The following is a 70,423-nucleotide window of genomic DNA, read 5'->3' as shown; positions in this document are numbered from 1 at the left end:
CATTGTATGCATACTTTTGAAAGACAAAGCTCAGCCAAACATTAATGCTGACAGTAATAGGTAGTTTTCCTTTACAGAGACTATTTCTCTGTTAAAAGCTCTTGGAGGAACACTAGATTGTGTCAAATATTAACTCTAATGTAACTCGACTAAATCCAGGTTTCAACTAGCACAGATGTCATGGCCATTTATTCTGTAAATGCTGTCAATCAAATGACAATTAACATGAACAGAATTTGTCATAAAAACACATGCTCAGCAGCTTCCCATTAGTGAAATTGTCAAAAAGTAAAAACCCCCATAGGGTAAAGGAAGCAAAGTAGATACTTATAATCCAGAAAAAGGAGGCTATATAACATACTTCATCCTTTTGTGAAACAGGATAAATCATCATCACTCCTTTCACAGAACAGAAAGATTTGATGGATAAAATACCCAGATTCTCTTGTGAACCCAGTTCATCCTCATTTCCCACTTCAATTCTTCTCACTGCAATGCACAAACCAGACATTGAAAGGAAGAAGAGCACGGCTGCTGATAACATCCAGCCTGCCAGCTCCACAGATGCCACCGGCAACCACTGTTAGTCCAACAACTCCCCAGGCGATGGAATGGGTGCCCAGGGAGGTGGTTGAGTCACTGTCTCTGGAGGTGTTGAAGAAACACTTAGATGTTGCACTAAACAACACGGTATAGTGGGGAAAATACTAGTGGTAGGTAGACAGCCCAACTGCATGATTTTAGAGGTCTTCTCCAACCTTGGCGATTCTTCAATTCTATAATTCCTGTCTTCTCAACAGTGAGCTGTGAATGTTTAGGCCACAGCCCAATCAGTTAAGAGACATGCCATAAGAAAACATCAAACACAGTAAGGCCAGCACTGAAATTAGGCAACTAGAAAACATGCTGCTTAACTTAGTCCTGCTCCACAACCACAACTCCTAGATACTACAGTAAGTGAATGAATATACAGAAAGAATAAGAACAGAAGGGTTAGTAAGTTTAGTGAAAGACCATACCTGATATGCATGGCATTCATATGAAAGAATTTGCACATAGCCTCAAGTATGCATGCACACATTTCCCACTCCCCATCTCTATACCTTCTCCTTATAAGCCTGTTAGAATAGCCTGCAGAAATAAGCATGACATTTTAATGAACAACAGTTAGAAAATTCCATGCAAATAGAGAACAGAACAGGCTCAAGACATCTCCAAAAGCAAAATATTTGCAAATATAGGAGCACCACCTAGTGTTCACAGGTACCATCTCAACAATCAACTTCTGAAAGTGATCAGTAGGAAACCACCTATGTTTGCTATCTCTCCTAAGTATACTGCCTCAAAAGCTGATACAATGAGATTATATAAAACAAGACTAAATTACAAAGCATGGATCACCACAGTCTTGGTGATAAATTTCCTTCAATGCCAACACCACATGTTTTAGAGGAGCTTCAGGACTGCCTACTTCAGGACAACATGCAAAGACAACCTCATACTGGAGACGTATTTATCTATAGATATTACTATGAGAGGAGGGGAAATAAAGAATCTCATTTCCATCTGTGTAAGGACACAGGTGTAGACAAAATAGCTTTGAAGGATTAGGCCAAGCACAGTTCTTAGGCCCATGAAGTAGTACTTGTAGTGATTATTCACAGTGGCCACAGCTGTAGATAAAGGTCAATGTTCATGGAAAAAGCCTCAGGGTTCCAGGCTCACAGCAGCAGGTGTTCCTTACCACCTCTGTTTTTCAGCAGTCAGCTAATGATTAACAGAGTACCCCCACCTGGATGCAATAGATCCCTGCAATTTTCATTTATTTTTAGGAACTTGGTTAAAACATTTAACTGAACAGCTAAAAATCCTTTCCAGAGACCCACTATTCTTAAATGAACAAAGAAAGGCAAATCCTTCTGCTATTCAGAATTTTGCCACTGGCCAGCAAAACAACCACAGACTATAGAACAAGACATGCAAGATGGAGCTGAGAGAGCAGGACCTGCTCAGCCAGGGAGAGAGAAAAGCGAGAGGGACAGCAGCTCACAGCTCCCTGACTGCCAAGATGGGGTCAGCCTTCTCAGAGACTGAGAGCAAAAAAAAGCAAAGGACAAGTCAAAATACAGGAGTTCCCAGTAAGGATTTATCTGATTATTTCTTTCTTGAACCAGGAAGGTGGATGAACAGTGGGACAGGCTGCCCAGGGGAGCAGAATCACCATCTTTTGAGAAGTTAAGGACCCACCCAGATGTGGCCCAAAGCAACCCGAGCTGATTAGAACCGTTTTGAAAGGGGGTCAGACTGGGTTACCTCAACTAGTCCCTCCCAGCCTAAATATGATTCCATATTTTCCTTGTCAAGTTGGCTGCTTCTTGCCTAAGGGTTAGGACCTAACTAAGGGTCCATCAGAACTTTTGACTTCCTCCAGATCCTACAGAGACCCATGGGCTTCTTATGGTAACCCAACGCGCTTTCATAAATAATTCAAAGCTCAGATACAACATTAAGTAAAAATTTTATCCACATGAAATCTTCTTAGAACAACAATTTAAATGAAACCACTGACTCTGTCAATAAGTTGCTTTACTTTTTAATCATAGACTTTCAATTGGCAACTTTTTTAACTCTCCTGGCAATGCTTCACTGAGTAATTCCTGAATTCCTTCATTTTCTGATGCTATTGAAATGAAAAAAGGCAAAAGCATACAACTAGAATAGATGTGCCAAAGTTATTAAAAACTGCACCTATAATCTAAAGGATCCTGAGTGACAATTCTGGGTAATAAAGGGAGATTAAAATGGAATTTATCGTTATGTAATACTAGATAACTTTGCCTCTCATACCATCAGCTACTTCAGACACATCAGTCACAAGAGCTATCATTGCATCTAAAATTGCTTTTAGAGATAGCAGCTCCTGCAAGCCACAGCTCAGAGCTGGCTAGAGTAGGAGGCAATTTATCCCATGGATTTCAAATCTGTCAGCTTTATATATGTAGAATGGTATTTTATATAGCAAGTCATGTTGTAAAGATGGCAGCATCAAACCCAAAAGGAGCTCCTGAAGCACTGTTTTCCACTGCTTAATCAAATACATCTCACAGGGCATTTATTTTTCTATATATAGCAGTTTCCACAGAATGACCTGTGTTGGAAGGGGCCTCAAGGATCATGAAGTTCCAACCCCCCTACCTGGCAGGGCCAAAAACTATTATTTTATCAGGTATACCTTCTGCCACATTCATAGCCTACCTGCCCAAGAGAAAACTAGCACTACTAGGAAACATTATTTCAAACAGAAACCATATCATAATTCTTATGCTCATAAGAACATCCACCATGCAACATTTTTCATCTTCCCCAACGATGAAATGCTGCAAATGAGAGTTAGCCATTGTGTCAGGAAACACATTTGTGTCATACCAGCTTGTAATGGAAAGGCTCAAACCACTTATTCTGCAGATGAAAAATCAGGGTGAGTACCTGCAGTGAAACTCAGCCTTGTTTCTAGGCCACAAAAGCAAAGCAAAAGAAAGCGGTTCTCAAGGGAAGGTTTTGTATCTTTTTCAGGAAGACTTTTAAAGTACAAGCATTTTGCAACAGAAGGTACAGAATTTATGAAATAACTTCTAGTCACTTGCAAATTTGCACTTGTTTGGCTCTATGAAGAGGGAAAGTTTTGCCTGGCTGTATGATCATATCTGAATGAGATTTCTTTACATAATACATCCCATTTTGCCAGCCAAACCACCATGGTTGAAATTACTGGCTCCCAAATGAAACTCCAGCCTATGAGCCTTACCACCTCTACAATGCCTGCAGCTGAAAATCTGATCACAACAAGGCACCCTGGTCGCGAGCAGCCCAGGGTTCTGCAGCTGTGTTGTAGAAATGGCTGATTTACTACCTACTTTGTAACATCCATCTCCAAAACACAAAGTAAATCTTTGCCACTGATGAATCAAAGTTGTTTTTTCTTAAAGCACTGATTTTAAATAATTATTCATTTTACAAGAAAATTATTTTTCTTCCCTGTCTTAACCAAGCACTTCTGCGTTAGCATTTCTACACCAGGTTCCTGATGCTTAATCCTGGCTTGTAGAAAAAGAAACAAACTCATTGAAAGAAGGCATTTCTTTTTTAACTCCATCTTACAGACAAAATGATATTTCAAAATAAATATGAGTTGGATCAGATGTTTTAAGTCACAGTGTCAAAGCCTTAGAAAAATGCACCCATAGCACAACAGAAAGCACAGCAACGACAGCAGAGTTTCAAGGTCCTAGGCTATGGCAAACAAAGATGTGCTCAAATACAACCACAATAGACACAGAAATAAAGGAAAGAAGATGCTTACCCTTATAAGGCATCAAGAACACAATGACCAGCAGCAAAATATTCTTATTTCCACTGCCAACACTTAAATGAGGTCTAGGAAAGGGTGGCTCCTGGCTCCACCCCTTTTGGTCAATCAGGTACACTGCATGCACCTGAGCTCCCATGGGTTGGCCCTGCCTTCCTACCAGGTGCTCAATCACTGCTTCAAGTTGTGACACAGCATTTTGGCTACAGTATCCCACTTCTAGGATGCTGTGTCCCTACCTCACTGTGTAGCACGCTGTCCCACAACACCTGCTCTCTCAACATCTTCCTGCTACCACAGCATTCCTACAATGAATGAGTGAACACCTGTAGAGAACAGCCCCAGGGACTGAAGGAGAACAAGGCTGGGACTGTTCACTCAACTGCAGGCTTTGGAAGATAACAGAATGAGTTATTAGAAAATCAGGGAGCATCTCTGAAGACAAAATGGTAATATAAAGTAGATAATGTTAATGTGATGAGAAAAATAAAACCCTGTCACGAACATTTTCCCTCTCAGACATGGGCTAAGTAAGGGGAGGAGCCACTGATATGACACACTTGGCTTTGATAGGACTTCTGGCAAGTGGAGTAGGGAACTGTGGTGTTCATTAAGGCACAGTTACAAGCACCATATGCAGAAGTAACCAGGAATTCTTCTTTTGCAAGCTGGGAGTCAATTTCAAGTGAGGTTCCAAAACGTTCTGTCACACACCTGGTTTTATGTCATGTTTTAGTTCACTACCAATGAAACAGAGAAGTGCACTTTCAGAATCCAGGCTCACCCTGAGCTGGGAGAGACCGCAGTTCAGTAAACAGAGCTCAATGTGATTTTGACTATCTAAGAAACGGCCTAAAATCCTGTAATCCCATAAGAAAAAAAAAAAAAAAAACAAGCACAACAGCAGCTTATAAAAATCATTAGTAAGTCACCAAGTCAAGAGCCCACACAGCCCCTACCGCTATAAAAACCCCCCTTAGGGGACCAGCTCCCTGCTGCTTTAACCCCAAGCGAGGAGCCCACCCAGCCGCCCCCATCCCCGGCGCTCACCATGGCGGCGCTCGCCTCGCCTCCCGCGGCCTTGGCAACCGACGCCCCGCCCGGTCGGAAGCGGAACTTGGGTAGCGCCGGCGGAGGTGACGGTTGTGGGGCTGTGGTGGCTGTGCTGGTAATGTTGGGGGCCGAGGGTGGAGGGGCTGATGGGGACGGGCCTCGGGAGCGGGGCCGGGTGGAGGGAGTGCGATGTTAGTGCTAAAGGTGGCGTGAGGGCTGTGCGAGGAGGAGGGAGACTGGGAGGGGGGGGTTGAGGAATGGAAACTGGACGAGCAAGAGGTGGAAGTTGAAGCAATAGGATAAGCCAAGATTAAGTTCAATTGAAGATGTTTTTCCCTCTTTTTCTCCTCAGGATCACGTAGTTAAGAGCTGATTGCTAGCAAGAAAATGACATCTGTAGAAAAAGGTAAATAGTTGGTGTGGTGTCTGAGCAGGGTGGATTAAAAGGGCTTTAACCTGAGTTCTTGGGTCTTGTTTCTGTAGCTGCATGAAATGAGCAGTTAATTAAACTACATCTCCTAACGTGGTTTTGTTTGTAAGCACGTTGTAGGACTTAAAGCCTCTTTAACTCCTTATGGTGTTAATAGCTATGTTGCTTAATAGTAGCTTTATATCAATGATCAGTTCCCTAAAGCTGAAGTTTGCTGTCAGTCCATAGGTAACACTGTTGGGAGTTTTTCTCCTTAATAGTTCTTGATCATATTGCATCTACCTAATATTATGTGGTGGAAATTAGTATGGTTTATCGACAGATGTGTCATAATTAGCAACACACACTTGAATAATGGCTTTCCAGATTCTAATTTATGCTTGATAGCTCCTGCTGCAAAGGGCTGTTATGTGCATGCACTGTAAAATTAAAGCTTTCACCTTTGATGTACATAAATGAAGGGAAGAGTCGCAGTGACACTAAGATGGTGAACTTCCTCTGCTGTTTCTGAATTGTAGTTGACTATGCCTCGTCACCCATCCGAGGACCCGGAGATGGCATGGAAACAGAGCAGACGGATGAACCGGTAGAAGTAAGCAGTGGAGCCAGCACTACAAACCATCACGTCCACCACAGCCCACAAAAAAAGACAGCCTCATCTCTGAGTCCCGGAGTGCTCCAGCTAGGGCAGATACATGCTGATAAGTCTGTAGAAGTTGAAGCTGTGCGTATATTAGTCCCCAAAGCGGCTATCACCCACGTTGTTGCAACTAAAAATGCTAAAGTAGCTAAATCGGCGGGACACAAAGGAGATGCTTTCCATCAGTCGGATGGAACTGCAGATCCCAAGAAAGAACAGACTGAGCTAAAAAATGCGATCGAAAAGCTGAAGAATTCAGAAAAGAGGTTGTTACAGGATAAAGAAGGTCTCTCTAATCAGCTGCGTATACAGACAGAGGTAAGAAACAAAAAGGTTGGTTTTTTTCCCCCTCACACAGTTGTGCTGCTTTGGTTTATTTAGTTTGTGAGTAAAACAAAAAATTACTGCTATGACACTGAAGCTTTGAAACACATTGTTTTCTTTTTGGAAAGTTAAGTTGCCTAAGTTGCACTGCATACAAAAGCAGAAAGTGTTTCAATCTATGTTGATAATGATCAGATAGTTTGGTCTAATTCTAGGTGAATCGGGAGCTGAAGAAACTGCTTGTTGCTTCTGTTGGGGATGATCTGCAGTATCACTTTGAACGGATGGCTCGTGAGAAAAATCAGCTTATCCTAGAAAACGAAGTCTTGGGCAGGAATCTGTCTCAGTTGTCTGAACAACTGGAGCGCATGTCTATACAGTGCGATGTTTGGCGAAGCAAATTCCTAGCAAGCAGGTATTCCCACTTAAAGCACCATTTTCCTGTAGGCTTTTATTATACCCACTGAGGCACTTGGGAATGTACGTATATATGCAGAGGGCAGCCACAGCAGCTATTGTAAGACACTTACTGTGAAGTTTCCATCAGTAGAAGAGATAAAAAGAAAGTAAACTCCTTGTAAAGCTCAGTTGTTCTGCCTTTCAAAAGTAATAGAGTGGGTCATAATACTCTTAAAATGTGAACTCCTGTTCTTGTTAAATTCTTACTTCTGATCAACTGCATCCAGTTTAGGGCTTAAAATCATCTTCCAGGACAGATGAAAGTATGATACAATCATCAGTTTGTAAAAACAAACAAAGTTAATTAATTTTTCAGGGTTCTACTAAAAACAGCAACAAAGGAAGGAGGAACAGGAAGACCTCTTCATTAAACGCTGGTTGTGTTAGTGCTGAGAACCCAACAGTTACTTCTGTACTCATAAACTAATACACAGCAAGAGCTGGGAGCAAATCTTAAGCTGGTCTAAATGTCAGCCTCATTTGACAAGGGATTAGACTTTTAACTTGCCAAGTGCAGATGATCTGACAGTGTTAGGATTTTAATCTTCTACTGTACCCATATGCAACTCACTGCATCTTAAATAGTGATGCTTAATGCATATTATGAAAAAGACTTCTTCAAGGAAATGGGAATATTTATTCTCCTCCATTTAAGTTGCTGGTACTCAGCAGTTTTGATGTACTGAGTGAATAAACAGTTGTGATAGTACTATCCAGGCAAGTATCACTATCCCAGTTTAACTTGTTTCTTCAGCATTAATAAGAATCTTAAGATCACTGGAAGGGAACCCCTTTCAATAATATTTTTAACAGTGTGGAGATGTGATCAAGGTAACACCTTTTCTATTGCAAGGTTCTCATTCATTCAAGTCTCAGATTTCTTACTGGTAGTTATTAGAATGCATTCTGTTCTTGGTATTTGCTGTATCTCAGGCATTGAAATACCAACTCCAGTGCTCAGTGCCAAGTCTGTTGGCACAGAACAGCAAAATATCACAAGGGCTTTCTCATTTGCAGCTCTCACATGCTTGTATCCGGAGCATTTAACATCTAGGTACTGCTCCCTGAGAGAAGCAAAGAAGTGAATGCAGCCTGCAGACATAGCTGTCATCTTTAGAAATGACTGAAAACACATGATTATAGTGTACTTGCAAGAACCCTGTCAATAACAAAGTGTATTCAGCTTTATGTGTCAGGGTATTTGTCCACCATACTTACTTACCTATTTGCATAGAGTGGCATTAGATTGTGTAGACTCAGCAAGCCATAATGTAATTTTGTACTTGTGTTGAATGCAGTTGAACCGAAATTACTCTTAATACATGTCCTTTGTAATTAGGCTGACATGTCCTGCACGGAGATGGAAGGGGAATGGCAGCTTAATCCTTAATCTGAGCAGGTTAATTACTGTCTGCAGTAGAGTGAAGGTGACTTTCAAACTGCTCGCTTAAATTACTAATAGGAGATATCTTTTGCAGGGTTATGGCTGATGAACTAACCAACACCAGAGCAATTCTTCAGCGTCAAACCAGAGATGCACAGAGTGCAATCCAGGATCTGCTGAATGAACGTGATCAGTTCCGTCAAGAAATGATTCATACACAAAAGTACGATTTTCCTAATCCAAATTACCTCTCTACAAACTTCTCATTTCAGTTGGTTTATTCTGGGCTGGAAAAGAATCAAATAACTTTCCCCTGTTCCTGTCATATTTAAGAAAAAAATAAATACGCTGATGATTAGTATAGCTGCTTTCCATTCTCAGAGCTGAAAGCCAAAGTAGCATTAATTCAATGTTCCATAGAGGTGTGAGATCTTGGGGGTCATATTCTGTGGAACTAACACCTCTTATATCTGCAGACTTTATATAGTAAATCACTTGCTGTCTCAACTTCAGGCATCTTCTCTTTCCAAACTAACAGATTCCATTACCTGCAGTGACTCTTTAATGCTTAGTCTGATGAGCATCTTTTACCACTATTAAGAATTCTGCATTGGTGGGGCCTTCCCTGTGAGAGAAACCTGTTCTGCCTCCTTGCTTTAAATACTTAAACCTTCTTTGATTAACGTTTGTCTCCTACAGCAATTTTTGGGAAGATTCCACTTAAGCATGTGTGCTGATAATATAGAATATGAAAACCACTAGATTTTTTCCTCTCTCTTCAGGCTTCTGGAGGAGCTGATGGTGTCTCTTCAGTGGGGGAGACAACAGACCTACTACCCCAGTGCCCAGCCTTACACTACAACAGAGCTAGCAGCTGTGAACTGTAAACTAGCCAAAGCTGTAAGCTCACATCTTCTTGGAAACGTTGGATCTAGCAGTCCAAAAAAGACTTCAACAGCTGTGGAGTTTTGCAATACCCCTGCTGAGAAAATGGCTGAAAGGGTAAGAACCATTTGTGTAACTCAGTCTTTCAACACAGCACAGGGTCAGGATCGTGTTTTCAGAAAGAAAAGCCTTATGTTGTGGCAACTGCTTAATATTGTATTGAAAAAGGATTTGCAGGGGAAACATGCTGGATAGTGCTGTCTGGTGTCTAAAAATCAAAAACATGGAAGAATAAGCACAACAACATTTATCTGTATTGTCTGAAATCAAGTTGAAAAACTCTGCTTTAGAGCAGAAAACCATCCTTGCTATTAGAGAAGGATAAATCCTATTAAGCTTTGTAGATAGATTTTCATTCTCAGCTTTTCCTCCCTTAGGTGCTACATGTTCTGGATCCAGCTGCACGTACAGAAACATCAGCAGAAGCTTCTTTTTCTGAGACTTCTTCCTTCCTTTCTACAAAAAAGAATATTGGAAGGTTTCACCCATACACAAGATACGAAGATATCACTTTCAATTGTTGCGATCACTGTCAAGGAGAGCTGATAGCCCTTTAAAAACATATGGCTGATATTTACAACTGCACATGGCACTCTTTCTAAAGAATTCCACTAGTTGGTGTTCAGCAGGCTTCCCTTGTTCCTCTTTCTTTCTGTATGAGTGGGTTTATAATTGGAAATCCTGTATTTTCTGCTTCCTCTGCCTCTTGAAGCCAGGGACTGGCAGGATTTCCTTATTCTGTGGGATACTCTATCACATTTTGATCTGAAAAGTTACTTCCTTCTACAAAGGCAAGACCAAAGACTTTACTGGTCCAACCTGTAGAGCATAGAGATCCCGCTGACTGTTTAAGTTAGACAATCTTATTAGCAAATCTTAATGAATTCATCATCTTTAGAGGGAAGCAAAAACATGAACCATACCAAAGCAAAGGAAGTGCTATATTTTTAAATAAGAAATAACAATCCAAGGTCATTAGAATATAGTCAGCTCCATGGTTCTTTAACTGCAATGAACTCTCCTCATGTCTATGTTCAGCCTTTTAAATTTAGTCATAAGGAGTGTATGCAGTGAGTCCTTGTAGCTGTAAGTTCTGAAAGACTGTGGAGAAGAGGAAAAGAGCTTGAATGAACTCTAGCCGCAACATATAAATAGTAACTGGTTTTAAATGGATTCTTAAAATCTGGAATGATATTCTTGTATTTTCATATAGCTAAAACAATGGCTTTTCCCTCTTTCATTTTGTAGAGTCATGCTGTTAAGTAGTCAGTCCTCAGATAAGCAACACCGACACTCTTCCTTTTGTATACAGTGTTGAAAGCTAAACTAGCATTAGAGTTCATTCCTTGCCCAGTCTTCCTGGGTGTTATGGGAGGCTGAAGATAAGCACTACTTTTGCACAAGTATTAGTAAAAACAAGTATCAGTAAAAAAATATTTTTTTACTTTATGATATTGTTATTGTGATGTAAGTTCAAATAAATGCTCCTGCAGCTTATCTGCTAAATCCAAAGATAGAAGGTGTCAAGGAAACAGAGGAGCAAACATGGAGGAAAATTAGGACGATGCAAATAAGTATTTTAATTTAAGTCCCAGATTTACCATAAGTACTGTCAAGTTTAGGAAAAGGGTTTCTACAATAGCTACTTTCACTCTTTTTAAATCTCATACCATGAACATAATTTGCAAGTTACAAGTTCTTGGGTGTGCTTTGGTTTGCATGAAGAATACAATAAATTTTCTTTGCTTATAAGTTACAATTTTGGATTCAGTACAGCTCATTTCAGACCTTGTGTTCCTCACAGATAACTTTGCTCTCATCAGTCACTTCAGCACATTTCTCTTATCACAAGTTCCCAATATCAAGGTAATGGTATATTTTAATAAATGTAGCAAACGTGGAAACGTACACAAGGAATTCAGCTTCCTTGATATTGGTAAAGGTCATAATTTACATTATCTTTCATTTCACGGAATAATAAGTTTCTAAATGTGAATGCATCAGTTTGACTCACGGAAATAAAGTTCCAAAAACCTTCAAGTTCACATGCACATTAGCCATTAGTCGCCACTTCCCCTGAGTTAGAATAGTCCTTCAGTTGGGCTGGAACAGCTGCTCCACAGGCCAATAGAAAGTGGCAAAGATTCCAGAAAGCATCTTCCAACACCACAAGTTACACACTCATCACAAGCAGTAAATAGCAATATTAATCGAGCAAAATCAAATCAATAATAGCCTGCATCCAGGAATTCATGGTGGAGTTCAGTATAAAGTGCCTTTTAAAAGGAAATACATATTTGCCACCCTCACAAATAGATCTTGCTATTTGATTTGGTCGAACCAAGGAGATCCCTGAGTTGTGCATCAAAGCAGGCTTTTCAACAATATTAATTATAAATAAGTAGTAAAACCATTGTCAGTGAAGGGGACTGTTGGATTTGCTAGAAAGCTTTAAAAACACCACAAAGTCGGTAGCTAGAAAGAGCAGTAGTTCAAGCCATAAAAACTAAGAGGGCTGTCCCCAAAGAACTCAGTGGTTACCTCCAAATTTTCAATAGTAATTGTCTCTGAAGCGAAAAGATCGAGGCTCCGAACTAATGCTGTGGATGTTCTGCATCTGTTTTGCTCTTCTAGCTTCTAATCTAAGCTGCCTTACTGTCTCTTTAGCCGCCAGTTCTTCCGCTCGCTGTTCTTCTCTCTTTCTTTTTAGCCATCTGTAGAGAGAAAAACACGACTGACAGATAAAACTGAAAATTTTATTCCATCCATTCAAAGGAGACTTGGCCTCATTTAAATAGAGCCCTCTAGTCCTTCATGATAAAGGTGCTACAGCCAAGTCAATCTAAAAGCCCATCTGTCCCAAACATGGGAGGCACTGCTTCATCCCAGCACTCCTGGTGCTGCACCCACATTTCCCTATATCTCCTTCTATTGAGCTGATTCAATTAAAAAATGCCTTCACAGATTAACTTTCTACCTGTTCAATGTGCTGAATCAGCACAAGACTGCTCTACAACAGGCAAGAAGGGGTAAGGAAGAAGGATCTCCCTTTTCTAGCAGAAGCAGTTTGTTATTTCAGCTCAGGCTCTGACAAATTACTTCCAAACAGCAAACAACACTATTTTGCAATGTTGATACATAATTTTGTTGCATGTATGTACGTATTATACACATATATATACGTAGTAATTAAAAAAGACCAGCAGTAACAACATTCCACAAAATGAGAGTCTGAGTATACAAACTACGTTATTTTCCAAATGGATTCCATAGGATTTTACTCACTCTTTAAAAGCTCTGTTGCATTCCTCTGTCCTTGGAAAAAATGTAATTCCCTCTTCCTGCCGTCTCAAAATTTCTATTTGTTTTTCTTTCATGTGTTCTTGGTGCTTTTTTTTAAGCCATAACCTGTACGCTTCTTCTGGATTCCTGTTTGTCTCCTATTTAAATAAGACATATGCCCAGGGGTCATCATTAAATAACCTTTATAGTAATTGTACTCCTATAATTTTGTCACTCTGCTGGCATCTCTCATTGAAATTAGAGAAACTTACAGCATATGGATGCTTGCTTACATGTCGTGGAATAAATACATGAGCAAGCATTCAAAGCAGCATGTTATAAAAAATACAGAATTTAGCTTTCTCAGCTAAATTGAAGCCAATTGTTACAACACAGAAGAGCGTCTGAATCATCATTCTCTGCTCAGGCCACATGCATTAGGCGGTTGCCAACAAGTTCTGATGGTAAGGAATAAACTTAAAGGATTTTCTGGCTTGCTCACAGCTGGGCTCAGTCAAGTCATCCACTTGCTAAACAAAAAGGGCATCACTGCATCTCCTGTGATTTTATTGTGGCTAAGTTCACAAATGGAGCCTGTATGATAAGAGCCAACTTGCCAGGCAGAACCATTCAGAACATGAAAGTCAATCTAGTTCTTTCCTGCAAGCAGTATGACAGAAAAACTTCCCATCACTGCCCATTTTCATAGACTTAGCTAAGAGCACAAGCTTACAAATAGAACCAGATCAATATGGCTCCCAATCCCAATACATTAGGGTGACCTTACTTTGCTGTTCAAGTTTTCTAGCTCCTTTGCACGACGAATTCGCTTTTCTTCTTGCGCTTGTTCTTTCTTCTTCTGTAGCCAGGCTCTAAACACCATCTCATTCTCCCTTCTTTTCTGTTCTTCTTGCTCTTTTTTCCATTCTTCTTCCTTGTATGAAAGTAAGAGCAAATAAAGCTTTACTTGTTAAAGCGACTGCCTTAATCTGCAAAGGCCTTATTGTCACAATGGACAATAAGTAATTTGAATTATATTCTGACAAAAATATTGATGAAAAAGGGATAACCAGACTGTAGCTAGTAGGTACAATCTAGCTGCAATAATATCACATTTGTATCACCAAAGCAAAGCAGCCCTGTTATTAAAGACCCTGTAATAAACACTCTCCCATACGAGAGTTGTCTATTACCTGCTTCATCAGCACCCAAACATGCACCTGCATGACTGTGGTTATGTTAGCTTTCTCCACAGATTACACTGCAGTGTAGATGTGATACTGTGTACAATGTTTCAGTAAATAATGGGTTTGCAATAGAATTTAGAAGGAGCCAATGAGCAAAAGTTGTAAGTACAAAAAAGCAAAAGAAAGCCTATTTATGAGGGGTTGATTCAATAAATATTTTGTTTCTCCTGTGATCTAGGTATAATCCTATGCCATTATCTGTAGCTCTGTTGTGCTTTGGTTTTCTTTAAGAAAATGAAAGGAATTTTAAGAGATTCTGCACAAACTCCAGAGAATGAATATTATGACTGCCACTTTTATCATGAAACAACAGAGTAAATGCTGTGAACACGTGGCGTTTATGAGGTAGAGGAATGTGATGGTCATCGTGATCTGCTTGTTGCCTCTGTATCTTTACCTCTTTCCTCAGTCTTTCCTTCCTTTGTTCTAACTGCTTCCGTAGTTCTTTTTGTCTGGGAGAGAGGCAGTAAGTGGAACTTCTCAAGGGCACACTTGCAGACTGTGATCTTGGCGGGGCCTTCCGTTTTCCCAGACCTCTTGCAGCGTTGATAGCAGAATTTGGGCGATGTTTAGGGTTAGACGGAGGCCTAGGCAAGAAGGCACACTCTTCTGCAGCAGGAGAAAAAGAATGTACGCCTGCTTTTACTGGATGTACTTCCTTCATTCGAGAGACGGCGCCAGAGGAACTGAGGTGAGAGGATTTTGGAGATGTACGTTGAGTTTCAATGTCAGTGAAAGAAACACTTATTGGGGGCAAAAAGCCCTGGCTTTCGATATCACGTAAACTTAAGAGTTCAAACTTTCCATCTTTTTCCACTAGGACTTTACCATTCTTCTGTTCCTCGTTCTTGCCAGCAGGTAATGAAATTGATGCGCTTTCTGGTCCTGCATCACTAGAAATATGCAACTGAGACAGCTGCATTGAAACATCACCTCCTCCTGCAAGGTCTGTTTTATAAATTTCAGCATCTTCAAGAGGAGGAACTTCAAGATCCACCAACGTATCCTTAAATTTTAATTTCCGCTCTCTGTTCTCACCTACAGGAGCCTGATTCTCCAGCAGTTTGTTGGCTTCCTCAATCTTTTCCAAGACATAACGCTTTATTTCTTCATCTACTTCCTCATCCAGCTCCTGCTGGTTTTCCAGCTTGGATTCCTGGATAGAGCATTCACTATCAGTATCAGAAACCTGGTCTCCTTCTTTTATGTCAAATCCAGACACCAAACTTTCTTCCTCACAGTGCTTCACTTCCACATCTATGCCTTCTTCTGGAAGCCCATCTGGATTGTTTTCCATTTTCTCATAGTCTTCCTCAAAGGTCGCTGCAGCTTCATCATATTCCTCCTCAATGTCATCTTCTTTCTTTTCAGGAGTCTGAAAAAATAAGCTATCTCAATTTATTCTCTCAACAACAAATAGTATCCAAGAAACAGAAAAGAAAAAGTGAAAGAGAAAAGCAGCACTAACTACACGTGTTTTAAAAGAGGCAATCAAATAGAGAACATCTTAACAAATAGCTTTTTTGGCACTAATAACATTTTTTCCATGAATACGTATATATGTATGTATACCATACCATATTGTACCAAACACATTTTCAATGAGCACTTAATTCTTTATTTTAAGACAACTGTAAGCGAACTAACCAGGTCACTGGATTAATTTCTGCTGTCATTCCAAATAATCTTCCTTGTCAGATCTCAGCAAGCTTATCCATACATCTCAAACCACACTGAATTTAGGGCTTAGTATTCCTAACACATACTCTTTTGGCATTCTAAATAAGAGACTACTAATATTTAATTTAACAAATACCTCTCCTTCACCAAGGTTTTCCTTTTCCTCTTCATTAATTAGCCATTCAAGGCCTTTTTCAAAGTCATCCTCATATTCTTCTCTTTCTGTTAAATCATCCATGTTTTCCTGCCCACCTTGGTCTTCATTGTCACTCATTTTGGTTCTATGGTAGAGTAATGCTATGGAAGAAAGAAAAAAAGTTTTAAAACTCCAGCACAGAACATGGCTATCTCCCTTGGAACCTACATCAAACTTGTGAGCAGTATCAGTACAACCATGTAAGGCATTGCCACAGCACCTCTGAACTAAATTTGATTTTAAAATATGAATGGCTTTGGGCTTTCTGGCTCTAATTAAGAGAAGATTTGAGTCAAAAAACAAGGCAAGGTGACATACTCAGCATCTCTCTTACCGACTTTAGAGAAAAACACACCATCTCCTAACTGGCATTCTCCTTATTTAACAAAAAGATCACTATTTTCTCATTTTCAGAAGTGTTACAAGCTTTCTGTGCTCCCAGATGGGTTCTACATCCTAAGCATTGCTCTTTACCTGCCTTCTCCCCTCTCCTTTAACCTATCTAAAATTACATAACAAAGCTGTGGGATTCTAGAAGATCTATGTCATGCCTTAAAAGAGAAGGAGCCGTCAAAAAGCTTCTATTAAAATGAGAAGACATTCACTGACTGAGCAGGAGCCTTTTGCTACTATTACCAAACATATACAAGCAGCCAGCATTCACACTGTGTTATCTCCACTAATATTTGGGATCAGGAAGTCAGACACTATGTGAGACCACCAGAAAAAAGATTCTGTTCTGGTTTAAATGACTGAAAAGGGTAATGATGGGAAACAGTAGCCAGTTGATTAAGCTGGATATAGTCAAACTCATGACAAAACTGAAGATAAGCCACCACAAAGATGGAATCTTTTAAGCAGTCTTTGGACTGCACAGCACATAGGCGTCTATGGCTCCTGTCTGGATGCCATGGTTCCTGCCTGGAATCATTCACTCCCATGTAAAGACACAAAAGGGCTGAAGGTGTGTGGAGACACAGACCAGACAGCTGATTCTGTTCTTTTTACAGTTTGTGCTACATCTATTTCCATTCACATTTTACCTGCACCTCTTCTCATGAGAGACACAAACCTTTTTGCTTGGAAAAGCCCCTTCCTTCACAAACTCTTTTGCTGTGGGTAGTGACACATACCTAAGTTCGTAACAGAGGCTACCTTACTCTAGGACATACTCAGCACAAAGAACTATTCCTCCTACACTTCTTCATAATTATGGTTAAGCAGTTTTAAAAGGTAGAAAGCTGAATCGTGCCTTTAACAAGACACATTCACAACAGTCTCTGCTGCTTAATAGTGAAAATTATTTTCCTTTTTTCTTTTTTTATGATGCATATAACAAAGGAGGGCAGCGTCAGTTCAACCTCTTCTGTCATAGCATGAAGCACTTGTGGCTGAAGAACACAGTTTAGCTCAACAACCCTGTTCCAGAAGACCCTGAACCAGCTCCTGTTCTGTTCAGGGAATTATGAAGTAAGAATTAAAAGCACTCAGCTTCCAAAGGGTCCATAAGTTAGGTTCCATTAGGGAACCTCAGGTCTTCAGCTTCATAGAAAGGCTGGGTTGGTATTAATGGCCCTTAATGCCCATCCACATCCTACCCTCACCCCCCCCCCCACCAGCTCAGGCTACTCAGGGCCCCACCAAACCCAGCCTTCAAAGCCCACAAGGATGGGGCACCCACAACATTTTTGGGCAGCCTATACCAGGGTCCCACCTCCCTCTACATGACAACGGTCTCTAAAGCGTAATGTAAACGTAGTTTAAAGCCGTTACCCCTTGTCCCACCAGCGGAGGCCCCTGGGGCCTCAGGCCCACCCCTACAGGCCCTGCAGGTGCACACAGCGCGGCTCGGGCCGGCGCGGCGCTGTCAGCGTTGCCATGGCATCTTCCCCCCCCACCACGCAACAACTGTGGCCGTCGATGGTGGCCCCCGAGGACCAAACTCCCTCCACAACCGCCGTCGCCCCGTCGCTATGGGGACGGCATGGCGGCCCGCTGGGCGAAACAGGGCGTTCCGCTGCTGTTTGGCTCCGGTTTGCCTGCCTGCAGCTCGAGCTTTGGCGCTGCATCGTTCATGCCCCGACCCGGCAATAAGTACTTTGATCAGAGCTGAAAACCGTGGTGTCCAAACAGGAACGTTTGTTAGTGCTAAGCCTCTGGGGAGGTGCCCCTCTGTGTTAATCAATCATAACTTTGAAATGTGAACTAATAAATAAACAATCCTAAATAAATTGCCTTCTGGGTGACCTCGTTGCAGCCTTTCAATACCTGAAGGGAACTTACTCTCAGGAGGGGCGTAAACTGTTCGAAAGGGCTGATAATAGCTGGACTAGGGGAAATGGTTTTAAGTTAAAAGAGGGAAGATTTAGGTTGGATGTTAGGGGGAAGTTCTTCACTAGGAGAGCGGTTAGGCCCCGGAACAGGCTGCCCAGGGAGGTTGTGGATGCCCCGCCCTTGGAGGTGTTCAAGGCCAGGTTGGACGGGGCCCTGGGCAACCTGATCTAGTAAAGGTGTATGTTTGGTGGCCCTGCCAGGCAGGGGGGTTGGAACTACATGATCCTTGAGGTCCCTTCCAACCCGGGTCATTCTGTGATTCTGTGATCCCCACCAGCCCCACCAAGCTGCAGGCCCAGCCACCCTCAAGTCACTTCCCCTTGTAGAGCATGATGCTTCCCCACACCTCACTGTGGGTTCCTGCTGGCATGGAGGCTGGGGCCACAGCAGCACAGTGGGCATAGGTGGGAGAAGGAGATGTCCTGGCATGCAGCTGGTTATTCCCAACACAGCAGTAGAGCCCCTGTTTTGATTTAAAAAGGCCTAACAAAGCTGAAAGTGACAGCCTAGAACTACACCAGAAGGCCAAATGCCTCCTCAATGGGAAGGAAGGGCCCCCATTACTTACCTCAGATAATGCTTTGCCTTACTGATGGTGGTCTCTACTGCAGTAACGAAAATGTCAGTCACCAGCCTCATGCAGAGTCAGGCAGATAGCCTGTATGTGAAGATGACACTCCAGAGTTTCATTTTCCCACATTTACAGACAGGTGGCATAGATAAGTTCACAGCATCTAAAATAAAGCTTTGATATTGCCCCAGTTCTCTTTGTGCTTTTCTACTACAAGCACACCCTTCATCTTACAAAGAAGTGCCGCCCTTTTCATTCACCAGAGATGCTTTATTCTTCTAATTACAAGTCAACCTGATTGTAAGACAAAGATTAGACTCAACTGCATGAAGATCAAGCTTTGATGCCTCATAATGAATATGTAATTATATTTCAAGATCAATCTGAAAACATGCATATGTTTTTGAACCCGTATGTCATTAAGTTTACATCTTCAGATGTTCCCTTTATGACAGAACTACAACACAACGCAGTTGTGAAGAAATGCAATGGAAACAATAGCTGAGCAGTGCAGCACTCCAGGGACAGGCTTCAGACACGCCGGTTGCTCTTTTTTGTGTCACTAATGCACCAGATATCGCATTTAGGAAACACCAATTTATTCAGGGCAAGCATGCTTAACAGAGGAAGGCTGTGTGACACCTTTAGAGCACCACTGAACAAGCATGGTCACACCTTTTGTAGGAGGCACCTGACTAAGTCAAGAGTCACTAGATATAGGATCCAGGGCTGCTAGTCCCCTATCCTCTTTTATAACTAAAATCTCTCTTTCCTTCCCGATTATCAGCTACTATTGTGCAAATAAAGTAGAAAACGTAATCACATCTGTGCAGAGCCCTTCCCTTCCCTGAAAGCACAGACAGAACAACCCCTGCTTTACACACACACAGCCTCAGCAAATTTTAATGCAACCCTGCAGCACATTGGCAGGCCCTCAAGTCCAATGACAGCCCAGGGGCACAGCACTGGGTGCTGCCTGCTGCACTGCATCCTCTAGCAGCTCCTGCTATCCCTTATCTTTTGGACACAAGCCTCTCCCATTAATAAGGACCAGAAGCCCAGGAGCTATGCTAAGGACCTCAGCAAACCCAACATAGGATGCACAGACTCAGTTTTAACACTTACCTGAACAGGGTACCAGCCACCACGTCCCAGGGAAGCAGCTCAGCCACGCGTGGTATTTCTCTCACCCCTATCAAACCACACCTGCTGCTAAGGCATTAATCCAGTTCGTGGCAGTAGCTTGACGTTCCTTCTCAGCTATCACTGTGGCAGCGTGAGATGGGAGGAGCAAGGGGGATTTGCCATGGTTCACGTGGACCTGCTTTGCTCACAGGCGAGAAGCAGCATCAGGATTCTTGTCACAGCACCTTTCATCAGCACCAGAGACTTGAAACGCTTGAATCTGCCTTGAAATGTAATGCTTTGCTATCTAAGCTATTAATTAGTCCCCTGCTTTATGCAAGCATAGATTTTAATCCCCTGCGTATTCAAGAAGCTAAGGCTGGCATCCCTGTTCACCCAGAGAATGAAATTCACATCTGACATACTGACAGTTACATCCATCCTGCCTCAGCAATAAGGCTCTCAAAGAAATACTTCCAAGAGCTGCATTTTTTCTTAGCACACACACACACACACTCTCCCCAGTCACCTATTTTTTTTTTCTCCTCTTAACAAGCCCTGCAGAAGGCTTGTTGGCTACTCCCCACACCTAGCTACAGACTGGTAGCTCAGAGAGTACTTCCCCCTTCAGCCCAGCCTGCACTAGCAGGTAGCAGTCATCTCTTCCAGAAGCACAACACAGGGACAGATTCCTAATGTAATCAAGTGTGGGTTTGCCAGGACAGGACATCTGTAGTGTTTCTTCCTCAGAACCTCAATTTTGTTATCCAGATGATGTAAATAGAAAGGTCTTCCTTCATAGTAAACACACCTGCTTTCCTTTACAGCCAACCTTAATGAGGCTTGTGCTTCCTGACCACAGTTACTCTGCACCACCACATTTCTCCCCCAGCTGCACCAGTCCATACTTGAACTACAGAGATTTCTGAACTGCTCAGCAACTAAGGAACCCCAAGGCAAGACACAGGACACTTGCACAGAATACTGCAAACCTACACAAAACAGTCAAATATCATCATCTTTAAGACTTGGTTCTCTTTGCATGGTTTGTCCAGATTTTTGATACTCAAGACAACCTGCAAAAGTTAAATGGCAGAAGCAATACTATGGATTAGCAGGATAACAATACAAAGACACCAACCACACATGATATCCTGAAAAAGTTTTATTTAACAAAAATATCTATTCAAATAGAAACAAGCTGAACAAGTCCTCCCAACAGCATCAACATGCTTATGGAATTTCATAGGCATCAGTAATTCTGTGTACAGCTGCAATCAGCCACTGGCATCTCATCACCACACCAGCAGCACAGCATAAGGACATCCGGATACATACTTTGACAGGCCTGAAGATGTACACAGTGTAGCATGCTGCTCTATTACAGTTACCACACAATTTCATTACTTTGGTAGGAAAAAAGTCATTGTTACTGCTGTAACTCATAGCTATTTGACTTGGTTTTTGTTTTTGTTTTTTGGGTTTGTTTTTTTTTTTAAATAACTGGGTTGCTCCCCATCAAATATTTATTCTCTGTAAGAAAAACAGTAAAATTAAGCTGCTTCTTTCAGTCACTTGATACAAGTGCCATGTATCCATGCCTCATCTCATGTCACAGCTGCCATCAGCCCAAGAAGCCCAAAGGACAGGAAATGCTCTTTCTACTCCTTTCTCAAGGCAGCCTGTTAGCTAGACTTCACAGCTTCAGTTTTTTTTCAATACATTAAAGAACAGGATATATGCATAGATGGCTTCAAGTTTCTATCTCAGGATAAGGCAGTTAAATTTATGTGTGTCAGCGTCCCTACAGCTGAGCCCTGAAGACACTTCAGGAGGTGGGCTGCTGGCACTATGAAGCTCTGGAGAGATCTCCTTGTGCAGCCAGCCTGGAAGAGCTCCACAGACCCCCAAGAACATATCTCAAACGTGTTAGTCATTCACTTTGTGTGGTTAAGACTGAGGCTCACACAAATGAAAAAACGGTGAGTTCTCCACAGCACAAGACAGACCAAGCAATAAAATGAAGTTGCCTCTTTAGGCCGACTGGAATAACTCCAGCTGCACAAGGAGTAGGCATGGAAAAGAAGCAGACTGTACAACATGTTCTCCCTTGCCAGTTCTTCCGTATGCTTAAAACCACAACCTACATAGCAACAGGGACAACATACAGGACATGCCCACAGTGCTGTGCTGGTCATGGTGCCTGAGTACCCAGGTATCCAAGTCTAGGTCAGCTCTGAGTAACTCCTTGGCGGTGCTAAAGCAATAAGGAACAAATAAATTATATTAAAAGCCAGGTATGAGGCAAGACTCAAATTGTCAAGACCAGACAAAAGAAAATAAAAACCCACTTCTCCCACAAATATTCTGTTCTTTCTGCTCAAGTGGAAAGATGAAGAAGAACTAGTGGATGCAGTCCCACCAAAAACAAAGGTGCTTTAAAGAGGGAAGGAGTGACAGCAGTTAATCAGCATTTCCCAAAACCTCAGGTGTTCATTCTGTTAAATAAAGTAACTGAAGTAAACACAGTAACTGCAGTCACAATTCTGAGGTTACAAAGAACAGCTTAAAAATCTTACAAATCACCTTCCCCCTCCAATGGTGCACTCACATCCACTGTTCCACTGAGACAGCCCAGCTGTCAGGGTTATGGATCAGTGACTCCTACAACTGCAAGAATCTGCAACCCTAGAGGACAAAGGCAAGGACATCAAGTGGTTCTGTAGACTAGCATCTAGTCCACTTGTAAATGGATCCCTCTAGGGTTCCCCTATAGCTTTACATTCCCTTGGGCACAGGCCTTCACAGCAGAAGTAGCATTGCTGACAGCAATTCAGTGCTGCCACAAGTTGCCCAAGGACACGGTTAAGCTTTTAGAGAGGTAAGACTATTGGCTGTAGAAAGATCTGACAGCAGAGATGGCAGACAAACAGCAGAAAGTACAAGCGAGCATGTGCATATGCAGAAACTGAAGTGTGAGAGTGCTCAGAACAGAGCATCCAGCATCACAGGGCAGGCACAGTGAGAACTATGCTGCAGAGCACAGGCCTAAGGCCACCACCTCTCCTTGGCCCAGGTCTCTGCAGAAAGAAGTCTATGAACACACCCTTCATGCAGCAGCATCTTAACAATAAGAAAGAATAGTGGCTGACCAGGCAATCCTAAAGCTGCCTTTTCAACGGCACCCTCCAGGTGCAGAGCCTTAGACTAAAACCTCCCAAGGCTTTCATTTTTTTTGAGGTTTGTTCTTCATTGCACATCTCAAACATGCAACTGAAGAACAAAAGGCATTTTAGAAAGAAGATACTCGTTCTTACATAAGTAAGACCTAATACATTTACATTCTAAAGCGTACTACTAATATAGTATAAACGTGGATCAAGTACCATCAAGATGGCTGCCTTGGGAAGAAAAGGCAGGGATTAAAAACAGACCTCTGTCTTCATACATAGCCACAGAGTCTTCGTGTAGTGCACTAACAGCTTTCAGGAGATCTGTTTTGCACCTGCTCTTGTCTTCTGTGTGCTCTCATAATACTGTATAATCCACTGCCCAAGAACACCAGGGAGATAGCCGCAAAATAAGATGCATAAATCAGGAACTGCAGAGAAAAGAAGGAAAAAAGTGACTAAGCAAAACAGTTACTAATCACGTAAGAAGGTTAATTCATGAGCTTCTTTCTTAAATGTTAGGAATTAGTAAGCATTTCTTTATCAGCAAACCCTTGCCCCAGAAACAGGTGGCTGAGAGACTTCACAGCCTGTTTTACTTTCCTCCCTCCCACCAGTAAAGAAAAGTCTTGTCATACCTGGGTGAAGATGTCCAACCCAAGCCCGCTGGCATCCACGACAATCAATGTGAGTAAAGACTGAAGTGCTAAGGCAATGAATGTGTTTACCCCAAACACCAGAGCATACCGCTCCACACTGAGATTTGTAGCAATCTGAAACCTGGAAAGACAGGGATGGTTAAGAAGAAAGATGAAGAAGAAGAAGAGAAATGTAAGACTTGGAGGAACATTTTCATTTAAAACACCTAGGCAACCTGAGGAGCTACATGTTTTCTACTGTTAAATTAGCTTGCACTGGTAGTATACTTGTCTAAATAGGATCAGGTCACACTAGTGGAGACTCCAGAGACATCTAAAAAGCTACAGATACTGTGGGAGGCCTGTGGGTTTCAGTCTTACTGAAGCAGATCCATCTGATGCAGTCTGAACAGGTACAATGCCCTCTCATCTCAAAAACTGTTGGCAACCTCTAAGCATCAGCCTACCTCAGTGTGGGCCATGACCCCCTGCAGAATCCTAAACAGAAATCCCTTTGCAGTTCCCAGTTTTACCATCTCCCCTCCAAAGTATCTGGGCTGTCACACAGCACGGGGTATGGAAGCTCAACAACAGCTCTGTTTACCTCCTCAAAGCAAAGGGTGACACTGAAGAAGTCTTCTCCAGCACATGGTAGGGAAAACTGACCCCATAATATGAATGAAGTATTGTCCTTTCCTCATGGAAAATGCTTCACCCCAGCCATGTTTACAGAATTAGATTCCCCTGGCAAGAAGCACTGATATTCAAACATGTAGAAAAATATATTTCTAAATATTTAAAGATATTTTTAAAATAAAGCCATTTGACCTAGGCACACTTCTAGCAAAATACACACCACAGGGCCTCACTTTCCAACCTGAATCACAGCACAAACCCTTGCAACGGATTTCCTGAATCAGGGTGAGTAAAACGCTGCTTACATAGAATATAGGTTAGCTTTCACAGCAGTTGTAGCCTTGGGAGCAATTTACATTAATATATATATATTATGTATGTATATACTCACGTCGCTATTGTGATTAGCAGCATGTAAATAATTCTGAAGACAACATAAGATGCGTAGCACACCCAGATGTTGTGAACAGTGTCCATAATATATACAGCAGCAGCAATAAGAAAGGAGAACAGGGCAAGTGCCACTTCACCCCACATGGCCCAGGATGTTTTTATGTGACCCACAACAAATACTGCAACAGCTCCTGTGAGGGGAAGGAAAGCAGAACTGTTAGTTACTGCACTTGGGACAACTTGGACACAGTATTAAGAGCTGTTTGGCCTCTACTAGCTAAATACAAGTGAAGTGGAAGACATTAATGTGCACATCTTAGCGGCTCTAAGCACCTATTTATGCTTATGGGGAAAAACAAAATAGGTCAGTACTGACTCCTCCTGCAATCTCCTCCCTGGCTTCATAAGCACAGCAATCTCGTGACTCAGACCATAGTTGCTCTGATCATAGAAGTGCTGTCAACCAGGCAACAGAAACAAACACGGCTTCACAGAAGCACCCCGTTAACAGCACTGTGGTGCTTTAGGGTCTGTATTCACTGGGTATATACCCACTTTGGTAGAACTCTCATTTAGGAGGCAGGAAAACCTACACTTACTGTCATCTTCCCACTGTGCTCATTAAGTAAGAACATGGGATCAAACTCAGATCTAAAAGGACAAAATTTCATTACAAACTATTGAGGCCATAAAAAAGGAAAAGAAATCTTACCACTAACTGCACAAACAGGCCTTTATAACCAGAACAGGTCTGTAGATCCTGCTGGATTTTAGAAAGGCAGAGCTGGGACAAGCCAGATTCCAAGACGAGTGGCATGAAATATGCCCTTCTCAAACAGCAGGCAAGGAATGTTTCACACACTGCTACAGCTGTAACTACTGAGAAACCAATATCTATTACAAGAAAATCCCTATTTGAAGTAGGCTTTGTTTTGCAAACAAGTCAAAGAGCAACCAATATTGTAATGCAGCTCCTGTGTCACTACAGTGAACTAGACAAACAGCATACTGATAAAGGGAGGTTTACTGTAGAGCTCTGGAAAACAGGGTTGTATTCAGTATTTGATCACCATACAGAAGTGCTGCACTGCAGCATTTAGGCTTCGTAGCCCTCGACTGGACTGTTCTCTTAGAAACATCTCAAAACATAGAGGCTCTTTGTCAGGGCATAAGCCTGCAATCCTGTCAGAACTCACAATAATCTTGCAGAAAGAAAAGGTAATTTTCTTTGCCTTGGAAAAAGAACATATTCACCCCAACCCAAACTCTTCTTAGTGCCTGCTGTGACACTACCTGACTGATTTTGCTCTTTGAAAGCCTGGCTCTCCCTAGTAGAGAAACACTAAGATACAAAAAGAAGCTAGATCCTAGAGCCTTCTTTCCATCATCTCATTAACTCTGAGACATTCTGTGTCTCATTCTGGAGATCGAGGGACTACTCAAAGTTGTACTCCATATAATGCTCAATATTATACCAGCCTTATCATAGCAACATATACAACCTGTGTCCAGCAATTAGATGTGTATAGCCAATTCAGTTTTCACATCTCAGCCTGATGAAGGTCTACCACAACCCTAAGAAACTGCATAAATGTGGCTAAACAGTCAATTGACCTGACTAGAAAGAATAATATTTATGTTGCACAGGACAGGAAGCTGAGAGACATATGAGTCACTACTCTCTATTCAAACCCTTCTGCAGAACAGCACATGTACAGGCAAGGATAGCAGCAGCATCTTCTATGAAAGTAAATAGACATTGCTCATAACTGGTCACGGAATGACTAAGAGCCATGACAATGGCAAATAAAATCTGGGATGTACCAGGACAGTGATCAGAGACTTCCAGTAAAGAGAGAGAATTGAAACACATTCATGTTCTTCTACAAGATCAAGTCCTCCTTGAATAAAGCTGAATGCTGTTCTAGGCATCCATCTTCAAGAAGAATGCAACTCAAATCAGACATGAAGCAAAGTTGGGGCAAAGAGGAGCCAGTGAGATGAGCTCAAATGTAATAATGAACATGTAGAAAAGCTTGGAGGCACTGGCCCATGATAAAGAATGTCTACAGATAGGCCAAAATGAGATGCCTTTGGCAAAAGCATAGCCTTTATGTGAAGTCATAGATAAACAAATTGCTCATAAATACATTCAAACAGGAAAACAGAAGCGAGAGCATATGCATTACTGCCTAGAAAGTCAGGTTATTGGATGATCATCTCAGATCCCTCTTAGTCCTATTATACATAAAAATCTCAGAATGGCTTGGGTTGGAAGGGACCTTGTAGATCATCAAGTTCCAACCCTCCTGATGTGGGCAGCTGCAAACCACCAAATCAGATACTAAATCAAGCTGCCCAGAGTCATGCTTAGCCTGGCCTTAAACACCTCTAGGAATAGGACATCCATAGCTCCTCTGTGCTAGAGCCTTACCACCCTCTGAGTAAAAGCCTTCCCCCAGCATCTAATCTAAATCTAAATTAAAGGGGACTCTTTTAGTTGAAAACCATTCCCTCTCGTCCGTCACTATCAAACCATGGAAAAAGCTTGTCTCCCTCCTGATTATAAGTGCTTAAGTACTAGAAGGATACAACGAGGTCTCCCTAGAGCCTTCTCCAGGTGAACAAGCCCAGCTTTCTTAGCTTGTCTTCACAGCCCTGAACAAAGTACTCCAGATGGGGCCTCTTGAGGGCAGAGCAGAATGGAACAATCACATCCCTCATCCTGCTAGCCACCCCTCTTCTGGGGCAGCCCATGGATACAGTTGGCCTTTCAGGCTGCAAACATACACTTGTCCACTTTCCCTTGTTACCATTTCTTTTCCTTCCTGAGGCCAAGCATGTCATGGGAGACTCATGTCAAATGCAGACATTCCCTCTCCTACATGCGTAGTGGAACACTAATACACCTCCAAAGCATGCTTAGGCAACAGTCAGAGACATGAAACATTTCTCACAGCAGAGCAGGAGCTACGTTAGCAACTTACCCAGCAATGTTGAGGCTGCCTCCACACCACCATTGTAGATCTCCGTGCTGTGAGAAGGCAGCACCATCTCCCACAGGCCCTGAGCATAGTTGATGACCTGGAAGTAGCCACAGGTAGACAGTGCCCACCAGACTGACCAGCACAGCATGGTCCGAGATGAATAGCACTGCAGGAAGTCCTGCCAGAGATCCTTGAGCACTTTTAAGGCATCTACTTTCTGCTCCTGCATAAGTTGGAGAGGGAGGGGAAATGTTAGTCTGTTTATAAATACTTCAGGCTACTCTGCAAAATTACAGCTTCCAAGAGGTCTGGTCACTGATGAGTAGCAGAACCACTTTAAGACACAAAGCTCCAGCAAGCAATGAACAAGAAGGATCCCCCACCACACAGAGGTCCCAGTAGCTGGGCTCTGCCCTAACCAGGGCTGACCCCTTACATGGGACAGAAGGCCTCAGTCACAAGGACCCTCCATTCCCCTTTCTGGCTTTCATTACAGAGCAGTACCTGCTGGTTACCAGAAGCATTTCATGAGTGACCAGCAGGTAACAGAGAGAAGAGACATGGGACAATATCTACTTTGAGGGAACAAGATCAGAAATCAGTCATTTCTCACAGGCAAAAGCATCACTGACCACTCATTTATTAAATCCTACCAAGTCTGAGTTTGGATCAGCATGGAAAGAGTTCAAGTAACAGTATTTTTAGAAGTATTTCTCCTCACAGATAAAAGTCAGTTTTCCTTAGCACTAGCATTCAGGGGTTAAGTATTCAAAGATGGCGCATCCTTGCACCACTCTCTATCCCTGTTAATGTCAGTCAGTGCTCTCAGAAGAGAGATATTGTCTGAGGATCTAAAGAGGATGAAAGGTCCTTCCAGACACCACCACAAATAACAATTCTTGCACATAGAAGTTCTTTGACAAAGGGGATGAGGCAGGGTGAATCTTTCTCTACCAGATCTTTCTAGAAAGAACACAGAAGGGAGAAGTGGGAGGAACAGACCCACAAAGTGGTTTGAAAACAACTTTTAAGTAATCAGTCTTAGTGACAAGGGATAACGTTCCTCACCACTTTGTGCCAAATCAGCAGAGGAAGCAAGCACGCGTTCACTTTGTAGCCAGAGCTGCTTGCAGTTACTTCACATGGGACATAATTCAGTCATGACCCTGATCCCAGCTGCATCTCCAGCCCCATGTGAGCTGAAACTCCCTGCAGGGAAACCTGTAGGTGTGAGCTCCTGCACACAGAGCCACGGCACATCACTCCCCTTGAACCACAAGTCTCATTTTGATATGTCTCTACTGAAATCAAACAGTGATTGTGACTGTCACACACTGCAGACTCTGATACACAAGCTTGATGCAGGCTTGTGCCTGATAAGCAGGACAGGCCCCATCAGTCCCCCCCCTTCACCCTTGCCTGGCAGTGCTTCTGTACATTAGTGGCTGTGCAAATAATAGTACATTCATCAAATGTGGTTGCCATTACCTTAATTAAGGCTGTAGCCAGGCAGCAGCACCCCTCAGATTTTGGCACCTGGTGCGACCCAACCCCAGGCTGGTATTGAATTCTTCCCCCCTACCTTCCCCAATATGAGTTCTGGAGCAGTCCTGGCAACAGGGGGTGGGAGCCAGGTAAATAAAAGGGGCAGGGAGGTAATATTAATCTTGTAATTGTTATTAGCACTGAACTTCAATCCTGTTTAACAAATACTCAGGCAAGTAGAACATGGATAAACACACTTTTGCTTTTAATCTCCTCAGCAAAGCCACTCCTGCCCTAAAAGCAGGAAATTTGCAGAAGCACGTGCAAACACCACTGAGGTGCCACACTGCTGCCCTTCCTTTCCAGCAGAAGGCAGAGCAAGATAAAGATACATACATCCCTCCTTTAAGAAAAGAAAACAAAAAAGCACCAGACGTGCCTACCTTGTGCCTTGCTCTCAGAGAAGCATGATTTCTCACGGCTGAGAGCAATGCCGGCCCTCCCCAGGGCCCCAGGCCCACCCTGTTTCACCACAGGTTCTCTCACATCTCACCCAGCTACAAACACACGTTTAACAGCCTGCAGGAGCCCCCCCACTGACTGTGCTCAAACTCACAGCCTGCAGCACTGCTGGCATCAGCTGTGGTGCACAACTAGGATACACTAAACTGAACACCAAAGGTATTCCCCGCAATCCATCCCCTGTAAGTACCCAGCTTCAGTCTGTAAATGCTCTCCAGAGCACTACCACAGCTTCCTTCCTGGATCATAAGACAGAATCCAATTGCTACACAGCTTATTACTGCAGTTTGCATAACATTCAGAGGAGCAAGTGTGTGTTCAAGACACGGGTGCAGGAAGATCTGTTTCTTTCTTCTGAGATTCACAGGCATATCTAGAAGCAAATACTGCATCTGGACAAGCACAGAACTTGCAGCATCCCATGATACACACCTTGTTAATGTTGGACAGGGATTTGACATCTAGAGAGCTCTAACCAAAACCCTGCGATAGGTGCAGAGTGACTTTAGAAAAACAAGGAGCAGCCTACTGAGCTCTACCAGAGAGAGGAAACCAGGAAGATTTTCCTGTGCCATAAGTAAAGCAGTGGGATAGGCGAAGGGATGCTTTTGGTACCTATGGACATGTATATACACAAACACATGAGGTATATGGGGATGCAGCTCACCTTTTTCTCTGCTGAACGTTCCTCCCTGTTTAAGGGCATTTTGACTTCATCCTCCCATCCAGGCACCCTTGGCACGCCAGGCTGGTCCTGCACAACAGCCCCGTTCTTACAGTCCATGACCTTCATCTCCAAACTGAAGGGCTGGGCGGCAGCGTGGTGGAAGAAAAGGCTTTTCTGTGGCATTGGCAGGAACCACGCGGTGCCAAAGGCAACGGAGATGGAGGTTAAGGAGATGACATTGAGGCTGAAGAGGGACCACCCTGCCAGGGACACGAGAAGCTGCCCGCACACAGAGCCCACCGTGTACCCCACCAGCGTGGCACTGCGGCAGTAGCTGGTGACCTTGCGGTACAGATCCACATCCACAACGCTGTAGATGTAGGCGTAGTAGGCGACCTCGGTGGCTGTCACCATCCCATAGAAGAACTCGAGGAGCTGGAAGGCACGCAGCCCTTGGGCATAGAGCAGCAAGAACCAAGTGATGATGAGGCTGATGCCCTGGAGGAGGATGATGGGCTTGTAGCGCACGTAGTCAGTGATCAGGAAGACCGGGACGAGGAGCGCAAAGTACGAGTATGTCCACACCGGGTAGATCTCGTTGAACACCTGAGGAGAGGGGGACAAGAAGAGACGGTGAGCACCCCACGGCAAACAGCAATACAGAGCTCCGGGCGCCCCACTACCTGCGTCTCGGTGAGGTTTTTGTGCGGCTCCAGCAGGTACCGGGTGAGAAAGGGCTCTGAGGGCCGCACGCTGCAGAAGAAGCCGTATCCACACAGCAGCGCGGTGGGCAGAGCCCAGCAGCAGCCGGGGCCACTCCTGGCGGGCCGGGCCCCCCTTGGCCCCGCCATGCCGGCACAGCAGGCTCGGAGGTCACCTCCCTCCCCAAAGGCACCTCCAGCTGCCGGCCCGCCGCCCCGCTCTTAAAGCCCATTCGCTGGTGCTTTGGAGGTGGGACTGCCTGCCGCCGTCTCATTGTACGAAACCTCCTCCTGCCGGGCAGGCCGACTAATGGGAACAGGGAGGTGGGAGGGCTGTGGTGGGAGAAGAGCACGTGTGTGCGGGAGGGGGCGGGCTGATACCCCTCTTGTGTATGGACGGATGGAGAACTCACTCAGTGTGTTAGCATTGCAGCCCTCACAGCTGGCAGACATCGAGGTGCTGGAGCAAGGAACTGCTTCTCTCGGAAAACAGCACGGTTGGAGTGAAACGAGACAAAACAATGAGCGATAAACAAAGTGCAGTGGGAAAGTGGAATAGAAATGCAAGGCTCCTTCTCATTTAGCTCACCAGCAGGACATCGGTGTGCTGTGGCCCCATCTGGGATGGAACCGGGACATAGGGCACAGTGCTGTGCCAGCTCAAGTGGTGGCCAATGGGGATGTGCAGTTTGTTATGTGTTGTGTTATTGTGCTCCTTGTATCTGTTGTCATTTCTATGGAAATCAATAGGAGGCATTACTTCTGGAGCAGCTGCGTATATGTGGCCCAAGACAATTCCTCTTCACTCATTCAGCCCAGGCAAACCTAAAGGGTTTGCTAAAGGGTTTACCTAAAGGGTGGGCGCCCGTGCCTTACAAGTTACATTACTGGATCTAAGCTCCTGAACATACCCCATCCAGGAGCCCAAGACAAGGATTTAGTCAGACAGGTCTGTATCATCCCTGTTGTATGATTCTGAAGTTAAAATGTCAATAAGAAACCAAAGCCACAGGGAATCCATTAAAAAAAACTTGGCCTGATCTTGGATGCAGTGATGCAATTTGCATTCAAATAAATGGCACTTGGGTAGCAATAACCAAGCCCTCATCTTCAACTTGTCTATGAAGAAGCACAAGTGTAATGGAGAAAATATGAACCTCTGAGAATCCCACCGAGCCTGGTGGCTGCAGATCAGTGCCCACTGAATTTGTACCTTTAGACATATCTGGGTCACGGTGGGCTCAGCGTAGCATTTCTCCTATTAGGAATGGCGTCACAGATGTTCCCAGGAGCCCTGAGAATCATTCCAAGTTCCATTTTGGAAAGTTTTCTCCAGCTTCTATGAAGATGGTGGTTATTGTAATTAAAGCGTAATGCAAACGCTGGGTGTAACAAACAAATGGAGAATAGGGCACGGTAATGATAGGAAAGTGCGGGTGGATAAACTGGGTGGATGAGATACAATGACCATGAATAAACAAAATAAAGGAGTGAGAGCAAGAAGGGGAATGTTCAGCACTCACTGAGTGGAGTGAATGACTCACTAATAGGGAACAGCAATTGGTCACTCCAAGACAGTGTTGCATCTCATTTCTGTGGTGATAGATATTAACACATTAATAAAGAGTCTTTCCTCACACTTCCTCCTCCAGGTATGTCTCCAAAAGGCCCTTTCCTATCAGAAATGTACCTCCTGCACATCACTGCATATGAAGTTGCAATCGTTTTACCCCTTTGGCACAGGCCCGATATTCTGGTTAAGCCACCTGTGCTCTCAGCTGTATCAGGGTGCTGCTGAGGGCTGAACACCTGCAAGATTCCTACCTACATCCCTAACACATAAAGTGTCCCAAAGCCCAGATCCTCCTTTGCATCTATTTTCATGCACATCTTGGGAGATTTATGGGAGACTGAACACAGACAGACAATCCGCATTGACTCTGATCCCTGTGTAACGTGCAGCTTTGTATTCCCCCTAGGCCTTGCTCTGCCTGTGTTGTGAAGGCAGCCACCCACTTGGCAAACAGCAGGACACCTTGGTGGAGGTGAGCCTGCTCAGCTGCAATCCTACCATGCCCAGAACTGCCAGCAATGAACCAGCAAAACATGGAGCCTTCATCTATTCTGTTAGCAAGAAGGGTGCTCTGCTGACTGAATCGGCTGGAGACTTTTCAGACTGTACAAAACTGCCTGAATACTGAGCTCACACATCTGTGTCTGAGCTGCTCAGCCATGTTTATGTGTACGTCCACCTCACTTCCACAACCAGTTGCACAATTTGTGTGTGACCCAGTGTACGGTCACTGCCTCTGGAAAGCAGAAGGGAATGCTCGGTGGCATCTAGTGAGATGTCATACAAGGTAATGAAAACTGTTTTCCAGCCACCAAAGTGCCCACAGAGCAGAGATTACCTTCAGTTTGCTTTGGCAGATCCCACACGGGCATGTTTTCACATCTCCCTTCCTGTGAACAGAGGGAGTATATAATACTCTGAGTAATTCATCCCACTAGGACAAAGTTAATTTTCTTCACAGTAACCCCCGGGTGCTTTGTTTGGAATCTGTGACTAAAACCATATTAACAAGGCGCCGATAGTTTGGCTATTGCTGAACTTGCACAGCATCGAGGCCTTCCCTATTTCCATTGTGGCCTGCAGTGAGTGGGCAGGTGAGAGGCTGAGAGGACACAACCACAGCAACTAATGCAAACTAAGCACAGGGATATTCTGTGCTACATGGCGTCATTCTCAGCCCTGAATGCTGGGTGAGAGCACGAGGAAGGAGGGATATTCAAGGTCATGGCATTTGGCACACTGAGGCCCTAATTTCCGGGAAATGGCTGGATTTCTGCCCACCAATGGGAAGGAGTGAATTAATTCCTAACTTTGATTTGCTTGTTAAATGGTCTTTATGTCGATCCACAAATGTTTCTTGCTTTTGCCCCTTTTGTCAGGAGGAGTGAGCAAACAAAGGGGTGGGGGGGTTTCCCTGCTGGCTGCTATCACAGTCACAGTCATTTTTGGTGCCCAAAAAGGGGTTTGAGACAATGGCAGATTTGATCAGTGTGCTAGAGGATTTATTGCTATTTGAGCTGTTTAGCTGTTAATAGGCAGGGTCCCGAGCCTTAATGTTTGTTAGTCTAGCGCTGGTTAGAGATTGTTTTTGGCTTTTGCTGTTTAATGCACTTATCACCTTACTCTGCTGTGCCTAGGAACATTTTGATAACCACACTGACCATGTACCCAGGCTGGCAGATTGCCTGGGCAACGCTTCTGTGCTGGACGTGCTGAACTCCAGTAACTCAATACAACACTTCCCCCCTCTCCTGAGCAATGACCTTAGCAAACGGAACCGCAGTCGTGGACTATGAACTCAATGGATGTTTCACAGGAGCGAACCATAGGCTAAGAGAATATCTGTGTATGCACACATCAAAGGATGAGAAGTGAGGTGATGGTTAGTGAAGATCTTGAAGATGTTGTAAGATTTGTGTGTGATATAAACAGTATGGAATGAGTGGAGATCGTACTGATCTGGCAGGGATTAAGCCGATTTTCTTCAGGGATGGTGCTGAGTTTTGGATTTGTGACTAAAACTATGTTGACAATGGTTTAGCTATTGCTGAACAGCATCTGCACAGTGTCAAGGTCTTCTATTTTTTCCACTCTGTACCTCCAGCTTGTAGGCCAGGGGTGCACAAGAGGTTGGAAGAGGACAGCCAGGACGGCTGGCTCAAACTGACCAAAGTCCCATCTGTTAGCAAGCAGAAGCAGAGCCTCCAACTTGTAAAATCAATGCAGGTGTATGCGGTCCTGCACTTGTCTAAGCTCACATAAAAAAAATTAATTACTTAGAATCTTTCAGAACACTTCTTAAGCCTTCTTAAGTCATAATTGTTAAGGTCGGAAAAGACCACTTAGTCCAATTGTCAGCCCATGCTCACTAACCACGTCCCTCAGTGCCATATCAACAGTAGCTTTCTATTATTTTTCTCCACTGCAGAAGCATTGCAGATGATATTTAAATATATAAAACTATGTATAAAGCAAGTCAGTCTACTCATTAAGATGAAGAGCAATATATAAAATAGAAAGGACCGCTATTTATTTCCAGAGAAAAGAAGCATGTATAGGAATGGAACACCTGCCAAAGAACTCTTTTGATTCTTGTTAGCAACACATTAGGTCCTTTGGTGAAGCGCACATCTAAACTATTAAGTAGGATCACTACAGGAGTTTGGGGTTTGGGTTTTTTTGTTTGTTTTGAAGAAGTTGTTCTGTGTGTTGAAAGATAAAGAGCTCCCCGACTTCTAGGTTCTTTTCGCAGTCAGATCCCCACCAAAATCACAGCCATAAAGTTCTACCCGAAGGGCAATACCATTATACCACGTCTTTGGAACAATGCGGATAAACCTGGACAGGATAGGTGGGTTGAAGAAATGCTTGACATGCCCACTGCTGTTTTCATTACCAGAGAAGATCTGCAAATACAGAATACACTGTTAGGTAAAAGGCGGCACTTTAAAATAAGCTGCTTTTTTTTTAGTTGTTAAAATGGTTCTAAGCCATTGCATCAGCTGCCCAGAGCAGATGGACCAAACTCAGTGCTGATTTTATGCAACATGCAGTTTCCTCTTGAAATACTGAGTTGATGCTATTTCAGGCCATCAGCATCTGAACCACCTCAGAGCCAATTCACATCACAAAAGGTTTGTGCCAATTTGAATGGATTAGAAAACCAAACTTCCCTTATTTTACCTCCACCTGCCCTCGTGGGCCAGGTTGGTGTAAAGTGATATGGATAATAATCCGAAGTATTTCACCTGCTCTTGGGCATCCAGAGCTCTCCAGCTCCATTAAACATAACTGCTCACTGATTTAAATCATACAGTAAAGGAAAAAATAATAACAAAAAAAAGCTGGAAGGAGGCCCTTGGAAATCCTTTGCTCATCAAGATTAAATGGCCTTCTGAATTCAAATGAAATGCCCTTCTTTACAAATAGCATCAGTTCCTTTTATCACAAAGTTGACTGCATTCTCTACGGATTTGGTGTTCTTCCCTTTTATTACTGTAAAGTGCTGTGAAAAATCAGACTGATATTGTGACGTTATCTTAGTAACCCCGGCTCCCTAACACTTTAAAGTCCTGAGAGAGTATCTTTTTGGCTGAGTGCTCTGCCTTTGGGCCCTGACTGTGCTCAGAATCTGAAACAAAGCAATGACAGAGTTGTCTCAGCTGAAGACGATACCTTTGCCACTGAGCTTGAACTCTCTGTATAGGATTTCCACTCCGAGCCTTGGTTGCTGTAGAGAATAACATAGGTTTTCACAAAGTTTTCGGCTGACACAGACTTGACCCCCTGGGTAGCAATAGCAGTTATCTTCTTAATTGTGAGGAGATCAATTTGCAGCCACTGTTGGTTGTTGTTTGACTGTAATTCATAAAAAGGGTTACCCGTTAGAAAACACATATATCTCTTTACTTGCTTAAGTGAAAAATCCCGTTTAAGGATACAAGGCCTGCTCTGAAGGTAATGTCTCCTGTGTTATTATGTTGGTCCAGGACAGAGGCAGATGGTGGTGGTACAGCAGCAGAGGTTGAACCTTCCAACCAATATTCCATTACGTGTTGTTGCTGTGTGACAGATGGCAGCAGAGAGGCAGTCTGACAGAATAGAGTCTGACATGGGAGTGCCAATGAAGCAAAGGTGTATATACCTTTTACCATTGTGGCACACAGTTCATTGCTGGTGAAAATGAACAGGTAATGGTGGTGACTACACTGAAAAATACTGTTTTGTAGCCGAGAATTTTCTCTGTCAAATAGTGTTATTGTGCTCTTTGTATCTGTTGTAGTTTCCATAGGAATAAATAGGACATACTACTTTCAGAGCAACTGATGTAGATAAGATCGTATCAAAACTGCAAAGAGGAACAGTAAAGCTAAAATAAAAGTCATAAGCACGTTTTGTGGCTGTCCACTACAATTAACTTCTTCATTGCAGGTGGTATATTTGGTACCTCGGGATTTTCACATTATTTTCAATACATGTAGAAAAATAACTATTATGTTTATATGGTGAAGTTTTGGTAAGGGGGGAACTGCAGGCAGGTGAAATGAGACCAGGAGCTTCCCGCTTCATGTTGGATAGAGCTGACTCCAGGTGGACCCAGTGCTAGCCAAAGCAAAGCCAATGAGCAACGCTGCTTGTTTCTTTGATACCATGTTTATGAAATGATAAAAAACATGCAGCAGCTATGAAAGGAGAGAGTCAGAAGTGAAGCTCAGTCTGGGAAGAAGTTGAGGGGAAAGGTGTTTTTAGCTCGTTGTTGTTCTTACTGTCCTACTTTGTAATGAGTTAGCAATAAATTAAATTAAGCTTCCCAAAGTCGAGTGTTTTTGCCTTGTGACAGTAAATGGTGAACAATCTCCCTGCCCTTATCATAATCCATTAGTCCTTCTGTAGCTGTTTTCTCCTCTTATTCTGCTGAGGAGGGGGATTGAGAGAATGACTTGGTGGGAACCAGGCAAAAAGCCAAAGTCAACCCACCACAATAATACACATTTATCTCGACTGTTAGAACATAATACATAATATCAAATGCTTATATAAAACAGTAGCTTCCAGTAAATTCCAAAGTACTTTATACATAATACTGTTACCAAACACTTCTAGCAAACACTTGCTTCCAGCAACTTTATCCTCAGCACTCTGAGGGTGCTTCATAAATAAATGCAGCTCCATTTTGCAGATGCAGTTTACCTGCCCCATTGAAGGTCTTTCAATAGAACAGGGGCAGAATGAAGCACAAAATCTGCAGCCTTAGATTCATTACGCCGTACTACTTATTAGCCAGTCCAGGAAGGGTTTCTTTGGCCCCATGGAGCCAAATATTCAAGCTTGTATTCATTTGGTGAAATTAAGAGAGAGATTTCCACAGGGAAGTGCTGCAGGCTGTGGATCAAAGGGCAGCATCCATCTCTCCAAAATATGATTTTAATGCTGTTGCCTAAAGTTTAACAAGTTTTCTAGTGAGAGTTGAATGGGCTTCTTCTCACAAGATCATTAAGGAGTTGTGAGGCAACCTGTCATGTTTGGCACTGGGCACAGTGTGCAGAAAGCACGAGAGCACAGAGTACAAATCCATTAGCATTAGCTGTCCTGTGCTTGTCCCTCTTTTTCCATTTGTTACCTTGGCTCGCCAGGCATTTATCTTTCCTTTCTGATTGAGACGGGCAAGGGAAGGCTCCCAGGTGCTAAACCAGGATGTCTTAACAGATGAGGCTGTTATCTGAGTATTCTTGATCTCTCCATTTTCCATTCCAAGTGGCAAAGAGCAACCTGTTAAGAGAAGTGCCATATTCAACCATGTAGCCATAGTCTAAGTAACAAAGCTGGAATGGAAAACACTCACAATTTAAGCTTATTTTGAACATAAAAGTTAAAAAATTGCCAGAAAGGAAGCACATGAATCATCCTTACCATCTACTTCACAGCCAAGGAGCTCCATGCGAAGAGTGGGTTCATTGTAGGCCTGTGTTGGGTAGACTCTGATATATCTTGCAATAATAGGGGGATCAATGATGTTCTCTTTTATACCATAGGCATCAGAATTACCTTCAAAAATCTATTAAAAAAAACAAAAACAAACCCACATATAGTTAATTTAATACAAACACAAGTTTGGATATTGAAAAGCCTGCTCTGTTATGGAAGTCTTTTTTGCCATTAGCCCATGATGGAGCATCTTATGTTGCGAGGCAACGTGTATTATTTCATGGTCCCGTCTTAGCATCTAAAGGCCTCAGTTCAAGTAAGCAACCCATTGCTATGTGCTATATAAAACTGATGGAAAAGTGGCAAAAGAAGAGGTAAGAGAAAGTTCTTTGATTTGGGAGTCCTACCACAGAAAGCTGTATTTGGCAAGGCTGGAGTGCTTGACTATAAAAGAAGCCTCTTTTGGGTTATGTCCAGACTTGTTACATGTGCCAACTACAGGCAATGCAGAGAGCTTAAAATTCAATTGCTGTGACAGGAGGGAGGAAGAAAAAGGAAGATGCATCTGGTTCCAAATGAAATAGGGTCTAATTTTTAGTTCATCTTCCTGCTCATTTCCAAAAGTCAATGTGAGCTTAGGAAATAAAAATAGGAAGAAATTCTTGTGAGGAAGCCAGACTCTACAGAAAAGGTCACAGGAACGATCTAAATCCCAGTCTAGCAGGTTTATCTTACAATTTGCCTTCTGGTCTGAATTTGATTAGTAAATGCTCATTGAGGTTTCAAGCTGTATTACTAAAGTCTCTGAATACCACCACTCCTTCCATTATCTCTAACATAAAATTATCAACTTGCTGTATCATCCAATGAGGTTACCTAGCTTGTTGCAATCCCCGTTGTATGCACAAACCTTTTCTGCTGGAGAGCTGTCTCCTCTGAAAGTGTTCCACTTTCGTTTGTCTTTGCTGTAAACAATGAAGAACTTCTGGACGTAGAAAGACTTTAAAAAATGCTTGGCACCCTGCGTCTGTATTCCAGTTAATAGAACTTGTCTTTGAAAGTCCACCTAGGAACAGAAAAAAACGAGTGTTTATAAAGTCAGAACCACACAATGATATAAGTTGCATTCTTTGGCATCTACACAGTAGCTTTGCATTTTGGTATCCACAATATAACACCCTCAGAAGGAATACAAGCAGTTGCTGGAGTCCAAATGAATACTGTCTCTAATTTCATATGTGTATTTACTTCAGAGGTCATTTTACCAGGGTTCACCAGAGCACTACAAAGGCACTTCAAAAATATCTGTGTCTGTGCTAGGCAAAAGGGCTCTCTCTATTTTGCAGATAGGCAAAAGTAGTATAGAGAAACCCAAGGCTCACATTTTCATAAGCTGCCTCTGGTTTTGGAAATCCAGGCTGATAAATGGGACATTTTATTCAGAAGAGATGGAAAGCCACCCCATTTCTTCTGATATTGGATCCTAAGACTTAGCACACAAGAACAAATTAGCAAGATGCTCCTATCAGCAGTGGAGTTGATTCTCTGGAATATGCCCTCCATCCACACCTCTGCACGATCTCTTGCAATAACCTCAGCTTCTCATTACTATAGCCCTTATCAAATTGTTTATCTTCTCAACATATTTTGCAGTTCCCCTACTTCACCTCCACTAACTTGCTAGCATGTAAATTGTTTACAAGCTAACAGCTTGTTAACAGCTACCTGTTGAACTTATGCTGCAACACTAGTTTGAGTCTCTCTCTTCCCTCAACTGGTCATTTTCATGAGATTTTAAAGAAATCACAGGTATGGGTTTAACTGGTGCAAAAGTCATCGGATAGAAGAAAAACATGGAAGTGAAGCACGTAAAGAGTACAGTGCTTGAAGCTTCATTTGCCTGTGATATGTCAAGCTGAACATAAAAGCTGAAGCATCCAGTAAAAATAAAAGTTCTCCAAAACCATTTGAAGTAATACTTGAGGGTATTATACATTAAATGATCACCCAACAAATGTACATAAAAATAAATTTATACTGTTAGGTAGGCAAAGAAAAAGAAAAGGTAAAGAATGATTTTGTTTGCCTACAGAACGGTTTCAGCCTAAATTGTAAGGGTGACTGTTGAACCACTGAGCTTCAGTGGCACTACAGACTGGGTTAACTCCAGGAGAGGTAGGCAACTTATGGCATCTCTAAGCAAAGTTGCTGTGTCTTGTGTTTTCCCAAGCAGTTTTCTCTGCAAGAACAGGAGCAGCTTGATTTTCTAATACAAGCTGCAAGAAAAACACAACACAGGAATGTATGGTCATGTCCAGACTTAACAATGGCCAAGGACTCATTGTATGATACCTGAATCCAAGGGAGATCACTGGTCATTGTTGTACTCCAAGCATTGTATGTTCCAGAATTGTTTAATCGGGCTAGCTTAGGTTCCCAGTAGTCTACAGAAAAAGAAATATGAATAAAGAATGTAATGAGATATACTTAAAACATGGAGTACTTTGGTTCCTTTAAGATCTGTCTTGGGGATAAAAAAAAAGAAAACAGAAAAAAAGGTTGTTTGTGCAGCCTATGTACACCTTCACTTGCTACTGTCTATGTAGAATCCTAACAATTTCTCTAGAAAATGATGCTGTTGTCATATCAAAAATGAATTTGGTAAAGCAAAAACTGTTAGCATTCTGGACGCCAGTTCCCCAAAGCTTTAAATACAAATTCACTTTGCATTTTGACAGCTAATATCACGTGCAAATTCCAACAGTTTTTTGAACACTTCATGTTGATTTTCAAATAGGGAGCCTAGAGGATAAAAAGAGTAAGTTATACATGTTCCAGGTCATGCAGCAGGCCACTGACAGAGGTCTGCTTGACTCTCAGGCTTATGGTGCTGACAGAAGATCCATGATGGTGTTGGAATTCAGAGATGAGGGCTATCTAGTTCACATCACAGTCTGTGCAGAACTGGAGAGCTTTTTAACCTGACAGATGATTCATTACTAAACTGATCTTGTTGGATGTAAAAATAAAATAAAGAAAGGGGAGGGGAGGGGCAGCGGGAGGGGAGGGGAGGGGAGGGGAAGGGGGAGGGGGGGGGAGGGGGAGGGGGAGGGAGGGGAGGGGAAGGGAGGGAGGTAGGGGAGGGGAGGGGAGGGGAGGGGATGGTTGTGCGTGGGTTTGGGAGTTGGTTTTGGGGAGTGGGAGGGAGGGGGAGGGGAAGGGAGGGTGAGGGGAGGGGGAGGTGATTGGGGTGAGGGAGGGGGAGGGACATGTGCTGGGATTTATGGAGGGAGGGGAGGGGAGGGGAAGGGGAGGGTGAAGGGGTGGAGGGGAGGGGGAGCGGTGGAGGGTGGCAGTTAGTGTGGGTGAGGGATCAAGGGAAGGAAGGGAAGGTGAAGGATAGGGGGGAAAAAAAAAAGGGGTGGGGGGGAAGAAGTGAGTCAGGGAGAAGGGAGAAGGGAAGGGAAGGGAGGGAATGGGACAGGGAAAGGGAAGGCAAGGGAATGGCGAAGGGAGGAGGGAGGGTAAAAATGGGAGGGAGGAAGGGAAATATAGAAGGAAAGGAAAGGAAAGGAAAGGAAAGGAAAGGAAAGGAAAGGAAAGGAAAGGAAAGGAAAGGAAAGGAAAGGAAAGGAAAGGAAAGGAAAGGAACTACAGCACTTGGCTGGTGATATTCAGTATTGTGCTCAGATCTTTTCAACCATTTAACTCACCTATATGATGTGAAGCATTGATTTGCGAATCAAGTATAACTCCACTTGCCATACCCATTGGAATCCTGCACCCTGGGGAGAGCACAGTGAATTTGTTGTTAGAAGGAAGGTCTAACTCTAATATATATCCTGATGGAGTGTTCTAGGACAACATTGCTCAGAGCAATTCTGAATAATACTGTAACTTCATCACTCTTGTCCCAGAGAAGGACAAATAAATCTCTGCAGTTTCTTTCAATCGATTAATCTAATGGTCCTTGTACCAAGAAAAACAATGAATTCAAAGGTAGTGTGCTAAAGGCTGAACATTTTTTTCTGTTAGAATAAATTTACAGTAATCACTCCATCCCCTTGAAAGCACATTTTGATCTTCTGCAGAGCAACCTCCCAATCTTATTTTCAGTGACCCTGACACTGAGGGACAGAGATGACGTTATAGCTTGATTCCCCTAGCAAAGAAAAACAACACCGTAATTCAGTACCTTTCTCCAGAACCAAATAGGACGCCTGCATTCCTGCTTGCTGATATTCGGCCACTTCAGTGTCTAAAAGCCACCAGCCAGGTCTCTGTGGTTTCATTTCAACTGTCTGAAATGAGCCTTGAAAAGATGGAAGGAAAAAAAACCAACATATCAGAAGTGTTAGCATTATCATAAGGTTGATGTTAGTGAGGCTGCATGTTAAACCAGAGATCATACTACAGCTTAATTCAGAAAAATTTCTCTAAGCTAAACATAGCAGAGAAAGCAGAATTAATACCACTGTGCCCATCTTTATGTTTTTTTTTTTCTTTTCTTTTACTTAACAAGCAAGTTCAACCTGGAGACAGAATTAAGAGAGCACATAAAAACCTTGTCTTTCCTGCTGCTGCAAGCTACAAAACTGTGGATGACTGTTTGTAACAACATCGTTTCCTTTATTATTGTTTTTTTAAAGCATGCATAGCTGTCAATGCAGCCTTTGTAAGTGTTGTTATCGCATACTCACAGTGCTGACAGTGATGGGCAAAGGAGTACCTTCTGTGGCCTAAAGAGTGTTTTTAGCTTATTTAATTGCTCTCTGGATGTAAGAATTCTCCTAGGGTTGACATTTGTTCTGTTTTTTCTGCATCATACTCACTTTATGTTGTAAAAATAAATGCTCACAAGCCAGATACCAATAGTAAACACAGCAAACACTGATGGGACTGCCAGTGGTGCTGCAGTATAGGAACGTATGAACAGGACAGCTGTGTTATTGTACATTCTTAATTTCATGAGGAATTTGTGGCAGACACTATCCTATGGAGTTCCATTACTTCCTTACTGTTGAGCACTTTACAAAGCCAAAGCCAAATCCAATCTATGACCTACTTCATAGAAAGGAAAGACACAAAGGAGAGAAACTCACTCAGTAGTCACATACCTAGTAAGTGGGAAGAAAATGCAAACAGAAGGTAGTACTATGGACCATACTAATATTCATTTTCCATATACATCTCCACTCACTTGAGAGGAAGACATTTGCCCAAATACATATGTTTGGTCCACAACTTTACAAATATCTCTCATGTTTACCTTTCTCTCGCCCAAAATATTAAGTGAGGTGCAAATAATGAGCTTCTGAACATTGTTGGCAACTGAACTGTTTGCGCCCTCAAATTCTTTCTCCCTGTGCCCAAAGCCAACTTCTGTTCACATTTCCATCGACCCTTAGAATTCATTCCGATACTTACCTGGAAGGAGTGTGTATGTACCAAACTGATACGTTGACTCTAGTTGTTCTATGAACGTCTGTCCATGAAAATGAACAACATGAATGTCTTTTGGCACTCCCATATTTAGCAAATGCCACCGGACGAGTTCACCTTCATACATCCTCAGGCCTTGCAAATTGTAGGTAATCCCATTAATGGCTGAAAAAAACACAAAAGCATTGCTGGAATGGTTAACACTTCACAAAACAGATCTCCAAAATACGTGAGAAAGTAGTTATTAAAATAAGTGAAATATCTAATGAAGTATTTATTGAAATATTTAGTATACTCAGGAAAAAACATCACTTTTTCCAGTCTAAAGTGCTGCACCATCAATTATTTCAAAGAGAACAAAAGATTATCTCTCAACACTCAGCTGCTTATTCCACTCTACATGAATAAAATCTCTGTATCCACACAGAACTACACAAAGTCCAAGAATTGCTTAAAATTCTTTCAGTATAACTAGTTGACTTGCCAAATTATTAGTGTATTTTTATATTTCTTGCAAAAAGATTCACTTTCCCAGTTATGGGTACAACGGAGAACAGCAACAGCAAAAAAACATTCACATAACTAACATGCAGGATTTACGTTTGTTCACAAGCAGTGAACTGAGATAGCTCCCTCAACGCCTTTCCCTCTACCCCAACAAATACTTGAGAAAAGGAAATAAGTACCATAGAATTTGTGGCATTGTTGCATTTCTCGGGTCTTCTCATTACAAGGCTTCCTAGAGCGTTTGTCAAAGTACCAGCTTTTTTCTTCATCAAAGACCATAAAAAGCAAGAAAAAATCTCGACTGTTTATTCTGTTGTTATCTGATGCACTGAAGGTTCCTTTTTCACAGATCAGTATTGGCCCAATCAAACCCGAGTGTGTATCTTTCTCCTACAAGGAAGTAAACCCATATTAGATATAAGAATGCATTTCCTAAAAGATGTCAGAAATATTCTATTGAAACACATAAGGCCCTAAAAATATAACAGAAGGGTCCTGAAATTTACAGTGCTCCATGTCTTTAGTTGCCTCAAACTACTAGTGTTTCTTATTCTAAATTAATCAACAGTTTATTCCCTCTTTTAACTGAATATAACATGGGAACATCACACCGAAAAGTCAGGACAGCTACCTAAAAAGTGTTCAGCACCTTACATTTCCACATCTGTAAAATAACATCATTTGGAGATATCCAAAATCTGACTTGATGTGGTCCCAGACAACCTACTCTAGTTGATCCTACCAGAGCAGGCAAGGGGAGATTGGACTACATAATATCAAGAGATCCCTCCACACCTCTATGATTATGTGATAAATCGCGGCAATACTGTCACTTCTACTTTGATTTCCTTACCAGATTTACATCAGAATAGTAGACCCAGGAACGACAAGCTGCTCCTGTATGCAGTGGTCCCGATCGCCTGTTTGCATACCATACATATATATAGCTGCCATTTGGCTGAACTTTATCATCTTCCTTAAACCAGTCGCTAGACTCATCATCATACATGCTTCCCTCAGAGGACTTTTCATAAAAAAGCCCATGGGCATGGAGGGAATACGGTCTGGATGCCAGATTCTTAAAATGAACCTAGAAAAAGAAGAAAAAAAAAAATCTGTTGTGCAATTTTGGGGCTAAATTAAAGGTAATACCCCCTAATAACCTCAAACCATGGTCTACATTAGTATATTGTCCACAGGCCACGCTGTCAACCAGCTGGTAAGGATAGCTTTTCAGAGCTCCGTGCAGTGTCAAACTCTTCAGTGCAGGCTGATAATTAAATATTATTTAGCATGAGACCATCTCCCTGCCTCCTACTGAGTCCAGGCTTCTGCTGCTCCTCTTCACTCCTAGGAATGCTTATTTACAGCAAGCACTGAGATACGGAGCTTCTACTTATGTTCAGCTGCATGGTCACAATAAAGGGCATAAGATAACCAAACAGTAACATTAGCTCTCTGCATGCCTCAGTCACACTTGTCCCAGATAAACACAAGGACATGGAGATCCCATCTTTACCTCCTTTTAAAAGACGATGTTTGCAAGCTAAAATAAACTCTTTCCTCCTCGCATTTTTAACATAGCTCAGTGTGTTCCCACTGTTCGTTGCTCACAGAAATAAGCAGAAAGGTGTGAGAGCTACACTATGTAGTCCATGCTTGTGTGTTGGAAGACAGACAAGGAAAGCAGGGAAGCTCTGCACCAGCACGCTTCCTAATGGAAATACACTATTGAATAACCAGAGATACAGTCCCTTTGCATTCTTGCTTGTCTTGCAACTAACCAACCCACCTAGAGGAAATGTTTTCAGAAGAAAATACAGGTTTTGGGCATATACGCTTGTATATTTTTATACCAAATGCAAATCTTCTCAATTCTTTTTAAAAATAGTATGACCCATTTTTACGTGAAAGGTAATACTTCCAGTGCACTTTAGGTTTAAGAAAACTTTTTAATGCTAAACATAATTTTTTTTTTTTAAACTGATATTTAATGGTGGGAAATACAAGAAAGAAAAACAGAATTTACTGTGAGTAAGAGAGAAAAAGACAATCTTAGTTCCTCAATGAAACAACACATCACTGTGCTCTTTTATTCACTGTGCAATTTCCAGCTCTGAAAAATGTGTTTCCTCTATTATCTTTTAAAATCTGTGGCATTTTTTAGACCCATTCTATGGCACACTGTAAGATCACCATAAAAATCCTATCTTGTGCACATAGTGAAAAAACAGGGACTTACCAGGATCACGTCATTCACTTCAGCCCGGATAACTGGTCCCAGGATGCCAAGATGTTCTTCATACTCGCCTTCATCCTGAAGAACTGTAAAGGTACTGTCTGTGTACCTTTGAAAAATGGCCTTTTTTATGCTGCCATCCTTACAGATTTTGTCATACATCATCGTACTGAAAGGAAATCCCCCCCCAAAGAAATACACAGTGAGCTGGAAATAGCTTTGATAACTGAAACACTTCAGAATGTGAAGAATAAACACAGAAGCGTCAGATGATTCTGAAAATCATAACTTACATTGTTTAAATACTTCTAGTTCTACAGTTTGGGAGACTCTTCAAATACTTGGCCATTTGTCACTGGCATAAACTACAACTAGTCTCTGGAAACAGAGATGGTAAGAACAAATTAGCTCTTAAGCACTTGAAGCATTATTTAGATTTTAAATAGAAGCACTAGGACTTCATTCAAATAAATGCAGGAAATTCAGTCTGAAAAGTTAGATATTTCAGAGCTGACTTTTCTGTAGTGTCAGATGAAAACTGGAGTTATGGTTGTTTTCTTCATTTCAAAAATCACAAAGTTCAGCCTTTGAATGAAAAATGATGAGGAATTCTACGCGCTGTAGCGTAAGTAGTGACCTTAATTTGGTTGAATCAAGACCATGAATTTTTAGTATGGAATCCCTCATGTGTCACATATACTTTTTTTGATGAAGAACAGAGACGTTGTTAAAAAAAAAAAAAACATAACAAAAATCAATGTCAGGGTTTGTGATCCTGACATTTTGTGATTTGTCTAAACACTCGGAACAACACTGCAATAATTCATCCAGCTGTGGAATCACTTTAAATGTAAGTCATTCTCCATCACCTGTATGATTAAGTTCTTTGCATTTATTTTTCATTGCGACGGTCTCAGAAGTGTTTTAGTTTTATAATAGAGAACTGAAACACCAGAACCACTTCTTGTTAGTGACAGAGAAGGTAAAATTTCATACTGCCGATAAGCACGACCTTTCTGCATTCGATCAGTCACGTCATTTAATATCAAGGAAGCCTTTATACAGAGAGGTTTCTTTGTCCAGTCTCTACTGCAGAATCTAAGAATTCAAGGAGGAGGTCATTCAAGCATAACAAAGCTAACTGCAAGTTAATGACAAAAGTTTCTCTCCACTTTCGTTTTAAAGAGTGTTTTTAGTGAGACTAGAAAGGATTGCTTTTTTCTATCTCTGAAGAGCTCTCAGTTGCACTATTATTACTTATATGACATTCTAGGGGGTTCCCAGCTTCCCTTGGAAAATTCTTAGAGTCCTGTAACTGAAATGTCAAAATCACACCGCAGGTTACATGTAAATCTACACTTTTTAGTGTCAATAACATGCAAAATGAAAGTAAAGGATTTAGCCAAACCTTTTTTTATGTCCTGCATAGTTCCAGCAGACTTCCTTAGCTGCAATGTAGTATCTCCTTTCACTCCCCCTGCTACACAGGTAGTGTTCAGCAATGTTGTCTGGGTTACGCCGTTCGCTGACATTCACTTTTGGGTCTGTCATGTATGGATCATCAAAGCTCACATAATAGTATTCATATTCATCACCTGACGTATCCTCACTGTAATATTCTCCTGAAGTGTATTCATAGTTTCCATTTTCATGTGGAAGCCCAATGACGATGGATGGCTTAAGCTGCTCTGGCAATTCTTTGTGGCTGGACTTACTGGGTGACTCTGTGGTGTTATTGCAACATGGCAGCGTTACATGGTTGGTCCCACCTGGAAATAAGGTGCGGCCAAACTCTTCAGTAGGTTTGGTGAACTTCTGGGGCTTTTTACTCCTTGGGTTCAAAAGCTGATTAGTTTTTGGATATTCCTTTTTTTTCCTTCGGATCTTGACAAAGGTTCCAGATGTACTCGAAGTATCATTCTTGTTCCCTTCCTTCCTTTTCAGAGGAGGGCGCATGTAGTTGCCTTTATGTTTTCCTCCCATTACATGTGGGAATCCTCCATCCTTCTTATGCTTCTTACTTAGGAATACTGTATCATTTCTGCCTCCATAATTCAACTTATCACTAACAGATTTGTCTAAGTTTGCCTCCAGTCTCTGAATCCCCTTTGCAGACACCAAATTCCATTCCTCATCTGTCATTTTAGATGAGTACTTCACAGTCCTGGGCAATGACGCTTCCAGAAAGTTCTTCACTAATGCAGGGCTTGAATTGGGTCTTGTACTGCCCAATGTATGATCTAAAGAAAATGAATCTATTTGTTTATCTTTGGGTAGCTCAAGTTGAGAGGGGCTGGATGCATTGGACTCATTTTCTTCTACAGCAGCTTCTAACTCAAGTGTCAAATTACCTGCATGCATGGCACTGCCCCCTTTTGATTCTTCCTCTTCCATTTCATCATCATAATCACTTGGATGCTGGTTATCTCCCACTGTGGCTGTGCTGGATGCGTTCTCTGTCTGCTGCATGGAATTAGGTGAATTTGTCTTGTCAAAAAATGAGCCATTTTTATTTCTTACATGATTTAGAAGGGCTTTCATCTTTTGGACTGAGTAGAATTTAATGGCCAGTGAGCTTCGCTTTTTCCTTTTACTATTAATGCTGTTATTTCTTTTCCCTGTGCTTTCCTCTTGATGTTCTCCAGTAAAAAAATTACTGCCCTTCTTAGCAGTCAGAGGCTCTTCTGCATCTTTCACCTGGGCTTCTCCATTGCTCAGCAAGTGCTCACCTCCAGACATATTACTGTGATCTACTGCATAATCGCTTTGGCTTCTGTTCTCAAAAATTAAGTCAGGCTTTCCATCACTTGAACCAGCTAGAAGTAAATACTCTTCTGCTGTGACTGATGTATAATTTGACTGGAATGTTTCATTTTCAACTTGGAGAGGAGGAGCATTAGGAGTATCTAAGAACTCTGTCAATTTACTACCATTGGCAACTGTCAGATCTGAGTCAACAGCCACCTTAGAATTTGCAGTATCCATGTCTTCATATTGTCCCCAGGCCAATGCCGTAAGGTTTTGAGTTTCTTCAGTTTCTCCTGTATTTCTTAAGCTTCGGATGGAGTAAAAAGAAGCCAGCAGATCCTGATATTCTGAGTCATCTTCCTCACTACGCCTCTTCATATCCACATCTTCTTCAACTGAAGTGGAGAGAGCTTTTTTATCAGTCTTGGTGTTTGTTAAATCCACAACGTCGAATAAGCTGTCATCCTCATAGTCGCATCTGACATCTCTGAATCTCAGTCTCATTCCATAACTCATCTCTGTGTCACCCCAGGATGCTACAAGCCAAGTGCCTGCAAACAAAATAAAAATGTTTTTCCAATATGCAGCATTTATCATACCACAATGAAGCAGAAATACAATTAATTACTGGGGAAGCTGTCATCAAGTCCAATGGATTTTTAATGATTGCCCTGTCCTGAACAATAATTTAAATTCCCTTTAGTGTATATTTTTAACTGATAAGGACTTGAGGCTGTGAGATCATCAAACAGCAAGCTTGGAGGACAAAATATCAGCTATCCAAACATATTATAAAATCTATTATATACACAAAGAACCACTAAAAGAGCCTCAGTATTAGCACGTATAATTACGTATGTGCTAAGCACCTGTGCAGCTAATAAAACTTCATACACATCAGTTGCAACAGACAGCAATTCAAGATTTTCCTGGCACTGTGTTTATCCGAGAAGATTTTCTATTTTTGGTAAATTCTTATGGACCAGGGCTGAAAAGACACCTTAGAGGAGCCATCAAATAAATACTGCAGTCTTGGCTCTTACCAATATTGTCCATTTCCACTGTGACTGATTCTCCACTCATCGGGAAAAGGTTCAACACATCTTCGTATTTTCCTCTATAAATGAAAGCATGCCCAGAAAGGCGAATAGAGACAATCTCGTCCTGAGTGCCAACACTGGAGAAGTGCCACTGAACAACATTATCTTGACAAAATCCAAGGATTTCATTTCTGTCAGTCACATAGCCATTTATTGCTAAAATGGAAGCAAAATGAAGATGGTCTTAATATTTTCATGCCTCTCCAATATAAAAACTAAAGTGAAAGACTTTTAAAGCCTCTTGTTCTTTGATGTCAGTCCAGTTTACTGGGCTTACACTTGGCAGAGAGAGACTGGCACAGGGCTGAAATCACTCTACACTTGGATGGGAATTCAGCTCTGGAAACAGTATCTCCAAATCAGCAAAGTGCTGTATTAAAATAAAATAGTTCTTGCCTTTACTTCAGGGCCCATAGTCAGCCCAATCCCCGCTAGAGAAATACCCAATTGTATTACATCTGAGAACTACAATCACTGAATGTTCAGTCTCACATGGCTTTCATAATCTTCAGTTTGTTCTCCTACTCACTGTGCATTATATTTGAGTTATAAAACTTGAGGTCATCCCTTCTAACAGAGGCAGGGTTGCTGCAGTACTCCTTGATATTGTCTTCTATGTACCAGCTCTTATTTTCATCAAACACAGCAAACATTGCATGCTGTTCCACATCTGCCTTTTTCTAAAAGACAATCAGAATAAGCACAATTACATTTTACGAGCAGAAACACTAACGACTCAGTTCTATTTTACTTACCTACAGTGTAAGCAACATAAGTTTCAGTACAGTTGTGGTGTGATTCAGAGGCTAAATGACAGGGAATAGGGGGGTCAGGACTTCAGTGTGACACTCTACTGCAGCAATCAGCTCTGTGGTGCAGCCTTGAGCAAGATACTAGCGCTACTGACACACAGATGGGTTCTTAGTAAATGGACCAGCCTTCTGGTTTCACCTGAGCACAAAGTTTTTGATGTTTTTTCTCTGAAGTGATGCTCTAATCTTTTCTTAGCTAAGGACCTATTTGCGTGACTAGTCTCTATTAGACATTTCTCTGAATTAAAGTAAAAACAAATTTCACTAATCATATTAAGAGCAAAATCTCTCTGAGAGGTTGCCAGACACGTTACCTGCACACCCTTCTGAGAAAGTGCTTCGCTTTTACAGATCAGAAGTGGGCCAATCAGTCCAGAGGCTATATCTCTCTCAATATCTACAGCACTATGATACAGCCGGGTAATGCACTGTGCATCCTGTGCAGTGGGTTGATCTGTTTTAGCAATTTGCCATTCATATATGTAGATATTCCCTGGTTGAATTCCTTTATCCTGGGTGACATTGCCTAAGGAAAAATAAACAGCAAAAACAAAGATAATACAAACTTAGAGCCAGATCTTTATTTAGTGCCAGACTGCACCTTTTAATGAAATTGGTGCACTTGTGTCATTTCAAGCTACCTCTGAGATAAATGAAGTTCAGCAAGAGCTTTTGGTTCTAAAATCACCAGCAAGAACAGAAAACTAAGACACCGAAGAAAGGTTATTTGTTGATATTTTGCAGATACTACCTTGGTTTCTCCATATGGCAGCACAAAATGTAAGCAGAGGCAAAGTGCAGAATTCAGGCCATGAATTCCAACCAACAGCATCTCTTTGAAAGCAATGGAACCCTCCACAATGGTCAATGATATTCCAAACCTGATCCACAAAATTACTTACCTGTGGGATCCTGAGGATAATTAGCTCCTTCTGCATTCTTTGAAAGCGTCACTCCATGGAAGTACATACTGTAGGGTCTGCTGGCCTTATTTTTGAATACAATCTGTATTGATAGATGAAATAAAAAGAAAAATTTAGTATTCCAAAAAGCTGACTCTGAAAGTATAACCAAGTTTCAACTGCAGTAGGATTGTCTAGTTTCAGCCCTCGAAGAGCTGAAAAGGCAAATGGATGCTTTATATATGGTTTCACAATATAAGTTCATTGTCTAAATGCTGCTGGTGTCTGGTGAGATCCTGCTTCTGCTGGGCTTGTAGAACCATCACTGTGAACTTCAGCTTCTCACACCTGCTGCTTAGAAAACATTTGTTCTTCCAGCTTCTAGGCACATATTGCCTCAGGAAGTATGAAGTTATTGACTGAAATGCCTAACAGCCTTCAGCACAAGAGAAAACCAACTTGAAAGAAAGTATTTTCCCTGATTCCAAGGCTAAAAAGGGGAAGTGAATAGATCACAAACAAACAAACAAACAAAAAAACCCCACAACCAAAAAAAACAATACAACCAACCAATCAACCCATCAACAAATCAAACTATTCCTTACATATCTCTACCCACTAGAAAATTGTTCTATAGTACTCATCTCTAAAGTTATAGTACTTACTTTAACTTTATCATTGATTTGAGCTCTTATAATTGGGCCCAAAATCCCAGTTTCCTTGGGACGAGGACTTTCCAGACGTTTGGTGAAGCTGCCATCAGTATACTGTCTGAAAATGGCCTTTTTATACTTTTTACCTATTAGATTTGAGTAGTTGTCCAAATGTTGAGCTTTATAGTGTCTTAAAAATAAAGGAAAAGACAAATGGATCAACAAAACTTGAAGAGTAACATGAATTACAGAACTGGCACTGAAGAAACTAGTAGAAATCTCACAATTTGAAATAAAATTCAACTCCAGAGTTAATCTAATGGACTTCACCTCAATTTTTAACCTATATAAGATAAAGCTTGCAGTGCAATTTGTGTTTTACGGTCACATACAATCAATTAGTATCAGGGCTTTCACTGAATTTAATAGAGAACACATGCAATAAAGAGACAAATTGAAGCAGCACCTGCTTTTTCAAGGTAAATTAACATAAAATAATGTTCTTTTAAAAGGACACAAACAAATACAGGAAAAACGCTGCTTACAGAAGCAAACACTTCAGGGAAGCCAGGAACACTGCTCAGATAACCTTAATCCCAATTAAGCATTGTATAACAAATTGTGAAATACCCAGGTTTGAAAACATTGACAATTATAACGCTAAGACAAATACTTCTAAGCAACATAGAACAACATGTTTGTTCCGGTCACTAACCCTTCAAAAAAGGCTACTGAACAGGGACAAATGCTGAAATTCCAAACAAAAGAAGAAAAAGGAGAGCACTGTAGCAGTTGAGGGATGCCATGTAACTAGCAAAGAAAGAAAGGAGATAAATTTGCCCCATGTAATTTGTGAACAAGTGATAAGTGAAAAAAAAAATGATACCAAAGAGGAATGTATACTTAAGAGTTACATCAAAACTATGTTCTAATGGTATATACAGACCTATATACGATAAGGTATTTGTCTTCTGCTGCTTAAATCTTTAAAGGTTCTTATGGAAATCAGCTTGCAACATCAGCTCCAATAGAGCAGTGAGGAACTGACAGCACTAACTCTATATGACCCTACAGAGCGCTGGCAGCACTTTGTACTACAACATCAACTATATTACAGAATTCCTTCTATTTCTTTGTACTTATTTTACGTTGAACAGAACAGCTGAATATGCTTATGTAATATGGCTTTTATTTCACCGATTTGGTGCCATGCAAAGGTCTTTTACAGAAGCAATCTCTCTTTCTCCCTAACCTGTATTTTTTACCATGCTAAGATTTTTAAAACCTTGATTCTCTAGAAATATTGCCTTTCTCCTCTAAGGATTGTTTATTTCAGCAGAATTCATAGTGAAAAGCAATTTAGAAAACAAGCTTGCATGCTACCTTCTGCATTTCCGTTCACCTGCATGTTTTAGGCTCCCTTTTAGAAGTAAAAGGAAGTGTTTCCTTAAAAGCGCCCCAGAAAAAGAAAGGCATTGACACACACTGAAGAGAGTGCAGTGGAGGATCATCAAGGTGATCAGGGGGACTAAACACATGTCATACAATGAAAGGATGGGTTTACTCGGTTGTAAGAAGGTTGAGGAAGCATCTTATTTTTATCTGTAGCTATGAAATGAGAGATACCATACAGTTCTTCAGAGTTGCATAATGATGGGATGAGTGGCAATGGCCAAAGGTCTCAATATTAGAACATTTGATTACATGTAAGGAAAACTTTTCACTGCGAGTTTGAAAAGGCATGGAGGAGAGGCTAAGAGGTCCCCAGCTGTACAAACAATGAAAATTCAATCAGATAAGTCCTGTCCAACCTGGTCTAACTTTGCAGTTGGAGAGAGAACTTTGAAGTTTGCACTGCTCTGTGTAGAAATTCAGGTGAGACAACTCTAAGAGGTCCTCTCCAACCTGAATTACTCACATTAACATTCCATATTATGTTGACAAAGTATTATTTTACTTATCAAGGCTGTCTGGAATAGTTGGGGCATAATCCCAAACAACTTCTTCTGCAGCAATGAAATATTCCCAGCTCTTGATCATGCGACGTTCCTTAAAGGAGAGATGACTCTTCTTCCTCTCTCTGTCTCCACAGTCTCTTACAGTAAGGTAGCCATGCATTCCAGCTAATGGAAAAGAAACAGAGTAACACAGTGATTTTCCATTTCATGAGCTCTGATCACCTGAATCGTATTTCTCATTTCTCTTTATCTAAGATTGCCTGTAAGCTTTTGCTTATTATTGCTATTTTCTCAGGCTTAAAAAGGTTGCATCCATGTGCGTTGGGAAGCCTTCAAGGAGCCTGTATTAAACAAATGGAATACAGGAGCTCTCTCAGCTAGTTGTCTTTGGAAATACCAGCTGAATTGATAAAAAGCAACGTTTTTGCCTTTATTTTTTTTCTTTTCCCATATTTTCCCCCAAATCCTGTCCTGCAGCTCTCATGAGAGACTTTTCTCAATCTTTCAAACAGAACTTTGATCACTATGGTCAAACAATAAACAGCAAATATTTTCATTAGACTTATTAGATTGAGTGCTCCATAGCTGAAAGAGTGCACTTCGTCAGGAGACATGCAATTCCTCACTCATTTTAAAATGGTGTTCATCCGAACAGTTTGCAGAGACTTAGAAGCTTGAATTCTGATTTACTGCTTCTCTGTGATCTGCATACTGCTGTAAAGCTGCAGATAGGAATGACATTTAATTCATCTTACAGGTCTAATTCCAACAGAACGCTTTATTTTCCAGTGGTTTCTTAATTAAATGAAAACAATCTGAAACATGGTTATTGCACCATTGCAGGACAGAAGCTTTTCGGGACTTAGAGAAGAAAAGGAAAAATCTAAAGTTGCTTAATAAATAGATGTTTCCTTGCCTTTCAAGTGCTTCTGGACAAGGGATGATATCAGCCACCTTCCTTCCTCACTCACTGTCATGTTCACTGTTTTTGATGCTCCTCCCACTAGGTTTACAGTAGAAATTCGGTGCTGTCTTTGCTCCATGACCTGGCCATTTATATGAATGGAGAAAATTTCTGGCTTAGAACTCATTCCTATCAAATGCCAGCTAATGTTGTCATACATACAAGCCTCTAAATCTGAAAGAGAAGTGAGAACAGTGTTAAATCTTACATGCAAGTGGTGATCTGACTTACAGTAAACTGGGGAAGAAGGAAGAAAATCAGCAACCTCTTTCAGAGAGCCAACCTCTCCTCACTTGAAAGAAATGAGAAGAATCAAAGTTAAAGAATAAAGGCTATGCGTAGTGAAATTAAGTACCCTATCTAGTATTTGTTTAATAAAAACTCAATACCCTAACAGCCTTCTGTGTTTGCTCGAAGGACTGGACAGAGATAAGAAGAAAGGAGACCAAGGGAGAATGCTAACAGAACATTCCTATTATCACTATCTTGGTCTTCTCACTTAATTGTCTGATTTAATGGTAACTGATTTTCCACTTCCAGGAAGTTTTTCATCTGGGATATGCCATGTGCTGTAAAATCAGAAGTTCACCTTGTTACACCATTACTTCCCATTAGCCAAGGGAAAAAAAAAAAAAAAAAAAAAAAAAAAAAAAAGAAGGGTTGGTTTGTTTTTAAAGTTAATAATCTTGTTTTCCTTATTAGCAATATGGCATAGCACTCATTCAGAATTTAGATGATNTTATCACTATCTTGGTCTTCTCACTTAATTGTCTGATTTAATGGTAACTGATTTTCCACTTCCAGGAAGTTTTTCATCTGGGATATGCCATGTGCCTTATACTTCTATCATATTGTCAACAGATAAAGATTTCCAGGGAAAAAAGGGGAAAAAGAAAAAAAAAAAAAAAAAAAAGAAAAAAAAAAAGAAGGGTTGGTTTGTTTTTAAAGTTAATAATCTTGTTTTCCTTATTAGCAATATGGCATAGCACTCATTCAGAATTTAGATGATTAAAAACATGTTCTTAAAAAGGCCATACCCCACTCATCTATTCCTGTTCTCTTGCACAACAAACGCCCCCCAAAAAACAAACAGAGTCAACATTCAACCTTCATTAATGTTCATGTCATGCCACACAGACTTGTATAGTACCTGGTAATGTTCCACCAGCATATCCATTAATTGTGTATTTAAGAAATGCTGATCTTTGCCAACTCTTGTTTTCATCAAACACACCAAACATCAGTATATATTCCTTGTCAAAAAGTTTCTGTGACCCATCCTCATTTAGGCTTCCTATGAAGAATAAAGAAATGAAAGATGTTAATTTCAAGCAGAAGTGAAGCAATTTCCATACCGATGTAACAGCATTTGCATGTATTTAACTAACTTGCTTCTTTTGTTACAATGTGCTGCCTGAATCTGGCCCCAGATCCCAGATCCCCAAGATCTTAAGAATGATCATAAAGTGACTTTATTTCTGAAATTGCCTTTTGTTTTAGCTAACCATGGAATCAGAAAGTTTAATATTCAAGAGGAGAATATCCAGCAGCCTTCTGGAAACAACCAGACTCTGGCTTTTCTTCTGAGATTAAAGGCAAGGAGAAAGATAGCTGAGCCATCTGCTGTGCGAATGCTGCCTTTTCAAATACTGCATGAGCTCATCATCTCCTTTAAAAAGCCTAAAACTTCTGCATACAAAAGACTCACAAATACTTCAGAATTGGATCAATTATAAGGAAGTATCCAGTTGAGTTTGTCATACAGGTGAGATTTCTATGAGAAAGCAGAATTCATTTTAGGCATAAGAACCTGCCACACAGAATTATGGTTCTTTCTACAGATTGTTCACACACGCACAAAAAAATCCCATTTGCTACTTTCAATGAATGTACATAATTTAAGACTAAAATAAATGGACTGCAGAAACAAAAAACTTTGGGAGTGTGCAGATTTTTCTACTTAGAATGAGGCACCCACCTTAAATGTAATTCTTTTATATTTATAAGAGGCTACAAAATCCTGTTTTCTTGCAGAAAGGAGTCTTAGATCAAAAGGAATTTATCTGTTTCTCAGCCAGTACTTTAACTGAAAAGTCCCTTTTTATAACCTTCCCATATTCATTACCTTTCTTGCAGATAAGCAGAGCTCCAATCAGACCAGAGTTAAAATCCATTACCATGTTCTCATGAGAATAATACGCATAAGTGAGACAAGGAAGGTCAGCTTCACTTGGACCAACTTCTTCTGTTATATCCCACACATACGTGTAGACCTGGCCTGGAAGCACAGCATCATCTTGTTTTTCTACAGATGACGTTCTGTCATCATAGAGGGAGCCTGCCAAGAAAAGAAAGTAGGGTGACATGAAAACTGATTAATTAAAGTATGAGCTAATTGAAGTCCCCACAACAATTCCAAAATCTTGATATCTTTCATTCCTATTTGATACTTCATACAGATAACTGACGGCTCCACTTGCAACGTGGAGAGTAGCATGTGGGAAAGTACCTATTTCACTACCCTGTTTCTTACAGATTCAGGATTTTCTAAGACTGTCATCTGTCAAAAGGTGTCTCTCTTCAAATTAACAGGGCTAAGATGGCATGAACCTACAACACTCATGAATAAGAAAAGAGCTAAAAATATGTGTGATGTTTTAATCCACTATCAACAGATATCTGTGCTATACATAAACCCAAGCATCCATAGAAACACCAAGGTTGGAAAAGATTTCCAAGATCATCTAGCCCAACCAATACCTCTCCACTAAACCACCTCACTTAGTACCTCATCTAAACATTTCTTGATCGTCTCCATGGATGGTGACCGCACCGTGTCCATGGGCAGCCCATTCCAGCACCTGAGCACTGTTTCAGGGAAGAAATTTTTCATAACATCCAACCTGAATCTCCCCTGAGATCTCCAACTTGAGGCAATTCCCTCTAGTTCTATCACTAATTACACAGGAAAAGGGTACAACCTCCACCTTGCCATAACCTCCTTTCGAAGTAGTTGTAGAGAGCGATAAGGTCACCCCCAAGCCCTCTCTTCTACAGGCAAAACAATCCCAGTTTCTTTAGTCACTCCCCAAAAGACTTGTTCTCCAGACTCCTCTCCAGCTTCACTGACCTTCTCTGAACATGCTCCAGGGCATCAATGTCTTTCCTGCAGTGAGAAAACCAAATCTGAACACACTACTTGAGATGTGGCCTCATCAGAGCTGAATACAGGGGACAGTAACCTCCCTGCTCCTGCTGGCTGCATTATTTCTGATACAAGCCAGGATGCCATTGGCCTTTCTGGCCACCTGGGCACACTGTTGGTTCATGTAACCGGCCTAACATCAACCAACCTCCTTAGGCCCATTTCTTCCACACAGTCTTCCAGGCTTTCTGCCCCAAATCTGTAGCGCTGCCTGGGGTTGTTGTGGCCAAAGTGCAGAACTTGGCACTTGGTCTTGTTGAACTTCATCCCACTGGCCTCAGCCCAGCAATCCAGCCTGTCCAGATTGCTCTGAAGGGCCTTCCTACCCCCAGACAGATCAACACTTCCTGACAGCTTGGTGTTACCTCTCAGCACTCCTGGGTGGATGCCATTTGGCCCCATGGATTTCTGACAGTCTACATGGAGTAGCAGGTCTCTAACTGTTTGAATTCTGTTTAGATCTGAACTCTGCTTCCCATCTGAGACCTCCAGGTCAGGGGGTAGAGGTTCTGAGGACAACTAGTCTGATTATTAAAGACAGATGTAAAAAAGGCATTGAGAACCTCAGCCTTTTCCTTATCCTCACCGGTCACATTCACCACCACATACAGCCAGCATCAGGAAGTTACCTTCCACACATTCTAGAAACCTCCTAGACTGCTTCCTTTGCACTGTATTTACAGCATATATCAGGCGAGTTGATATCTTCTATGAGAACAAGTGCTGGCAATCATGCAACTTCTGCCAGCTGCTCATAGAACACCTCGTCTGTCTCTAGGAGGTCTACAGACCCCCACCAGGACATCAGCATTAGTCTGCCTCTCTCTTGAGTCTACAAGAAGAAAACACAGGGATTTTACAGCATTTACCTTCTGCATTTTTGTTGTAAACTAAGCCTTGGGGATGAATACTGATGGGCTTGTCAGCCATATTCTTAAAGTGAACTATTAAAGTATCTCCCACTTCAGCACGCAGGGTGGGCCCAAGGAGTCCTGTCAAAATAAGGAGAGAGAAAACTGTGAACAGAACAGTTTCCTTAATGCAAGGAAGAATTCTTTCTCCAGCAGAGAATAAGAGCTCTCTCAAAGTGCAAGCTGTACAAACTATGGACAGGAATGTAATACCACCGCAAAGAAGATTTACCTGTAAAAAGGCACATGTGGCTGCAGAACCAAACAAAAAAACCCAAATCTCAGTGAAAGATACCTGCTAAAGTAAACTTTCACCTGTTTGTCTCTTTTATTATAAGCCACTTTGTAAATTTCTTTCTCTGTTAAAGAACTTTCAGAAAATATAGGAAAACACATTTGGAAAAAAATCAAGATTTTTCAGGCTCGGTTGAAACAATTTGGTATCAGCAATCTGACATACGTTTGCTTTGAAATCAGATGCTTTCAACATCTGAAGCTATTTTTTCCATTAATATGAAGAACAGACTATATAACTACTCTGCATAAGTATCAAAATACAAGTACAGTGCTTATGTATAGCATAAGTATGAGACTTTGCCTCCATCCATCTAAAGCACCTTGAAATAGTAAAGGACACCAAAGGCAAGGAGTTATTTTTTCACATCTGACCTCATAATTTATTTCTTCCTTTCCGGTGATCTATCAGAAACATATTTAGTCTCAGACCTTGAGCCAACGATACATGACTTTACAGTGTCATCACTGTGCATTACTGGCTTTAAGACAAGCCAGCAACAAGCACCTTCTTTCCCGTTTACCTGTAGACTTATCTGTTGGCTTTTCTTTTTTAAAATCCACTTCATATTCTCTGTAAGAAATTTTCTTAAACACGGGATCCAAATGTGTCAACCTGAAACCATAAGAGTTACACAAAAATTGAAAGGATGAAGATTCCAAAAAAGGCCATTACAGCTTAACAGACACCTTGGAAAGTGAATTCTGGAATTACATTTCATCACTTCCACATGGTCCAACTCTTTGTAGTGGCTTTCTCTTTCCCTCTTACTCCACCGTACCTATGACATTCTTGAGCTAGACTATTTCATACATATCAGACATACAATTACAATACCTAGCACAGTTTACCCCTTATTCTGCTTGTTGTTTCTATAGTCCTTCTGATTTTGTGAATTACATACATAAATAAACCAAGTAGACCACAAACTGTTTCCTCAGCAAATGCACAGGCAAGCAGGAGGAAGCCCGCACAGAAGCCTTCTGGAATTAAAATAATGGTGAAACAAGTGTTAAAGGGAAAATAGTTTGTGCTTAGTTTCACATTTATGGTTGATTTCCTAGTACGTACAATGACTGAATCCAACAGTACTTCTTCTTGCTATTTTTGTAATGCCCTCAGTTAAGCAAGGCACTTTTGATAGTAGGAAGTGTATGGGCTGCTCACACATAGAGAAGCTGGACAGAGATAATCAAAGGAGCTGGTTTCAATGACATTCAGGATCCAGATGGGGGAGATCTGTTCTTGAAGAGATTTTGGTAAACCCTTCTCTTACACTTTTGCAACAGTAGTCAGGCAGAAACTGTTCATGCTTCAAATCTTTGAAGTCATTGATAAAATTTAATTTGGCTATGAGGGAGAAGTGCACGATCCATGATCTTCATTGATGCGCTGCCCTAATGTGGCAATGTTTAACAGAACATGTACATAAGATTACGGGGGTGGAAGAAGAAACATATCAATGCCAACTGTATAGCTAAAAGGAACAAAATAATTGTGTTACCAATACTTCACAAATCTCAGAATATGCAATCAGGTCTAGTTACAAAATGTTCAGCAATGCTTCATACACAAAACCCACATTTTCACTCTGTTTTTAAGTATTTTATGTATATAACTTACACACGGTAAACCATAAACCTCTATAAAGATAGAGGGACCTTGATAAACTCGAAAAATGGGTCCTAAACTAAAAAAAGAAACTAAAACTAAACTAACCAAACTAACTGAAACTAAAGAGGTTTAACAAAGCAAAGGGCAAGGTTTTGCACTTGGGTTGGGGTAATCCCAGATGTTTATACAGATGTTTATACAGACTGGGAGAAGAACTCCTTGAGAGTAGCCCTGCTTGGAATGACTTAGGGATCTTGGTTGATGAAAAACTTAGCATGAACCAAAAGTGAGCCCTTGTAGCCTGTAAGGCCAACAGTATCCTGGGCTGCATCGGAAGATGGGTGGCCAGCAGGGTGAGGCAGGTGATTTTCCCTCTCTACTGTGCCCTTGTGAGGCCCCATCTAGAGTGTTTTGTCCAGGTCTGGGGTCCCAAAGACAGGAAAGATTATGAGCTACGAGGAAGCGCTGAGAGGAGGGCTACAAGGATGATCAGAGGGCTGGAGCACCCCTCCTATGAGGTCGGGCTGAAGGAGCTGAGCTTGTAGAGAAGAGAAGGCTCTGGGTAGACATCATTATGACCTTCTAATAAATAAAGGGAGATTTTAAACAGGAGAGAAATCAACTTTCTACATAATAATGATAGGACAAGGGGTAATGGTTTTAAACTAAGGAGGGAAGATATAGATTAGATGTCAGGGGGAAGTTTTTCACTGAGAAGACAGTGAGATGCTGGAGCAGGTTGCCCAAAGAAGCTGTTGATGCCCCATCCCTGGAGGTATTCAAGGCCAGATGGGATGAGGCCCTGGGCAACCCGAGCTGGTGAGTGACAACCCTGCTCTCAGAGAGTGGATTGGAACTATGGATATTCTGATCCAAGCCATTCTATGATTCTGTGCTGAAGAGAAGTATCTGCACATCTTGAAGACTGATTAAAGAAAATAATTGGCAGAATCCACTTTATTTTCAGCCTCATCGTTTACCTAGAACTCTAAGCAAACAGACTCTTACTCTACATTTAAGCACTAAGTTTCTGTTGAAAAAGTTACATACTCAAATGCCTTTGGGATTCAAGTCATTAGCCCTTCTACAATAAAAAGAGACTTTGTTTGAATTAATCTTGAAAAACAAATATTTAGAAAACTGAAATCTGACCGGGAAGTTCAGACTTACACGCACACAAAACCAGACAAAGAAAACAATTCATGCACTGATATAAAAATAAATAAATGCAGTAGTATTAAAATACATCCTTCAGTATAGGAGAAGAAAACACGTGATTTGTACTATTAAACCCCAATTTGTGAACAAATAAAAGCTGTGTATTGTGGCTGTAGAGTCAACAAAGTATAAGAACAAAGTATAACAGTTCCAAAGAAGGTGCAGGTCATTTCCAGCATTGCACTTGCTGTGTTTATTATCATAAGCATATCATGTCAAAACAAAGAAGCTATTTTATATGCTTGTTCTGCATGCGCATGTAGCATTAGAAGCTTGCAATGCAATAAGAAAAAAGCATTTTGAAAACAGTATTTTCACTTAAATAGCAAGATCTGATTCTACAACCTTTGCTCAGCAGGACCCAGGATGAACATTTCACAGAACCTACTGAATAACTCAGAAACATCAGCTAGTTCCAAAGTTCATCATGCTCTGATTTAAGTGAAAGTAAGAGTACCCAAATTAGAAGCTATTTATTCCCTGAGGTCTGAAAGCTTTCACAGTATTACTAATCTACTGCTAATTCTGGCAATCCACTAAATATGTACATTTAAAAATAATGACACTAAAACAAAGCAAAAAAAAAAAAAAACAAAAAAAAACCAAAAAAAAAACCCAAACCAACAACACAAAAAAAAAACCCCAACACTGTACAGATAGAGAAGATGACAAAATATTAAAAATGATTTTAATAAAGCTTTTAATACTTCATTGGTTCTAGTGGAGATCACACAGGTCCTCCCGAACCAACTGAACTATTCCTGGTCTGTAAAATTCCACAGGAGACTAAAACCATTTTGAGTCACAAGACAGGTCTCATTTCACCCTTCCCATCTTGTACTTTGTTACCTGGACTTTTCCTCAGGCTCCGGTTTGTAGGTCCAAACAGTGAACTGAGCAGCTATATAATGCTCCCTGACCTTCACAGCTCCCACCACGTGCTTCTCTGAGTCCGGCCACCATGAACTAAGCAGAAGCAAAAGAAAAAGATGCATGCAGTGGAGTGTCATGGTACGAATGCCTGCTTATGCTGCTCTGGAAGATGAAGCAGAAACAGCTGCCTTTTTATTGCTGTTTCAGCTTCTCACTTCCCCTCAGAATTGAAATAATCCTGACGCAAGAGGGTAAAACACTGTTGGCTACACTCAGGTCACTGCTCTTCACCTCCTCCTCCCCTTGCTGACAGGGATCCAGTAGAGATAAAAAAAAAAAAAAAGAACTGTTTAAACTACCTTCACTCCCCTCCTCCACATCATGTTCAGGAAGAGACCTGCACCAAGGAGAAGCTGTTTTAGCCCCCTACAGGCTGCAGATGGGTCACTGACTACAGAAGCAGCAGGATATCGGGAGCAGGAAACAATTAGTTAGATTACTTACAATTACAAGATGTTTGACTTGGATAGCAAGAAGGGGGCACATAATCCATCTTCCAAGAAGATTTAAAAAAACAACTCAGTGTGTACCCAGCATAGTGGAAATTTCCCAGTTAGATTTAACATCTCCTAGAGCCTGAGGAATCATTCCTTCCAAGAGAAAATGCTGAGGGATTAATGGTACAGGGACTAGAAGCGGATGCAGAGCTAAATATATTTCAAGTCTACTTCAAGTTACCTCATACTGAATATTCAGAATTTCCAAATGCGTTGTTAACTGCAGTTTGGTTCTTACAACATTCTCGGGAGACTCAGATAATGGATAATGAAATGGCTTCCCATTGGCAGCTCACAGACCAGCCTGAAGATTTGTCTGCAATCAGAATCCTTCTAATCAAGTCTTCATTAGGATCTGCTGTAATTTATCTAAGGAAAAATTATTAGGAAAGTACCTTTTGATAAGCTCAGTACAAATGTCAACTATATCAAACAAAGGCGTCTCCCTGGTTCTGCTAGTGTTTAAAAACATGTCAAAACAAATAGAAAATTGTTAAATTTGATCCCCGTGCACCAGGATTATTGGAGAAAAAGATAAATCCCTATTTTTTTTCCCCATGAATATGTATTTACAACTTTTTTGTTTTTGTTCTTCAAGAATGTCTCGCTGATTTTTTGAACAAGAATATTTTAAAAAAGAAATCAAAATAATTTCATCCCAGACTCGGACAAAAATAAGGATGAAATTACTTTATATTACTTCAAAACAAAAGTTGCTAAGTTCCAGGTTCAACTGTTCCTTGCTCAACAGCAGAATGGCCTAACTGGCAGCTCCTATGATGACTCTATCCAAACGAGTATGACATAGCCTTAGAGGAGATAGGGAATTAGTTAAAAAATAAACAAATCAGACATGACTAATAGCTAAATGTTCACTTACCAAACTTCTGGATAGTTCGATGCCTAAAGCTGAAAAAAATCACTATCAACTTGTAGAGTAAAATACCACAGGCATGGAAGAATAGGCTAGCTCCTATTCCACCTGCATGGGGCTAATTATTTGTACCCAAGAGCTGCTTTGACTTATCCATGAATTTATTTCAAAATCCAGAACCCAGCAACAACCAGGTTGGACTACAATGTGTGCATTGCTATTGAAGAGAAAATCTTAGGTACACAGTACAATTTTATTTCATTATAAAGTCATGGTTGTGTTGATTAAAGAATCTACCACAATCCATGGCAAACTGCTTCAATGATTTTAAAGTAAGAAGCTATAATATTTGTCTCACTTCTGCTCTGGTCCTAATCTTATCTCTGCCTAAGCATTTATTTCAGTGCCAGTGTTTAAAAGTTTGACAGTGTAAAAATGCCTGTAATTTGGATTTGATGAAAAAACAATTTCTGGGCAAATGAACAAGCCGTACAAAAATGATGAAGAGCAGCTGTTTCTGAAGTACAATCTGATAAAACTAAACCATCTTCACTTTTAAGTCAGTTCCTCTCACCTCCAGAAGCACATAGCAAATATCACACGTCCTTCTGTCAAGAATGAAACTGATTCGCATCTACACCCAAACTCCATCCAGTGGACTTTACTGTTCAAAAAGCCCCTTCCCATCCAAAGATGTGTTCAAAATAGACCAGACCAGTCACCCATTAAGCTACAATGATTAGAAAGCATCAGCCTTCTTTAATCATTTAAGAACAAGAAGTCCCATGTTGGCTGTTTACCTATTTTCTCCTCACTTTCCTCATCTCATAAGACGCTCAATGTATAGTTGAGCAGCCTGAAGTCATCTGGGTTAGCCTGTTTCTTTTTCAATAGTCAATTAAAAAAAATTCACTTTACCTCACTGTGTCCTCCAGGCTTCAGGAAGTTTCAGTGTTTTGAGTGTCAGAATTAATCTGAAGACCTTGATTCTTTCTACCCATTATTTTCTATTAACTGCATATACATATATATATGTATATACAATAAATAATATTACAAGTGATGCAGAAATACGTTTTCAGGTTCAGTTCTTTAAAGACCTTGCAATATTATTGTCATACATAAACATAGCTACAGTATTGACTTATTGGCAACACTGCATGTGCATCCAGCTTTGTTATCATCATTGCTTGCCCTTAAACACCAGCAACATCAGAGGTCTTGTGGGCAAAAGCCATGCATGGAGTTGCATGGATCCAACGTTATTCCCAAAAGCTATGCTGTACTTTTGGGATGTACTGATATTTACATGCTCCATAAAAACAAAGCATCAAAAGAGAAGCATAAGCAGTACTTTCTAACAATAAAAGCTAGCTACTTTCTACTGAGGAAATTTATGGTTTATTCCAACACCTAGTAATTATGGTCCTGGCACTTGTTATACTACGAACAGAAACATACTGAGAAGGTGGCACTGTAGACTGACCTTTAAAACAAATGAATGCTGTCAGTTTTTCAGGCAGAATAGCCTAGACTGAGTCTGTGCAATCAAGAGTAGGTAACTCTTTAAAAAAGAGCTCTGAAATTATTATTCTGCCTACAAATTACAGGCTATCACCTACCTATAACAAAATTCTTTCTGCTTTATCATAAACACTATCCTAAGTGCTCCCAGGCAGCAATATAGCAACAAGGTTGCTATCAGTTTTAACAATTGCATTGCAGTGACAAAGAGGGAGATAGCTTAACGAAAACGTCATATAGCAATTATTAAATTGGTTGCTATTAATAATCTCACAAAGATCTCTCCCTCTCTTACTCAAGCACACAAATGAAAGCACAATGTGCCCAGTAAGAATACTCCACACATAGCACAGGGTGAAAGGACTTGTATGGGCAAACAGTGAGTTAATTATTGATCAGCAGTAAACACATGATTCTGAATGCAGGGTAAAAGATGGAGGGGGCACTTACCAAATCTACCAGGCACAACTCATGTGAGAAGCCATCAAATAAATATCTTCCCATCTGTAAGAACGCACTAAAGCTAAGGAAAGTAAAATAACCAAGTGACTAATTTTAGAAACATGAAGCAGATGTACTATGTTGAAAGCCACACGAGCATACCATGAAAATGGACAGTATATAAAACCGCTTTGCCCTTCTTCCTGAGAGCAACTTAAACGTTTTGTATTTGATGGCAGTACACATATAAGAGCACATTCTGCGTTGCCCTTAAACGGCCACCTTACATCTGTGATCATACGCAATTTAGGACCACAAAAATGCAGAACAAAAACGTTTAACACATTTGTCTGACACTATTATTGCCTCTTGGTCTGAAAATGTTCATGTTAAAGAAGAAAAACTTCCATTCTCCAAGATTGACATTAGTAATGTCAGACTCAACATTTTTTGACTTATTTTTCTCCAAACTTTTCAGTTTGATTCCACAAAGGATTTTGCTCCTACTCTCAATCCTTCTTGTATTCTGTGTTTCTGTTTGACTTCTGTACTAGGCTTTATTTATTTATTCAGTCTTACAATTGATTCGCTAAACAGGACAAACTGCCTTCATGCTAAGTCGGTCATAGCAGCATGTCCATCTTGGCTTTCTGTTTACAATAAAAGCAGTGAGAACACAGGTGCTCAAAATTCAACGTTAACCAGGTGACATATGATTGAAAGAGTTTTAAATCACAAATACTTGATAGAGTTAAGAGCAGGCTCCAAAAAAACAAGCTTCTTATAAAATAACTGCATATGTGCACACTTAAAACAGCCACAGACATTCAAAGCATTCTAGCTTTCTAACTGAGTAGGTGTTTTGATACCAAGCTGGTTAAACCAGCTGCACTTTCCCACACCTACAAGGAACTGGATGGATTGAACTTTCAAAATTCTAAATAAATGAAGGTTTTTTTTTTTCCATGTATTCCTTGAAAGTTAATGATTTTTCTTTTCTGGAAACAAGATTTGTTTTTTGTATTTTCAAACCATTTCATATAAACTGAGGAAACAGACAGAATTTGACAATATTTAGTATCACTAAGATTAATCCCTTTTCATCAGAACCCATTCTTTATAGTAAAGGAAAAAAGAAAACCACAACTTCAGTTCAGACTCAATGGAATCAGAATTTTACCCAGGTTTCCACTGCAGTACCTGTAAACTAGGATGCACTCAGAAAAGTCAAAGACTGATACATAGAGATCTACAAGGCAAGTAAAAAGCCACAGGAACTATAAAATGTGCAGCAGAAAAAGCACTCCAGAAGAGCAGAACTCAGTAACTTTTTTAATGTAGAAGAAAAATTCAGACCATGTAGGATTTGCTTAAAGCTACAACTGAAGTTACTGCATTTGCTTAAGTTTATTGCAGACCCTACAACACAATCTTCATTTAGGAAGGAATTTATAATACTAGTGCTAAACAGGAGAAAATATAAACATACTGGAATATAAATATAAATATATCAATATATATATATTTTATATAAATATAAAAATATAAACATATAAACTACTGGAAGTGCGTACACATCAGCTATTCAGGTCAGGTACAACCACTCTGAGATGCAGCCAAATAGAGCATCACACATACTAGTCACCAAGTATCTGCTTACTTTCATGTGTGGGACAGGTTTTATGGTACTCAAGAGTATATTAGTGCTACAAATTCAATAATAAATTTAATATCATGGAGCTGATGGCACCATTGTCTAACTGGCTTCAGTGCTGTTGCTCCCTGTTTATCTTAAACGGTCAGACAAAAAAGCCTTCAATAGTTTAAATCACGCCACTTACTTTCACCAACAGCTCATAAATATTATCTCAACATATTGGAAGCCAGTGAAAAACCAAGTCACCTTCCTAAACGAGAACATTTTGGCAGAGCAAAGAAACAGAAACTCTAAAACCATCTATCAACACTGGTTGATTTTAACTCATCACTTTGGTCCCCTCCTCATTAAAAGAATAAAAAGAATCTATTCACTGGGTGAAGAACAACTATTTCACCCGCTAACAAAAAACCCAAAACATCTTTGAAATGAATCTGTTAAGGAAATCCTATGGCATGACTCAGTGGGTGTGGTTTTTATCATGTTTCAGCCAGTATTACTGTTCACTTACGCAGACATTGCTAAAATTCTGTCCAAGAAGGAAGTGAAGATGAATATCAAAAGAGGAAAGTTAATTTAAATACAGAGGAAAGAGCTTGGTTACATACTCTCATGTAAGAGCATCGTACAGAGGACAGCCACGGAAGGGATCCCTTATGCAAGCCTTCTTCTTCAACAGTAAATTCAGACAGCCACGGGTATCCACCTCCAGATTCTCTTGCAGGGTGAAGTTTGGGAGACAGGGATGCCATGACAGCTACACAGATTCAAGTGAACCTATGGCATACACTTAATTATCCTTTCTCCCCATCGCCATCAGTGAACTCCTAAATTTGTACAAGGGAAAAAAGTGGCTGCCAAAACCCAAACACGTCTGTGATTTCTGACTTCACAAACAACACCAGGTACAGTTACCCCCAAAATGGAAACCATGCTGTTAAGCTACCAGTTAATATAGTGAAGGTCTAGACAAGTTACGAAGGCCAAACTTTGGTCTAACACAGCAATTTTATCCCCCCATCTTCAATCTGGAATTTTTTCTACACGACTGTTCTTGCCCTTATTAGAAGATGAACAGACTACAGACTAATATTATTTGTCTCCCCAAAAATTCCATCTCAAAATGCTAACCTTGCTCAAGTGTTTTCAAGCTTTCAAAGCATGCTTAGTCAGAGTTACTTTAGTTTAAGATGCAG

The 70,423-nt window shown here is 41.2% G+C and overlaps 5 protein-coding genes across 15 annotated transcripts in view; 1 reads left to right on the top strand and 4 right to left on the bottom strand.

The window, feature by feature from the left end:
* Nucleotides 1-5,501, bottom strand: part of NME7 (NME/NM23 family member 7) — a 140,699-nt gene extending 135,198 nt beyond the window's left edge. For 4 of the 5 annotated variants that reach the window (XM_015875307.1, XM_015875316.1, XM_032447612.1 and 1 more), the window contains exon 1: nt 5,417-5,501. In XM_015875307.1, the coding sequence (XP_015730793.1) occupies nt 5,417-5,419 (3 nt within the window). In that variant the 5' untranslated portion in view covers nt 5,420-5,501. Of the gene's footprint in view, nt 1-4,360; nt 4,445-5,416 lie in introns of those variants that run through there. The other variant, XM_032447603.1, reaches the window with a different exon arrangement.
* On the top strand, nt 5,453-11,509 carry BLZF1 (basic leucine zipper nuclear factor 1). Of its 2 annotated transcripts, none has more exons than XM_015875357.2 (7): nt 5,453-5,534; nt 5,772-5,825; nt 6,368-6,807; nt 7,029-7,228; nt 8,751-8,879; nt 9,439-9,658; nt 9,979-11,360. In XM_015875357.2, exons 2-7 carry the CDS (start codon nt 5,807-5,809, stop codon nt 10,156-10,158), a joined length of 1,188 nt encoding a protein of 395 aa, XP_015730843.1. In that variant the 5' UTR covers nt 5,453-5,534; nt 5,772-5,806; the 3' UTR covers nt 10,159-11,360. The 2 variants fall into 2 exon arrangements, with proteins under 2 accessions (XP_015730843.1, XP_032303519.1); XM_032447628.1 differs by lacking the exon at nt 5,453-5,534 and adding an exon at nt 5,601-5,623 and having other exon boundaries at nt 9,979-11,509.
* CCDC181 (coiled-coil domain containing 181) lies at nt 9,832-20,189 on the bottom strand. 6 transcript variants are annotated; one of them, XM_032447582.1, is made up of 8 exons: nt 20,037-20,189; nt 18,909-19,074; nt 15,947-16,107; nt 14,528-15,505; nt 13,671-13,817; nt 12,887-13,041; nt 12,143-12,315; nt 9,832-10,057 (listed from the first exon to the last, which is right to left on the bottom strand). In XM_032447582.1, the coding sequence occupies exons 3-7, from the start codon at nt 16,082-16,084 to the stop codon at nt 12,153-12,155; spliced, it is 1,581 nt and encodes a 526-aa protein (XP_032303473.1). In that variant the 5' UTR covers nt 16,085-16,107; nt 18,909-19,074; nt 20,037-20,189; the 3' UTR covers nt 9,832-10,057; nt 12,143-12,152. The 6 variants fall into 6 exon arrangements, with proteins under 6 accessions (XP_032303473.1, XP_015730747.1, XP_015730753.1 ...); XM_015875261.2 differs by having other exon boundaries at nt 18,909-18,998; XM_015875267.2 differs by lacking the exon at nt 18,909-19,074.
* A 997-nt stretch (nt 20,190-21,186) lies between these two features.
* On the bottom strand, nt 21,187-35,183 carry SLC19A2 (solute carrier family 19 member 2). The gene is made up of 6 exons (XM_015875280.2): nt 31,218-35,183; nt 30,535-31,140; nt 27,861-28,083; nt 24,872-25,064; nt 23,845-23,986; nt 21,187-23,637 (listed from the first exon to the last, which is right to left on the bottom strand). The coding sequence occupies exons 1-6, from the start codon at nt 31,383-31,385 to the stop codon at nt 23,512-23,514; spliced, it is 1,458 nt and encodes a 485-aa protein (XP_015730766.1). The 5' UTR covers nt 31,386-35,183; the 3' UTR covers nt 21,187-23,511.
* Nucleotides 35,184-35,302: 119 nt separating this feature from the next.
* On the bottom strand, nt 35,303-64,468 carry F5 (coagulation factor V). The gene is made up of 25 exons (XM_015875191.2): nt 64,151-64,468; nt 60,993-61,084; nt 60,133-60,255; nt 58,184-58,396; nt 57,209-57,352; nt 56,011-56,232; nt 55,094-55,259; nt 53,149-53,326; nt 52,484-52,586; nt 51,896-52,107; nt 51,299-51,449; nt 50,713-50,925; nt 48,330-50,220; nt 46,925-47,090; nt 45,536-45,772; nt 44,862-45,072; nt 44,161-44,340; nt 42,929-43,045; nt 42,447-42,518; nt 41,086-41,177; nt 39,644-39,799; nt 38,719-38,863; nt 38,429-38,577; nt 36,484-36,666; nt 35,303-35,714 (listed from the first exon to the last, which is right to left on the bottom strand). Exons 1-25 carry the CDS (start codon nt 64,309-64,311, stop codon nt 35,544-35,546), a joined length of 5,748 nt encoding a protein of 1,915 aa, XP_015730677.1. The 5' UTR covers nt 64,312-64,468; the 3' UTR covers nt 35,303-35,543.
* Between the last annotated feature and the right edge of the window lie 5,955 nt (nt 64,469-70,423).

Source organism: Coturnix japonica, chromosome 1 (assembly GCF_001577835.2).
Source record: "Coturnix japonica isolate 7356 chromosome 1, Coturnix japonica 2.1, whole genome shotgun sequence".
Lineage (NCBI taxonomy): Eukaryota > Metazoa > Chordata > Aves > Galliformes > Phasianidae > Coturnix > Coturnix japonica.
This window is presented reverse-complemented; position numbering and strand designations above follow the sequence as displayed.

What these genes read in the sequence shown, in the direction of transcription:
- SLC19A2 (XM_015875280.2), bottom strand. Translation starts at nt 31,385, where the DNA reads ATGGCGGGGCCAAGGGGGGCCCGGCCCGCCAGGAGTGGCCCCGGCTGC. An exon ending in GGCAGCCTCAACATTGCTGG is followed by an intron (nt 25,065 to 27,860) that starts GTAAGTTGCTAA and finishes TTCCCCTCACAG; the next exon opens with GAGCTGTTGCAGTATTTGTT. An exon ending in GGTTGGACATCTTCACCCAG is followed by an intron (nt 23,638 to 23,844) that starts GTATGACAAGAC and finishes TTTTCTCTGCAG; the next exon opens with TTCCTGATTTATGCATCTTA.
- BLZF1 (XM_032447628.1), top strand. An exon ending in AGCTGCGTATACAGACAGAG is followed by an intron (nt 6,808 to 7,028) that starts GTAAGAAACAAA and finishes GTCTAATTCTAG; the next exon opens with GTGAATCGGGAGCTGAAGAA. An exon ending in CTGAGAAAATGGCTGAAAGG is followed by an intron (nt 9,659 to 9,978) that starts GTAAGAACCATT and finishes TTCCTCCCTTAG; the next exon opens with GTGCTACATGTTCTGGATCC.
- F5 (XM_015875191.2), bottom strand. Translation starts at nt 64,311, where the DNA reads ATGACACTCCACTGCATGCATCTTTTTCTTTTGCTTCTGCTTAGTTCA. An exon ending in TAACTCAAATATAATGCACA is followed by an intron (nt 50,926 to 51,298) that starts GTGAGTAGGAGA and finishes CTTCCATTTTAG; the next exon opens with CAATAAATGGCTATGTGACT. An exon ending in GTTCAAGCTCAGTGGCAAAG is followed by an intron (nt 35,715 to 36,483) that starts GTATCGTCTTCA and finishes CTGTATTTGCAG; the next exon opens with ATCTTCTCTGGTAATGAAAA.
- CCDC181 (XM_032447582.1), bottom strand. Translation starts at nt 16,084, where the DNA reads ATGAGTGACAATGAAGACCAAGGTGGGCAGGAAAACATGGATGATTTA. An exon ending in AGGAAAGACTGAGGAAAGAG is followed by an intron (nt 13,818 to 14,527) that starts GTAAAGATACAG and finishes CTTTCATACAAG; the next exon opens with GAAGAAGAATGGAAAAAAGA. An exon ending in TAGAAAACTTGAACAGCAAA is followed by an intron (nt 13,042 to 13,670) that starts GTAAGGTCACCC and finishes TTATTTAAATAG; the next exon opens with GAGACAAACAGGAATCCAGA.